Source organism: Dasypus novemcinctus, chromosome 17 (genome assembly GCF_030445035.2).
Source record: "Dasypus novemcinctus isolate mDasNov1 chromosome 17, mDasNov1.1.hap2, whole genome shotgun sequence".
Lineage (NCBI taxonomy): Eukaryota > Metazoa > Chordata > Mammalia > Cingulata > Dasypodidae > Dasypus > Dasypus novemcinctus.
The window spans coordinates 86,191,610-86,263,698 of NC_080689.1; the positions used below are offsets into that span (position 1 = coordinate 86,191,610).

A 72,089-nucleotide genomic window follows, 5' to 3' on the forward strand; every position below is an offset into this window, starting at 1 on the left:
CTGGCATCCTAGAGTATTCATTCAGGGTGGACTTTTTCTCTTTAGTTTAGGGCTTTCTTGCCCTTTCTCCCTTGCTGTTTGTGTTGTAGGAGCCAAGGATGCACTTGGTGTTGTGAGCTGTGGAGGCTCAAGTTGCCCTCAGTGCCCCAGGGAATTATGAAATTTTTTCCACATTTCATCTTGCGAGGTTTTCAGACCAAGCTACTTCTGTGTATAATAATCCAAGTTGTGTAGTTCTAGACTGCGGTTGCCCAGAGAGACTTATGAAGCTTCAGGTGTCTTTCTCAGCTTCCTGGGACTGGGATGGAGCTACAGATTTGGGGAGCAATTTATGCATTACAGGTTCAAGATGATCGCAGTTGTCCATACATATCACGCTCTTCTGTTAGTGTTAGCCAAATACACCATCATTTATCTGAAAAGGATATTGCAGGGCTCGACAGCTTCCTCCCTACAAGAGGTGGGACTGAATCCTAGGCTTGGGCTGCAGGCCAACCTGGGTGAAAGATACCTGTCCCTAAAATCACGGTGATTTTCAGTGAACCTGCTTGTCCTCATGCTGTAGGCATAGTCAATATGGCGGCTACCAGTCATTTTCTGACTTGGACATTTTAAAAACTTAGCTATTTTTAGAGTTATACTCTAGCCATCCAAATTTAGTAATTAGTAGCTGAAATCAGTGGTCAACCATCTCTTCCTCCTTGTTTTTGGGAATTGGAGATTCATATTCCATCACAGGATAGCTCCTGAGGCAGCCTGCATGGCCAAATAGGATGATCACCAGCCTCCTTTGTGTGGCCTATATTTTCCTGGATCGGCTGGTGCATGCCTTTCCAGCTATGTCTCTGCCAGAGGTGGGGCTGGGGTTTATGCTACAAGGGCAATTTGGTCAGGATGGAAAGAAGCTGGTCCCTACCAGCACTGTGATTTTCAGTACATGCTGCTTCCCTTGTGCCAGAGGAGGAGTTAAAATGGTGTTACTGGCTTCTTTTTGACTTGGACAGGTACAAACTTTAGCTCTTCTTAGGATTATAATATAACCCTCTGTATTTACTAATCAGTATCTTAAATTGCTGCCCAATCATCTCTTCCTTCTCCATTTTTGGGAAGTGGAGTTTCCAATGCCAGCCATGAAATCACTCCTTAGGCAACATGTGTAGCCAGTGGAAGATGGACACTAATCTCTGGGATGTGGAGTGCCCTACTCACAAATCTTCACCACAGATGGGGAGTATTCTCCTTCCAATCTTTCAATGATGTTGCAGGATGACCTTCTTGTCTCCTGGAGCCAACAGACAGATGCTTTAGATAGCTCTGGGTGATTACTAGCTGCCCTGCAGCATGAGCTGACTCTAGGAGCTCCTTACTCTGCCACCTTCTTCCTGGTTCTATTTCTCCTTACTTATATATTTATATGTGGGAAGAGGTCATATCTTGTCTTGAATTTTCTGTTAATGCTAAGTTGGAAAGAAGTAATTGCATTTAGCAATTTATTTACAGTTGTTAGATTCACAGAATGTGGACATAATATGTAGAAATTTTTCTAACATGCATCTCTGAGTCTAAAATATATCAGACTGAATCCTCTGCCGTGATGGTGGCAGTAGATTTCTTCAAACTCCAATGTCTCATGACTGGCATCCAGCATTGATGTTGCCATCAGGAGTGTCCACCATCCATCTGTGGTAGAAGTGGGATCATGTCTTTCTCCTTTTGTGATGTCCCAGACTGTGTTAATGCCATCAGACTTCCAAAACATTTTCTATGTTGTCCCAACTTGTGATCAGATCTGTAAGCCACACAATATTCATATTATACTTTCATTTTTGCTTAGCAAAACCCACTCTATTTCTGTTGTTTGCATCCATGGGAACTAATCCCCAAAATATTTTTCACGTTTGGTAACATTACTCTTTATCAAAATTTATTTCCGCTTGAATATTTATGGCTATGCTAACCTATTTTCATTTCTGCTAATTTACAAATATCAAAAAAAATCTAAAATTACTTATTAGTTTACTGCTTAGAATTCTTTTACTTATAAATAAAGTTGGCATAATTTATGTTATTTATTTATCCTTTCATTCATATACTTATTACACAAATACTAGTTGCAATCTCATACAGTCCTCATACTGTATTTTTGTAGTAGGATTTTAATAATGGCTTTTAATGAATAGCCAGGCTTTTGTTTTTTTGTTTTTGTTTTTTTAAAGATTTATTTATTTATTTAATTCCCCCCCCCCCTCCCCTGGTTGTCTGTTCTTGGTGTCTGTTTGCTGCGTCTTGTTTCTTTGTCCGCTTCTGTTGTTGTCAGCGGCACGGGAAGTGTGGGCGGCGCCATTCCTGGGCAGGCTGCTCTTTCTTTTCATGCTGGGCGGCTTTCCTCACGGGCGCACTCCTTGCACGCGGGGGACACCCTTGCGTGGCACGGCACTCCTTGCGCGCATCAGTGCTGCGCATGGCCAGCTCCACACGGGTCAAGGAGGCCCGGGGTTTGAACCGCGGACCTCCCATATGGTAGACGGACGCCCTAACCACTGGGCCAAAGTCCGTTTCCCATTATAGCCAGGCTTTTGGATGAGAGAGGATGGGAGATCAACCCAACAAAATACAGGGTTCTTCCATCTCAGTGTATTGATCCTAATAGGGCTCACTTACCTTGTCAAGTAGATGACAGTACCTGCAGGGATGGGGCAATGCTTCCCAGGAAGCTTTGTATGCTCTAAATCAGCATTCACTCTATAGTGCTATTTCTCTCCTAGCTGGGATTCACAATCCTGGAATCAAGGGGTGGAAATGCAAGTGGTACCACTCACTATTATCCCTGTGATCCACGAGGAAAGTTTTTGTTTCCTGTCCCTGCAACCTTAAGGTCAACTGGTCTTCAGGTCTTTGTCCCAAAAGGAGGAGTGCTTCCACCAGGAAACACAAATACGATTCCATTGATCTTGAAGGTAAGACTGCAGCCTGCTCACTTTGGTTTTTTCATACCTCTGAATCAAAAGAGAAAGAGGGAATTACTGTACTGGCTGGGGTGATTGATCCTATCAAGAGGAAAAGGATTGCTACTACACAATGGTGGTAAGGAAGAGTTTGTCTGGGATGCAGATGACCTAGGGAACCTCCTTTTATTCCCATGCTCTGTGACTAAAGTCAATGGAACACTGCAACAAGTCAACCCAGGCACGACTATCAATGGCCAAGAATCTTCAGGAATGAAGACTTGAGTCATCCCATCAGGCAAAGAAAAACGGTCAACTGAGGTGCTGGTTGAGGGTGAAAGGAACGTGGAATAGGTAGTGGAAGAATGTAGTGATGGATAGGTACTTTGCTATGTGACCAGTTACAGAAATGAAGTCTACAGTGGTCATGAATATTTATTCCTAGCTAGCATTAATAAACAATTTCAGTAGAGCTTTAGGATAGAGGATCAATAGGCAAAAATCAGGCTAAAATAAAATTTATACCAGATAAGCTTGATTTTACCCTTTGGGTGAATTCATGCTTTATTGATATCTACCCATTAAATTGATTTATTTTAATATAAGAAAGCAATACACAGAAGATGGCAATCACCTCTTTCTTTCATACACCTACTAAAACCACTCTATTTTGTAAGTATACCTATCAATAAATGAGTACAGTTTTCTCTATGACCTTGATCTCTAAAGTATGAAGTTTACGTTTATAGTCCAGGCACATTCTAGTCCTAGAAATTGAAGCTACTTTACTACAGTGTGGTACAAGTATATAAAAACTGTTTCATGTTTTTTAGGATTGTTGTGAGGCTCAAGGAGTCTATATATGTAAAATATTTGAGAAGTGCCTGGCACTAAGACCACATTTGGGCACTGTCTTCATTTTCAGAATCCACAGGTGGCTGTTTCTTCTTAGTGTATTGTGTCCTGAGTCTTTATCATAATAAAGATATATCCTCACATCTCAGAATCCTCTAGTTTCTGATGTAACCTATTTTTTTGCCTGTTCTTCTCTTGAACACTTAGCATATTCCTGCTTTTGCCAAGACTGCAATAAAGTCAGAGATTGATCTTTAATTTCAAAACCACATCTTCATTTTTGAATCCTCAACCAGTTTGTCATTTCTTTACTTTTAAGATAAATGTAATGATTATCATGTTATGCTTTATTTATCTCAATCTTCATAAAATGATGCTAAAAACATTGAATTCTGTCCTTGGTGTCGTTTGGGCAGCTTATATGTTGCAGCATTAGTTTCTAAATGCTGCATCATGAACTTGTGCAGACAGGCTACAAATTCAGTGACTTTGGTCAGGACAGATTCCCAAACTCCAATTCTGGAAATTCTGAATAGTTTGTCCAAATGTGACTCACGATTCATATTTCTAAACATTTTGACACCTGATTCTGATATTCAGCTAATTTGAGAGGACGAATGATCTTAGTTGTTTATGTAATTGGTCAACTTTCAGAGACTGAGTTCTTTTGTTCAATTTCTCGGCCTTCCCTTTTCAATAATGCCTGAAAAACTCTATCTTTATATCAATTGTTGTAATGTATTTTGCTGTTTAACATTTGTTCCAAAATTTTCATTAACTAGAAAGTGTCATTAATAGCTACAATTTAAAAAATCATTGTGGTTTTAGTAATTGCTTGTTTATGTTTTTGCTTCTAGCCTTTGCTCTGGTCTTAGTTAATGAGATCCCAGTGTGGAGAACAGAGCTGTCTCCACATTGTGGTTAAGTCTGAAAGACATCTGTTTCAACAATTCTTGTGTTCCTCACCATTTCCTTATCATCTTGGGAGAGGTAACTCCATCTAGTCTTAGAAGATATTGGATGAAATTTTTGATGCATCTCAAAACCCCCATTCTCTTGGGTACACTCCCTGGGTCTGTGTTGTCCACCCTGATGGACGAAGATGCCAAGTTGGAATTGGTGTAAATAGTGGTAAACATGGGAACTTATAGGTTAATCAAATGTAAAATATTTGCTGGAGAAGAGACACAGGAGTCCTGCTATGGAAATAATAAAGGGCAATATAAATTCCCTTGCTTAAGTGGCTCTGTCTTTTAGTGTATGGTGTCCATTGTGACCATTTTATTGTTTCTCTCCAGCATTTTGTTCTCAAAAAACTTTTTTAGCAGCAATAAAAAAAGAAAAATAAATGCTCAAAAGCAAAAATTAATGAATAGTTTTCTTTTTAAAAATGGGTCTATCTTTTTTATAATTTAAAAAAGTTTCCAAAATATTTATGTTACATAAATTTTACCAAAAAAATTGCACCCAACCTCTTCCACATTTTGCCACATTAACAACATCCTTATTTTTTGTGGTATATTTGTTATCATCGATGAACACATTTTGGAATATTGCCACTTGGCAATGATTTTAGTTTACATTGCAATTTACACTATCTTCTGACCAATTTTGTAAATTATGACAAGACATACAATATCCTGTATCTGTCTTTACAGTGTCATTCAGGATGATTCCCACATCCTGAAAATGCCCACATAGGACACCTGTTTTCCCCTCTCTCTCCTCTCAGAAACTCCTGTGCCCAGTTCTCCATACCAATGAGAAAATTTCTTCCTTTGCTAGAATCATATCTATAATAGAATAACAGGAAGTCTACTCTATCTAGTCCATCATTCATTCTCCAATCCTTAGGATTCTTGGATGGTGATGCCAACTCTGCCTCCAACTGAGAGTGGGATTAGGTCCCATGTGGCAGATGGATGGGACTACATTGCTTGCAGGTATAGTCCCTCTTTTTTTATTGAAATGTTCATTGTCCATCATCATCTCCTTGTTAGTTGTCCTGGGTGAGTCCAATAACCTCAAAAGTAGGTGTTGGTAACTGTTGAGATAAACAGTTATGACTGTCACATGGACAGCCCAAAGTTTTGTGTCTTGGACATAATCTTATCAGCTCTAGTACTAACTCTAGGTTCAAATAGGAGGGGTAGAAAGGCCATATTTAGGGAAACTGAGTCCATCTCTGTCACACTGGGGGATAATTTCCGAAGTAGGGTTCAGTGGCAGGGCACCAAACTGCTGAGTTATTTGCACTGCTTTTAGGTCTGGATGTCTCCATGGCTCTAGGGTGCCCTGCTATTTAAGGCAATATTTACTTGGGCTGTCAATGAGATCCTGTGGAAATGTGCATAAGCATGACCTCTGGAATGACCTCCCAACTCACTGTGAAGTCTCTTAACCATATAAACTCATTTTAGCCTTTCCCCCTCTTTGTCAAGGTCTTTCTCCAGTTGCATTGCTGCTTGGTGTTTGGTAGTAATCCCTCACTGCCAGGCAGGCTCATGCCTCTGAGTTGTGTCCTACATTGGTGTAGGTAATGAATTTATATGCTGAGTGTAGCTTAGAGAAGGTCACATTTGAGCCACGGGTAAGATCTCAATGATTTCCTTTTTACAAAGAGTAGAAGATAACAAAATTATAACTTGCACTAAAGGTTTATTGAAACTTACAGTATGATAGGAGGGCTAACCTCATTGAAACCAGAACATGAGTGACAGAATACTAGCATCTGTACCTCAGGGAAACTTTTATTTCAATAGCACTATTCCTAACACCAATTTACCACATGTATCTGCTGAGGTTGTATTTAAGTATCTCTGACATGTGAGATTTCATTTAGATCAAATGGGAGTTCTTCTAAATTAATTTTGTTTATCTTTAATTCCATGTTTTTTGGGGGGCAAGTATGAAATATAAAGTGACTTTCTTTTTCTCCAATAGAAAAAGAATGGTTTTGCAAACAGTTCAATGATGTCTCTTATCCATCAATAACCTAAGATGCTTCCATTAGAAAATAGTTTAATGCCAATAGTGAGCTCATTTTTCATCATATTATAAATAACTTTCTGGATGAACCTGCTCAAGATGCTGTCCTAGACTTTGTCCATGGCATTTGGTTGAGCCACTTCCTGGCCCCACAGTCCACCATACAGCCAAACCACCAGGGCCTGGAGGGCACCCCCTGATCTCCAGCCTCCCCAGGAGGATGAAGTGGCACCTGGCAGTTGCAGGGTGTGTGGGAGTCCATGTCCTCCACTGCGCCACCAGATAAGCCTCCCCTCCTGTGGGCCCCCAGAGAAGAGATCCAGCATCAGGCCCTTTGGTTGTGCTGCTCAGGTGTGACGCTGACTCTGTCACAGTGGCCTTGACCTTTTTCACAGCCTTTTTCACAGGCAGGTACTTCTGGGACTGACCCTGGCTGGCACCTGGGGTCACAGTGGCCAGTGCACGTGCACTGCCTCTGGTGGGCCTGGGCAGCACCTGGACAGCATGGACACTGCACGAGCACACCAGCACAGCCAAGGGCATCTTCTTCAAAGTTCTGGAGGCCAGGGTTCAAAATCCAGGTGTCGGCACAGGCAGTGCCTTTGAGGGTGCGAGGAGAGTCCCTCCACACCTGGGGGCTCCCAGTGCTTGGTGGTGCCTGGTGTGGGGGCAACTGCCTCTCTGCCCATCTTCACACCACCCTCCTCTGTGGCTCCAGTCTCCACGTCCCCTCCTAAGAAAGACACCAGCCCCTGGATTTGGTCCCCTATTCTAGGACGACCTCATCTTAATTTAACTAACTCCAACTGTAGTGACCCGATTTCACATTCTGAGGTTCTTTGTGGGTATCAATTCTGGGTGGAAGGGGAGAGAAAAAGCTTCTGAAGATTCATTCTGCTGGAGGTCCAATGTCTCCTATTGTTAGTACTATTGGAAATTCAGTAAAAACTTCAATACTGAAGACAAATGTTCGATGTCTGTGATAACGATAGGAAAGTTTTCTGCAAAGCAAAATGTGGTGGTAAGAATAATTTTCTTTCCTATTTAAGAATGCAAAGATGATGAGATTTTCTTTTATTTGATTTTGGTAGAAAGTTCTTCATATTTTGATCCAAGAAACCTGTGTTATTCTAGTCATTCAAAGAGAAACTAAGCTGATCAAAATTTACAAATGTTTATATACATAAATATTATAATACATATATATTAAAATATATGTCTAAGCACACATATCTGTACACACATGCTCACACATGCACACACAGTGTAAATGAATAGGGACTTAGACAATTTGATAATGAATAAAAACAAAATAATCCATTCCGCACATTCTCTCGTTGCTAAGTATAGTATAATTTCCAACAATTTTTGAGTCTTTGTTCAAACGCATAAAGTAATCAAGGTGCTTTCTATGTTGATGAGCATTTTGTAAAGAAATCATGTAAATTTTTCTGAAATTATACTCAAAATTAGTTGGGACTCCTTAATCCCTTTATTCAAACAACTGGGAAATTCCAGCTTGTACTGTTTAGCTAGATCCAATTAGTAACTGGAAGTTTTCAATCAGGTTGTTATTAAAATATAGAAAACAAGAATAAACAGGGTGGACTCAATCTATGAATTTTGAAATTCCCTGATGCAAGTCGGAATATTTGGTCTGACAACGCAAGTAGATTTTCCTTCAGTTTGTTGGGTATGAAATTTTTGGCACCATAGGAGAGTTGCCAGTTTCTGGAGTCATTCATTTTCTGTATGTTTACCCACGTGGATTTCTGAAAAATCCCTGCATTTCTCACTGCATATTTCTTTGGATCCCATTTAAATGCGTCTGGTAAGTTGAGTGCTCACTTATCTTCAGATGTATTCTTCCATTTCAAATACTAATTATTTATAAATTTCTCTGGGCTCTTTCTCTCTGACCAGCAGAGCAAGATTTAATGGAGCCCCCTTCTTAAAGTCAATAGCTTTAATGATATCTGCAAAATCACATCACAGCAGCACCTGAACAGTGTGTCAACAACTGACAGAAGGCGTGAATATACTAGGGACAGGAGTCCCCAGGCTTTTTTAGAATTCTTCCTAACACAATGTGTTCTTTTTAAATCACTTATCAAAGAATGATTGGGCCTAAATTGGATCTTTGGGATTGGGAGAGCATTTGGAAAATTTCACTTTTAAAAATCATTATATGACAGAAAGCTTGTTTTCCAGCTGCACTGAAACGTTAGTGGCTTCCACTATGTCTGCATCTTTGGAGAGTTATAGCTTGTAAAATGACCCACAAGTACCTGCTAAAATGAAAAATTAATTCAAACTCTTGTTCCATGGATTCTCATAGTATGTAACCTAATCATACTTCCATCGAATTAATATTCCCCTTGGAACATGCATGTTCTGCTTTCACACTCTGTTTCATTAGTCATTCTTAAATACCCAGGACCATCTTTTCCCAAGTCCTGTTCATTTTCTGAAGTGCTCTGCACTGGGCTTTGAATTCCAGCCCCCTCCTCTATTCACGCATTAGGTCAACTGTCCCCTACTTGAAGACAACATTTCCTTACTTCACATTTTACGTGGACCCCTCTGGCACAGTTACCCTTCATGACACGTCCTCATTTGTTATCCTGTCATCCATGATGGCTTTAAATTTTTGAATGTGTAAGAATGGGAAGGAAATTATATTGCACTGATGCAGGAAAGCCTATCAATTAAGTAGTAGAAATTCAAGCAAAATAAGCAAATTTAAGAATGTATATTAAATGCAACTTCGTGGAAGAGGAGGAAAAAATACAAGGGTGGAAAGAGCAAACCTGAATTAATTTTTAACATCTTCTAAATATAAATACATGGTGAACTAAGAACAGGGCAGATAACTGATAAGGAATACCTTCCCTGATGATGTGGGCGTCTGCAGCACCATTCCTGAATGCTGGGAGGGGACCCCTCCTAAGGTAAAGTGCTCATAAGGAGACAAAGTACAGGAAATGAACTTATTAATTAGAATTAGAACAATACATGCCTTAGGTCATTCTCCATCAAGGAAAACCTCTTAGGAATTTTGGAAAAAGTCTGCAGGAAAAGATATACTCATAGTTGTGGAAGAATTTTTTATTCATATAATTGTTAAAGTGTCCTAAATTTTCTCTTACCTCTGACTGTTCGTGCAGAGGGTTGATCCTGGAATGGACCAGGTTCACATTACCCTGCCTTTCCTGAGTAACAGCTTAGCTCAGAGGAGGAAATCTCAAAGAAGCAGGTTAGTAATGGCTGCAGAAATGTTACTTGTTTACTGTGTAACCTCCCAGTAAAATGAATCGTTATACTTGTACCTAATTTAAGATCCTATGCCTAGAAGGGTTCATGATGGTGTTATTTGCATAATTCTAAAATTATCATTGGTTTTGGGTAGGAATAAATGAACTGCTCTATCAGACCTTTTGAACTGAAGCCATTTTACCTATGACCACTAGGTGGAGGTGTTACACTTCATGTCTCCTAATCACTACATAAGTGATTTTAGAAAGTGGTCGACTAAAATGATAGTCCTAAGGGTGACTTGTAAGTATTTGGTGACTCATTTCTGAGGGTAATACTGCACTAAGGGCAATGCAGAGGACTAGATTGGGATATGTTAAGTGAGGTTCCCTTGGGATGTTGAAGAGGAGCTTCAAATATCTGTTTATAATTTAGAATAGACTGAGATAGATACAGAACACGTGCACTACATCTTAATCTATCCAATGATATGAGTATATTCCACCTAGGTTTTGGCACCATATTTATAACTTTTATTTAAGTTACGATATTACACTTACAAATGTATGTATTTTCTTACAAATTCCTTTTGTTTTCAAGATGGGCACAGTTGATTTGAAAGAGTACAATTGCTGATAAAATATTTAATTTTCTGAATTGTGCTGAATATTGTTGAAAATAGTGGTGCTAAGTTATTTAATTGCCTTTAGCAGGTGAGTAGTTACATTTCCTGTGGTCTTGATATTTTTATCTCCTTCCACTATTTATCTTTACAACTCACTGCACAGGAACATTTGCCTTTATACTCTCTATTGATTTGCATATGCTCCTCGGGGACTTGGTTGTCTGCTCAGAGCTCTATTAATGCATTTTCCCTGGAGATGGGGCTTGAGTACATCAGTCGGGTGAGCAAGATGATGTCACATTCCCAACTGCTCATCCTGCTGGTGCTCTGGGCCTCAGGTGAGAGGTTTAGAAGAGTATTATCTTTATAAATTTGGAGAATGCTTTTAACATGCAGAGTGAGGAAACCATTTCATCTAAAGCAGATCTGAATATATATGATAAATAAGAAAACCTACATTTAGATACATATTTTATACATTCATGATTTAATGTATCCTCTATGTTCTTTTCTGGTTGCAGGTGCCAGTGGGGACATTGTGATGACCCAGTCTCCAGGCTCTGTGGCTGCATCTGCAGGAGAGACCGTCACCCTCAAGTGCAAGGCCAGTCAGAGTGTTAGCAGCTACTTAGCCTGGTACCACCAGAAACCAGGACAGGCTCCTAAACTGCTCATCTATTATACATCCAACCGGCCATCTGGGGTCCCTGATCGATTCAGTGGCAGTGGGTCTGGGACAGATTTCACTCTCACCATCAGCAGATTCCAGCCTGAAGATTCAGGAGATTATTACTGTCAGCAGCATAACAGCTATCCTCCCACAGTGCTTCAACCTCGAACACAAACCTCCTCCCCAGGGCTGTAGGGCAGTGAGTCTTGCAGCACCAGCTGCTTCCTCCTCAAATTGACTTGAATAGGTTTGCTTCCTCCATCTGTCTGAGAAACCATGTCCTTTAGGGAAGGGTACTATAGAAATCTTTCTTTCACTTGGTGAGATCAAATGACAGGGTGAATTGACCCTCTAGGCTAGGGATTTTTTAATATTTTACACCCTGATGCATTGATTCTCTATTCATTGTACATCCTTAATATTTAAAATTTTATCATCTTCTTTCCTTATCCCTTGCATCTTCTTCCTTCTCCCCCATCATCCTCCAACTCTGGTCCTTCCCGAAATTAAATCCGTGATCCTTCATATTCAAAACTTCCCCTATGGGAGGGCATTTACCTCCCTTACACATTTCCTTCACTGGACCCTTTGCCATCCATGCCTTTATTTTCATTGCCACAAAAGATGATTTGATTTCCTACTCTACCTTCTTTTTTATTTAGATAACTATTTTCAATTCTTATTGCCATCAAATAGTAATTTTGTGTGCCTTAATATACTATACTATTGAAGAATGCTTAGGTTATAAGGGATGATGCTCAGCCAATGGCATATGTTGATTTTAGTTTGGCCACTCTTCTGTGGCTGGAACTGAAAGCTCCACTCCCAAAATATGGGGGAGGAAGAGGAAGAGACAGTTGGGCACCAACTTCAGCTATTCATGATTAAATTCAGTGGACAAAAATATAATCCTAAGAACAGCTGAAGAACAAAATTGTTCAAGTGAGAAAGAGGCCAGTAGTTGGCATCTTAACTCTCTGCCTGGCAGAGAGAAAGCAGGGTGGACTGAAAATCACAGTGCTGGTGGGGACCGGCTTTGGTCCATCCAGGCCATATTGCAGATCTAGCCTAGGCCCCAGCCCCACCTCTACAGGGAGGAAGCTGGGGCCTGTGGCAGCTTCTCTAGGAAATTACTGGCCAGGTCTCAGAGGCATGTGATCACCTGATGTTGGCGATGCAAGTCACCCAGTGCAATTCTGTGGCTGGAATTGCAAGTTCCATTCCCAAAAAGAGGGGAGGAGAAGATGTTTGGCCACTGCTTTCAGCTACTGATTAGGAAATTTGGCTGGCTAAAGTATAATCCTAAGAATACCTAAAATTTGAAACTGTCAAAGTCTGAAAGAGGGCTGTTGCCCTCCACTTTGACCCTGCCCCCAGAGTGAAGGGTAACAGGGCTGAACAAAAATCACATTGACTGTAGGAACCAGGTTATTTCACCCAGATCACCCTGCAGCCTTAGCCCAGGCTTCAGCCCCACCTCTTGCAGAGAGGATGCTGGCGGGCCCTGCACAAGTCTATCCAGGTAACCTCAGGTACATTAGGCTGGCAAACACTGAATAATTGGAAGTCTACCAGGGTAACTGTGGTCATCTTTGGACCCAAACTGCATAGATTGTTGCCCACACCTGCAGCTCCACCCCTACCCAAGGCAAGAGAGAAAGGGGTGTGAAGCTTCCTCAGTCTCTCTGGCAGCTACAGTCTAGGCCAGCACAAGTAGTGTTATTCCACAAAGCTGTGACTTTGTCCCTACCCCTGGCAAAGGAGAAAGTTGGAAGAAGCTTCCTTGGTGCCTTGTAAAATGAGGGCATCTTCAGCCTCCATATCTTGTAACACCAACTACATCCTTGGCTCCTACTACACAACCAGCAAGGCAGAAAGGGCAGGAAGCCCTAAACTAAAGTGAAAAACTACACCCAGAATAAATACTGTAGTAAGCCAGATGCCAAGACACCAACAAAAACTTATAATCCCCACCAAGAAACAGGAAACTATGGTCCAATTAGAGGAACAAGATAAGCCTCCATATTATATAAAGGAGTTGAGACAACTTATCATATATGTTCAAACAAATCTTCTTAATAAATTCAATGAGGTGGCGAAAGAGATTAAGGATATTAAGAAGAGATTTGATGAGCACAAAATAAAATTTGAAGGCATACATAAAAAAAAAACAGATCTTATGGGAATGAATGGTGCAATAAGTCAAATTAAAAAATATTGGAATCATAAATAGCAGATTTGAGGAGGCAGAAGATAGGATTGGTGGATTTAAAAAATGGCCTCTGAAAGTGAACATACAAAAGAACAAATGAAGAAAAGAATGGAAAAATTTAACAAGACCTCAGGGAACGAATGACATGAAAAGTCATGCAAACATACATCTCATGGGTATCCCAGAATGAGAAGAGAAGGGGAAAGGGGCAGAAGGATATTGAAGAAATAATGGTAGAAAATTTTCCAACCCTATTGAAGGACATAGATATCCCTGTCTAAGAAGCCCAGTGTATTCCCATTCAAAATACTCCAAATAGAACAACTTCAGACATACTCTGATCAAAATTTCAAATGCCAAAGACAAAGTGAGAATTCTGAGAACAAGATAAAAGCAATGCAAAAAAAATTAGGATACCCAATAAGACAGAGGGCTGATTTCTCACAAGAAACCATGGAGAGAAGAAGACAGTGGTATGATATATTTATGATGCTACAAAAGAAAAATATCCATTCAAGCATCTTATATTTGGCAAGATTATATTTCAAAAATGAGCATGAGTTTAGAATATCAGAGATAAACAGAATTTGGGAGAATTTCTAAAGAAGAGACCAGGTTTTCAGGAAACACTAAAGGGTGTGCTAGAGCCTGAAAAGAAAAGACAGGAGAGAGAGGCCTGGAAGAGAGTCTATAAATGAATATTATATCAATAAAAGTACCAAATGTTAAGAGCGGTAAAAATAAAATATCACAGATAACACTCAAATAGGCAGGAATAAACTTAACCAATTATACAAAGCACTAATATTCAGAAAACTGCAACTCAATGTTAAAAGAAATAAAAATGGCCTAAATAACTGGAGGAACATTCCATTCTCATGCTTTGGAAGATGAAATATCTTTAAGATGTCAACTCTACTCTAATTTATGTTTAGATTCAATGCAATCCTGATAAAAATTCTACCAGCATTTTTTAAAAATTGAAAATGCAATTATCAAAATTTTTTGGAAGAGTAAGGGGGCCTGAATAGCCAGAAACATTTAAAAAGGAAAAGCAAACTCTCATCTCCAGATTTTAAAGCATGTTATCTAGCTATAGTGGTAAAACAGCATGGTACTGGCATAAAGAAAGACACATAGACAAATGGAATCCAACTGATGCTTCAGAAACAGACCATCACATGTATGGTCAAGTGATTTTTTTACTAGCCTGTCAAATCTACACATCTTGGGCAGAACAGTCCATTCAACAAATGGTGCTGAAAGAACCAGTTTTGGCTAACTGGATATCTATAGCCAAAAGAAGAACAGAGGATCCATTTCTCACACCTTATCCAAAAATTAATTCAAAGTGAATCAAAAATCTAAAAGTAAAAGCAAGAACCATAAAGCTTCTAGACGAAAATGTAGGAAAATATCTTCAAGACCTGGTGGTAGGTGGAAGATTCTCAAAGGAGATAAGAGGAGGCCAGGTATGGACTACTGATATTTAGTGTTGTATAAGTGTTTAATTAGCTTTACTGTATAAGTGTTTAATTAGCTTTACTGTATAAGTGTGGAAATGTATACAATGGATCATAATACATAGTGATTAACAGTTAATTTATAAAAGAAGATGTGGCTGAAAATGGCTGTCTAGGGATGTAAAAGCCAGTCGACAGAATGCTAGAGAATATTCTAGGAACTGAAAAGCATGGCAAACCAAGAGGTGGATGGAAACTGTGTTGGGTGGTACAAATGCAAGAATGTCCTTTGTTAGCTGGGGCAAATGTACATCATTATTTCAGGGTGGTGGGAATGTGGGTAAGCATGGGGAAAATAAAGCTGGAGTGAACTGTGGAATGTGGTTAGTGGCAATTATATACTATTCTTGTGTCTATGCCAAAGATGTTCTTTGTTGATAATGGGGCAGGATGCAAAATGTGTGCCAAATGTATACTATGAAGGTGTTAATAATCAGATGACATTATCTTACCTGTAACAAATATCCCGCCACAGTATAATGTGTTGCTGAGGGTGTTGCTTGGACATTCTGCACATGCACATGATTGTTTTATGGGATTACAACTTTTATCATAAAAAATATATTAAAAAATAATAACAGGGTGTTTTGGGGGAAATACACCAAATGTAAGATAATGACTATAATTTGTAGTAAGATTTTGACAATATTCTTTCTTCATGTGCAACAAACATCTCACAACAATGCAAGGTGTTGGTGGAAGTTTGATGTATGGGATTCCGGTATGATGTTATGCATGTTTGCTTTGTAAATTCACAACTTTTATCATACAATTATTGTTTTTGTGTCTTCATATATAAATGATACAAATATAAAAATAATAATAGGGTGGGTTGGGGGAAAATTCTTAGGTTAGTAGTAATATATTGACAATGCTCTTTAATAACTAGTTAAGGTTGTGCTGGGGTGTTCCCAAGCCCTGAGCGGGCTGTTTCAGGGGCATGCAGGGTGGGAGGTGTCTGGATGTCGATTTGGTGAGACAGTGACTGAGGAGATTCTTGTGAGAGGTGGAATTTTGGGTTTCTGACATGGAGGTCAGAAGTTGTGGGTAGGACCCTTCCCCCTAGGGCTGGCATCCCAGCTGCAGCTATCCCTGAAGTCTTTATTGTGCTGTGGTGTTCCCAGGCCCCATGTTAACCAGATACGTGGTTCCCAGGTCTGTGTCCCCTAAACCCTGGTGGCCCATGCTCCAGAAACACACACCTTGAGTCTCCAATATCACGGACTTCCCACACCTGAATCCACTGCACCCTGAGGTCCATCTGAGGTCCTTCATTGCCCTAGCCCTCTGCATTTTGTGTTGTATTTTTTTCTCTCTCTCTCCTTGAACTTGGAGGAGTGTACCAGATGACTTGGGGAGAGTCTGGGAAGAAAGGAGAGATGATTCTGCTGAGAAAGCGTAATTTACCTAAATGTCCTGAGATAGGAAACTTGGTCTGGGAGAAGGTGGAGTCAGAAAATCAATTAGAACTCCCTAGCATGCCTAAGGGGGAGGGAATGTAAGACGTGCTAGCCAAGCTTCCAAGAGCATATTTGGGGTTTCTGGTGAGGTGTAGGTGCTCTCACGCTGGAAATAAAGAGCCATAGTCTTCTGTGTTGAGTTGGTTCAACAAGGACCTACCTACTTGAATCTTCTACTGGACCTGTGAGGCAGTTTTCCTGCTGCCCTGGGAGAGAGAGAAGTGAGGAAGGGAGAAAGGGGGATGGTCAGATCCCTAAGCGTACTGTTTAAATGCAATGAGGATTCCTAGCTTGAAATGTTGGTTCTTTTTTTGTTTGTTTTTTGTTTTTGTCATGGTTGCTAATATTACATTGTTTCTAGGTCTTTTCTCCTGTTTTATCCCCCAAGGTTCTTTCTCATTTATTTAGTTTTTTCCTTTTTCTTTTTCTTGCTTGTTTCTCTGCTTTTCTTTGCCCCCCTTTTTTCTCTTCCCTTTTTTTCTTTTCTCTCTTTTTCTTCTTTTTTATTTTATTTTCTTTATACAATAGGTGCTGCAGGGAGTGCTCCATATTTGCTGTGTTTCCTCATCCTCCATTTCCTCTTTTCTCTGTGTATTGATTTTGGCCACCTACACTATCCCCATTCCCTTACAACTTTCTATCCTCCATCATTTATGGTTTCTCTTCCATTCCACCTCCCTTTCTCTGGCCCCCAAATTGTCTGACTTTTAAGTTCTAATATCTTTGTTCTGTTTTCTCTCTTTTATCTACTCTTGATATTATTGTCTTTCTTTCCTCTTTCCCTCTCTCATGAAAACACTGGCCTTTTAATTCATACTATATTCCTCCCCATATTCAGTTGACTGTCTCACTATAGGTACTCTACTTACTGCTATAACTCTATACAACTTGTATGGGTCTAATATCCATTCTCCTAGATCTCACATTGTTGCTCTGTTAACATTTATTACCAATAGAACTTTATGTATTTTCTTAACTTACTCATTTTGCTCTCCCTGTCCCTAATGTTTTCCTTCAAAGTGAACTTAGCCAGCAACAAGAAAATAGAGTAAGAAGAACAAAGTGACTAAGAAAGACATAACACTTATGCACAGACAACAACTAATCAATCTCCAAGACTAGACAAAGAAGCTAAGGAACTGATTAAACCCACCAAGATAAAATGATGACCAGACAGCAACAAAAAACTACAAACTAAACAAATAATCAGGAAAACATGGTCAAATCCAATGAACAAACTAAAAACCAGGAGGAGGAGCAGAACATCAGACAAGTAATTAAAGATCTCAAAACATACATAAGAGACCAACTTAAAGAAGTAAAGGAAGAGACTTACAATATGAAGAAATCACTTGGAGAGGAAATTGCAGAAATACACAAAAAGATAACAGATATGATAGTGATGAACACCACAGTTCAAGAAATCAAAAATACACTCTCAGCAAATAGCAGCAGAATAGAAGAGGCAGAGGAGAGAATAAGTGATGTGGAAGACAGTACATCTGAAATCAAACAGATAGTAAAACTGATAGATAAAAAGTAAAAAAAATCCAACTGGGACTTAGGGACCTGAATGACCATGAAAAATGCACAAACCTATGTATTATAGGCATCCCAGAAGGAGAAGAGAAGGGAAAGGGGACAGAAGCGGTGTTGGAGGAAATAATGACTGAAAAATTCCCAAATCTGCTGAGGGAGATTGATGTAAATGTCAAGGAAGCACAACCCACCTCAAACACCATAAATCCCTAAAGGCCTACCCCAAGAAATATACTTCTCAAATTATACAATGCTCAAGACAAAGAGAAAAGTCTAAAAGCAGCAAGAGAAAAAAGAAAAATCACATACAAGGGAGGCTCCATGAGATTAAGTGCTGATTTCTCATCTGAAACCATGGAGGCAAGAAGGCAGTGGTATGACATAGTCAAGGTACTAAAAGAAAAAAATTTCCAACCAAGAATACTCTACCCAGCTAAGCTAGCATTCAAAAATGATGGAAAGTTCAAAATATTCACAGATAAATAGAAAATAAAAGAGTATGTCAACAAGAACCCTGCCCTTCAAGAAATATTAAAGGGAGTCCTGCAGGATGAAAGAAACAGGAGAGGCAGAGATGGAGGAGAGTGTAAAGCAACCAAAAAGACAAGAAGTGAAGGAAAAAAACAAAATATGACAAACACAAGTCCAAACAAAATATGGCTAACATAAAAAATTCCTTGAAACTAATAACACTGAATATCAATGGATTAAACTCACCTGTCAAAAGATTCAGACTGGAAGATTGGATAAGGAAATATGACCCATCTATTTGCTGTCTACAAGAAACACATCTTAGACCCAGGAATTCAAGGAGGTTGCAAGCGAATGGCTGGAAAATAATCCTATAAGCAAACAATAACCAAAAAAGGCAGGAGTAGCTATATTAATATCAGACAAAATAGACTTTAAATGCAAAATGATTTTGAGAGACAAAAAGGATACTACATATTAGTGAAAGGGATAATCTTTCAAGAAGAATGAACAATCATAAATATTTATGCTCTTAACAAGGGCACATCCACATATGTGAAGCAAACACTGGAGAAACTAAGTGAAAGAAGAGATGCCTCTACAATTATTGTGGGAGACTTTAATATACCACTATCAACTTTGGACAGAACATCTCAAAAGAGAATCAATAAAGAAACAAAAACTTTGAACAGTATATTAGAGGAGCTGGACCTAATAGACATATACAGATCATTATAATCAAATACAGCAGGATATACATTTTTCTCAAGTGCACATGGATCATTCTCCAAGGTAGACAATATGCTTGGCCACAAAGAAAGGCTCAATGAATTCAGAAAGATCAAAATCATACAAAATAATATCTCTGATCACAGTGGAGTGAAGCTGGAAATCTGCAAGGGCCAGAGGCCCAGATTTCACAACAAAATATGGAAATTAAACAGCACACTCTTCGAAAAACAGTAGGTCAAAGAGGAAATCTCAAATGAAATTAATAACTACCTTGAAACTAATGAAAATGATAACACAACATACCAAAACTTATGAGACACAGCAAAAGCAGTACGGAGAGGGAAATTTATAGCCATAAATTTATACATCAAAAAAGAAGATAGCTAAAATTGAAGACTAATGACACATTTGGAGGAATTAGTAAAAGAAAAAACAACAAAGTAACCCCGCAGGAAGAAGAATGAAAGAAATAACGAAGATAAGAGCAGAACTAAATGAAATAGTAAATAAGAAAGCACTTGAAAAGATAAACAAAACCAAGAGCTGGTTTTTTGAGAAGATCAATAAAATTGACAAACTCTTAGTAGACTAACAAAGAAAAAAAGGAAAGAAGATACAAATACACAAAATAAGAAATGAGAAAGGAGATATCACCCCTGACCCCACAGAAATAAAGACTATTATAAGAGGATACTTTGAAAAACTATATTCCCACAAAAATGAAAATTCAGAGGAAATGGACAAATTCATAGAAACACATAAGCAGCCTATATAGATGAAAGAAGAAATTGATAATCTCAACAAACCAATCACAAGTAAAGAGATAGAATTAGTCAGTAAAAACGTCCTAACTAAGAAGGGTCCAGGGCAAGACTGCTTCACAGGTGAGTTCTACAAAACATTCCGGAAAGAACTAACATCAATCTTTTTTTTTTTTAAATAAAATTTTATTGAAATTTATCACTCATACATGAATATACATAAACAATAAGTGTACAGGAAAAGTTATGAGCTTACAAAACAAGCATGTGTATCATCTTACAGTGATCTCATACATCAGATCTCCACCAACACCTTGCATTGTTCTAACATCAATCTTGCTGAAACTCTTCCAAAAAATTGAAACAGAAGGAACATTACCTAACTCATTCTATGATGCCAATATTACCCTAGTACCAAAGCCAAACAAAGACACCACAAGAAGGAAAATACAGACCAATTTCTCTAATGAACACAGACACAGTAATCCTCAACAAAATACTTGCTATTCAACAACACATTAAATGAATGCTACACCAAGACCAAATGGAATTCATTTCAGGTATGCAAGGATGGTTCAACATAAGAAAATCAATGAATGTAATACACCATATAAACAGATTGAAGGAAAAAAACTACATGATTTTATCTATAGATGCAGGAAAAGCATTTGACAAAATATGGCACCCTTTCTTGATAAAAACACTGCGAACAATTGGAATAGAAGGAAACTTTCTGAACATGATAAAGAGTATATATGAAAAAGCCAAAATTTTTTCAAAGGTGAAATCCTAAAATCTTTCCCTCTAAGGTCAGGAACAAGACAAGGATGCCCACTCTCACCTCTTCTATTTAACATTGTCTTAGAAGTACTCACTCGAGCACTGAGGCAAGAACCATATATAAAAGGCATTCAAGTTGGAAAGAAAGAAGTCAAAATTTCATTATTTGCAGATGACATGATCCTATACATAGAAAACCATGATCGGTCTACAAAAGAGTTTCTAGAACTCATGAATAAGTTTAGTAAGGTCGCAGGTTATAAGATCAATGTGCAAAAATCAGTAGCATTTCTCTACATCAATACTGAGTAATCTCAGGGGAAATCAAGAAACAAATACCATTTACAATAGTAAACTAAAAAAATGAAATACCTAGGAATAAAATTAACTAAAGAGGTAAAAGACTTATACACAGAGAACTATACAAGACTGTTCAAGGAAATCAAAGAAGACCTAAATAAGTGGAAGAATATTCCCTGTTCATGGATAGGAAGACTAAATATTATTATGATATCTATCCTACCAAAACTGATCTGTACGTTCAATGCAATCCCAATAAATATCAAAAGAGCATTCTTTAATGAACTAGAAAAATTAGGTATGAAATTTACTTGGAAAGGAAAGAGGCCCCAAATAGCCAAAGACATATTGAAAAAGAAAAATGAAATTGAAGGACTCACACTACCTGACTTCAAAACATACTACAAAGCTACACACTACAAAGAATTAACTTTATTGAACATTCAGGGTCAATTTTTCTTCTTGCTCTTGCCCTTGACCTTGGCTGTTATAAGGACTGGAGCAGTTACCTGGTACAGAGTGGAGGAGGTCTTGTTGATATAGTATAGACCAACCATGGAGAAGATGAAACAGGTGGTGACACAGACTTGGTGGATGAGGCCAGATGCAAAAAAAGCCAACAATAGGCAGAAGTATTGGCACAAGGAGAGACACACAGACCAATGGAACTGAATTGAGAGTTCTGATATAGATCCTCATATATATAGCCATATAATATTCAATAAAGCCACCAAACCTTCTCAACTAGGAGAGAATGGCCTATTCAACAAATGGTGCCTGGAGAATTGGATATCCATATGTAAAAGAATGAAAGAGGATTACCAACTGACACCTTATACAAAAATCAATGCTATTTGGATCAAAGACCTAAATATAAGAGCCAAGACCATAAAGACTTTGGAAAGCAGTGTAGGGAAGAATCTACAGGACCTTGTAATAGGAAATGTCTTCATGAACTTCACATGCAAAGCAGGAGCAGCAAAAGAACAAGTAGATAAATGCAACTTCCTCAAAATTAAAGCCTTCCTCACCTCAAAGGAGTTTGTCAAGAAAGTGAAAAGAGAGCCTACACAATGGGAGAAAATATTTGGTAACCATATATCCGATAGGAGACTTATAACCTGCATATATAAAGAACTACTATATCTGGAACATAAAAAGGCAAACAACCCATTTAGAAAATGGGGAAAAGATTTAAACAGACATTTCTCCAAAGAAGAAATACAAATGGCTAAAAAACACATGAAAAAAATGCTCCAAATCTCTAACTATTAGGGAAATGCAAATCAAAACTACAATGAGATACCATCTTACTCCCATTAGATTGGCAGCTATAAAAAAAACAGAAGATGTCAATTGCTGGAGAGGATGTGGAGGAATGGGAACACTCATCCACTGCTGGTGGGAATGGAGAAGGAGCCAGCCATTCTGGAGGACTGTTTGGCAGTTTCTCAAAAAAACTAGCTATAGATTTGCCATATGACCCAGCAATTCCACTGTTGAGTATATACCCAATAGAACTGAAAACAAGGACACAAACTGATAGATGCACATCATTGTTCATAGCAGCATTGTTCACTATTGACAAAAGTTGGAATCAACCCAAATGCCCATCATCAGATGAATAGATAAATAAAACATGGTATATACATTCAATAGATACTACTCAGCTTTAAGAATGAATACACTAAAAACACACATGATAAAATGGATGAATCTTGAGAACCTTATGTTGAGTGAAGCAACATAGGCATTCAAGGACAAATACTACATGACCTCAATGATATGAAATAAGTAAACCAAGCTGCCTCAGAGAGCTAGAGACTGGATGACAGGCTTAAAAGAAATTGGGGGGTAGAGGAAGGATGTAAGCTGACACCTACATGGGTGAAATCTATGATAAGCTGGAGATAAGTATTTGTAAAGGAAGGGATACAATGGGGGAATAGGGTGACCTTTGGGTGGGGCTTTGCAGGCTTGAGGGGGGCTAGGGATGGGAGGATGGGTAATATTGCCCAAGAAATTGGGGGATGGTTGGGTAATATATGAACATAGGAGATTGTCAGGTATTTTGTTGAGAGTATAATGCTGAGAAAACTTTTTTAAAAATATAATAAGGAAGGTTACCTGTTTGAGATACATAAAGAGGATAATCCAACACAGGACAGGCTCCTAGGGAGTATGTGAGTGCTCATTTTGCCATAGTGGGTTATATCATTGGATAGAGACCCATATAGGGAAACGGACTTTGGCCCAGTGGTTAGGGCGTCCGTCTACCACATGGGAGGCCCGCGGTTCAAGCCCCGGGCCTCCTTGACCCGTGTGGAGGTGGCCCATGCGCAGTGCTGATGCGCGCAAGGAGTGCCCTGCCACGCAGGGGTGTCCCCCGCGTAGGGGAGCCCCACGCGCAAGGAGTGCACCCATAAGGAGAGCCGCCCAGCGCAAAGGAGGGAGCAGCCTGCCGAGGAATGGCGCCGCCCACACTTCCCGTGCCGCTGACGACAACAGAAGCAGACAAAGAAACAAGACACAGCAAAAAGACACAGAAAACAGACAACCGGGGGGAGGGGAGGGGAATTAAATAAATAAATAATAAATCTTTAAAAAAAAAAAAAAAAGAGACCCATATAATGAGAGTGAAGGTATACCCACATCCTAGGGAGGACTAATGTTCTCAAATAGAGGGAATTGTATCTCTCGAGAGAAATGGTTGCTCCCAATATATTACAGCAGTCATGCATGTCAAGCCCTCAACACTGTTGCAAGTATCTCTGAACATGGCGCTTCAAGCAATGAAGATTGACTGTCACTGTGGGCCCTAAGGGGAGGGGGAAGAAGGTATCGAATAGATGGAACCAATGTAACTGTGTGGGCAATAGAAGTGTTCCACAAGATTATGCAAGGATGGATATAAAGACATGTAAAATTACACCAAAAATATATCGTGTCTGATAGGCTAAAATGTAAATCATAACGTAAAACATAAGGTAACTAAAAATTTAGAAAATTGTATAGCCTAAAATATAAACCACAATGTAAACCCAAATGTTACCTTGTTTGAAAGCTATTGTCTCAATATCTGTACATCAGTTTCAGTAAATATAGTATGAATATGTAAAAAAGATTATTGCTGTGGAAGGGAAAAGGGTTTTATGTTGGATATGTGGGAGTGCTGTATATTGTATATATGAATTACTGTGATCCAAAACTTTTGTGAAGATAAGCTTAATAATTAAGAAAATAAAAAAAACAAAGGACATAGACACTGAGGAAAGGACGGAAGAAGTTGCCTTGCCAATTTGAGTACAGGGCGACACTTATTGCAGTGATGGAAGGCAAAACATCAAAAACAAAGCTTTTTCATATTTAAATTTTTTGATGCCCCAATTTATTTTTACCTTGATTTTTCTAAATTAATATGTATTCTATATCTAACCTTTAAACTCATCACTGTATTCCATTTTACTATTAATGAAACGTGGCAATATATTGGGCTTCATTTTTGAAGAAGTTTTGGATCACAGAGAGGTTGAACAATGGCAGGGGATGAATACTAGTGTGGGATGTTATTGACAGGGGACACATGGTTGGCAGGGAGTTCTACAGGGCTTATATCCAGGGTACATAAAAATTTTTGGATATTTTTATAGTGGTTACAACTAAAAATTACAACTGATGGAGTGCTGATTTCCTAGCCAGAGGAGCACTATCACAGTCCCTAAAGGAACAGCAACAATTCCCCAAGTGCAATGGCAAAGACCAAAAAAGAAGGAAGGTCCAACAATGAGCCCTTGACACTAATGACTATGCTTGTGAGCCTGCCTGTGCACCTGAAATAAGAACAAGGCCTAGAGCTGCAGGATGCCTAAGAGTTACCTCCTGAGAGCCTCCATGTTGGTCAAATATGGCCAGTTTTGAAGCCAAACTCAGCATGTAAATGTGTTGCCTTCCCCACAGAGTGGGACATGACCCACTGGCACCTCCCTGGCAGGGATGAGCCTCCCTGGCACCAAGGGATTACTACCAAGTACCAGCTGATGATAGAACTAGAAAATGACCTTGAATAAAAGGGTCAACTTGGACCAGCAGAATATCTCAGTCTACATATAATACCAGGAATTAAAAATGCTTTTGACTTGAATAAAAGGGGGAAATGGAAAGTACAAATAAATTTATATGGTCCTGAATCTCCAAAAAGAGCCAGGAGGTTATCAGAGGGGTTGCACTTATGCATACCTCAGCAGAGTCCCAGATACAGATAAAGTAGATACATCCCAGGTATTGGATCTTCTGAGGGCTACAGAGACCCACAGGTTCTATGGTCATGGCAGATGGAGTTCAGTGTCACTTCAGTTGGCCCTATATTGGAGTTTATGTTTCTGTGTGATGGAACTGGACTCAGATGTGATCTTTGTCCACAAGCCTCTCCTGTTACTTTTACCAGAACTATTCTTGATGCTGGGATTTAATGTATACCCAGGGGACCTGAATCTCTGGACTGACCATGCGATAGCCAGGCCCTGAACCCCAACAGACTTGCAACTCCTACACTCTGGTTTATTGGACTTACCCCACTCAGCTAACATGGAGACAAAGAAGGTCAACCACCACACCAGGGAGCCAAGAGTGCCTACAACTGAAAGCAGGAGAATTGCATCCAGCATCCATGTGGAATCTAAGCCCCCTCTTGATATAGATGTGGAATGGACACAATCATTCTAAGGTCCACAGGATGAAGGAATAGAGTATGGATTAGAGTGGACTTACTGATATTCTATTCATGAACTATTGTGGTTAGTAATCGAAGAAAATGTGGCATTGGTGTGGAGAATGTGGCCATTTTGGCTGCTGGGGTTAGGGAGTGCGAGGAAGAGATGTGATGCGGGGGCATTTTCAGGGGCTCGAGTTGTCCTGGGTGGTGCTGCGGGGACAGTTACCAGACATTGTATGTCCTCTTATGGCCCACTGAGTGGACTGTGGGAGAGTGTGGGCTATGGTATGGACCATTGAGCATGAGGTGCAGCGGTGCAAAGAGATGTATTCACCAAATGCAATGAATGTCTCATGATGATGAAGGAGGTTGTTGTTATGGGGGGGTGAGTGGGGTGAGGGGGTGAGGGGGGTGGGGGATATATGGGGACCTCATATTTTTTTTAATGTAACCTTAAAAAAATAAAGACAAAAAAACAAAACAAATAACTACTTAAAAATATATAGCAATAGTGCAAGTTAATGGCGGTAGGGTGAGGTACAAGAGTCCTGTATGATGTTATATATGTTTGTTTTGTAAGTTCACAATTATTATTATACATGTATTATTTATGTATGTTTATGTATGAGTGATACACTTCAATAAATTTTTAAAAATGTGAATGACCTGAAAACAATTTTGTAGACTGAAATAATTGTTGACTTAATGTTGTCTGTTCATTCAACAGAAACTTTTAAGTGGCATCTGTTTGCTTGACTCAGACTTTGCTACAAAGCAGTATAAAAATCCTAATTTGGAATATGTGTGTACCTGACATAGCTGCATGGAAGATTCCAGGAAGTCTGTAAGACAAGCTAGGATCAGTTCAATCTAAAATTTGATTTAAAAAGCTATTTGGGTAGCTTAGATATTCTTCTTAAATTCCATAAAAATGACCACTAAGCATCTATTGCTTGTATGTTGGACGATATATATACATTAGGTTTAATAATGTAACTACTGTGAATTATACAACTTTTTATTTTATATTGGAAAAAATAAGAGAATTATTGAAAATTTAATGCCTGATATGAAGGAGTATCAGGTATTAAATTTGCACGTCTTCTGACTATTTCACATATCATTAGACAAGAGGGTCCTCCACAGATCTTCCCAAGATATTCCCATCTCTGTTCCTCATTTCTGCTCCTTGTTTGAAGAGATCCATATGCACATGCCTAATGTCTTTCCACTTGCAAAAGTTATCAAGTCTCTCTTGACCTTATCTACAGTTCATTCTTTCTTTGCAGTTGATATCTTACTTTTAGCATCTTTTGCAATCTAGACAGATGAAGTATTACCCAAATCATAATTCTTAGTTCCATTCAACTTAACAGATTTTTTTTTCACATTACCATTTTACCTTTCCTCATGTACTTTGTATACATAGCAAGATGAACCTGGGACATAACTGAACTCATTGCTTGGAAATCCTCTAGGTTAAGTATTGAAGTTTATTGATTTCAAGTTCTGCCTTTTACACAAAAAACTCTCATACAAATTCAGCAATGTTTTGCACTTGGGGAGCTGAGCGCTCTTCTTTGCCAGCCCCATTGGGTTAGTTTCGTAGCGATGCTGCAACAAAGGGCACAAACTTCGTGGCCGAAAACAATAGAAACTGCCTGGGTCAGCTCGGGATTCCACCACCTGTCCTCCAGCCGCCTGGAAAATCCCCACCATCAGCACTGCCTGTGAAGTCCGGGGCGCCCCCAAGGGATGCTGGACGTGTCTGCCTGCCTTCCCTTCCTCCAGCTCCTGGAACAACCTCTGCTTATGGCATCCTGAGGAAAAGCTTTATTGAACTAAAAAGCAAACAGAAATGTCTTCTTTCATGGTCCTGGGGAGCAGAAGCTGGAAATCAGGGTGTTGCAGGGTTGACTCCTCTGGAGGCTCAGAGGGAGAAACCGCCCCTCCTCTCTCACAGCTCCCGGGGCTTCCAGCCAGCCTTGGCGTTCCTTGGCTTGCAGGTGTGTCCCTGCACTCCCACCTGACCTTCCCGAGCTGGTTTCCAATCGCCCCCTCCTTACTAGGACACCAGCCACTGGGTTAGGGCCACCCCGGTCCAGCAGGACCTTATGTGAACTAAGTGCATCTGCAAAGATCCTATTTCTAAATAAGGCCAAATTCACAGTATGGGGAGGTTCACACTTCAGTATACCCTTTCAGGGGACACAATTCATCCCATGACACCTGGTTTTACTTGTTGGGTCCTGGAGGTTCTGGTTTCAGAATGTTGCTTTCTGAAGAGAAGCTGATGTCAGGTTCATAGATGAATTACAAAAGGACGAGGGGCTTGCAAGCCTCCAGTGTGCTTGGGTCTGCAGTGACCCTGTGCCTTCCTACAGTGCTTGTGAGAACAGGTTTGAAATGGTTTGAGGCCTTGCTCTGCTCCATCTACAGAGCAAGGTAATAGAAATTCAGATAGTGGCTTGCCCCCTCCCGAATCTCGTATACTGGGCATCTTGTCTGCACTGTCTAATATTGCAGCCACCTGGCCATGTGTGGCTTGTTTACCAGAAAGTAAAATTTAAGATTCAGATTTTCAGAGGCTCTGAGTCTACAGGATGTTCAATTAGAGAAACAAAGACTAAGTTTTTACTGAAGAGCTGAATGCCTAAGGAACTAGGGGAGGGTGAATGCAGCACGAGCTGAATTTAATGGAAGAGCATTGGAGAGTCAGGTGAGAATGTCTGCTGAGTACCCATCTTGTGTCAAACCTGCTGACACTCAGCTTAGTATCAATGTTGAGGAATAGTTGTAGCTCCAGAACAGTATGGGAGCAGAGACTGAGCATGTTGGACCTCAGCAGGGTTCCTGTTGGAGACAAATCTCGGCTGTGATGTCTTCCCACCATGGTTCTCGGCACTTTGGTGTCTTCCATTCCCCTGGTGTTTGAGCAGCAAAATTCCCATAATACCAGAGCTGGAAGATCCTTGAAAGCCTGTGCCTTCGGTGCCCATCAGGCTGTTCCATGGAATCTGTGCAGTGATGAGGAAGTTGATGTGTCTCAAGAAGTTGGGCACCTGCCTATCACATAGGAGACCCCAGATTTGGTCCTGGTGCCTCATAAAGAAGACAGCAAGCTGATGGAATAAGATGATGCAATGAGGAAACACAGTGGGAGACATAACAAGCAACAAACGGGGATGGATCAAGCAGTTGGGCACCTCGTTCCTACATGGGAGGTCCCAGGTTCAGTTCCCAGTGTCTCCTAAAAAGAAAAGAAGAGGAGCAGATAGTGTGAGTGCAAACAACAGGGAGGGGGAGGTAAATTACCTCCCCAAAAAGTCATTGGAATTTCTGATTCTTGGAGTAACACTGGTGGGTAGAGTGTCCAGCTGAGACTTAAGCCTTGGGTGGGGTGGGAGTGGTTGAATAAAGGTGGTTTTATATCTGTGGGGTGAAAAAGAAAGAGGGGAGACCTTAATTGTTGAATGTGGCTCCCAGGGATGTGTGAGTAAGTTTATGTAATTTGAAGGGAAGGTATTTAGCCTTTCTGAATTCTATTCAGACCTTCTAAGTTTAAAAAATGTGATAATAGAGAATATTCTTAAGAGGAAGGATAGCAAGTGGTCTCCCTATCCAGCTTTCCCACCACCGTGCTTTCCCACCCACTGCTCTAGGTTGGACGAGGGAAAGGAAAAAGAGTAGAAAAACTGGATTATCAGTTGTTCGAGGGAAGGATTGCTGCCTTAGGTGTCTCTGTACTTCCTTAAGAGTGTTTGCTGAGAGCAAACTCAGTGAGTGTTAGCTGGATGGGTGGGAGAAGGAGAGGGGAAGCTCGGTGCCTGCACAGAATTGGGAGGAGAATCAGAGTGGGTTTGACCTGCTCCCCCACCCCACCCCAATACGTGACGTTTCATACGTGGGCCCCCAGCGCTGTCCTTCGTGCCCTGCTGAAGCCTGCGCCCTTCTGTTTCCATACCTGGTGACCCTCACTAGGGGGTGGAGGCGGGGAAGGAGCACGTCTGACCTCGTGGTCTGTGGAGCCCCGTTATTGCTGGAAGGAGAGCAGTGGGGGCTTCAGAGGGTGGAATTAGGCAGGAGGGATTTGACCCCTGCCCACCGTTTACCAGCTGTACGTCCTCCACCTGTTACTTATTCTTCTCAGCCTTTCTTACCTGTAAAATGGGTCTTAGACATTCCTCTAGATGAACTTATTTTGAAATATAATATACATACAGAAAAGTGTGCAAGTCGTAATCGTACAGCTCTCACAAAGCAGCACTGCACAAACGGAGGGCAGAATAGTGCCGAGCTCCAGACCCTCTTCTTGGCCCTCCCAGTCATCCCCCCACCCCACCTGATGCAAGAGGACCCCATCCCAATGTCTAACTTCATTTTACTTCCCTCTGTTTTTGAATTTCGTATGGATAGAAACATATAAGTATATACCTTTTGCATTTGGTTTCTTCTGCTTAGCATCATGTTTATAAGATCCATCTACATTGTTGGGTGTAGTTGTGGTTTGTTGAGTCTCCTTACTGAGCAGAGTTCCAATGTGTAAGTATAGCACAAGGTAATTAACCCTTTCACTATTGTAGACATTTCAGTTATTTCCAGTTTTTGAACACCATTGCATATATATTTTTTTGGTGGACAGGTGTTAGGAGGGGAACGATTCCATCTAGGAGTGGAACTGCTGGATTATGGAATATGACCAGCTCTGAGCTGTATAGAACCTGCCTGAGAGTTTAATGTTCATTTTTAACCTCACAGGGTTGTGAGGATTAAAGTGCTCATTTGGGTGCTTGGCACACAGAAGGCCCCCAATACACTGTTAAAAATGTAACCAAGGCTTAACACTCCATTAATTTGAAGTACCATAGTGGACTTAAACATTTTCTTATTGCTTGTTTATTTAAGTGGTTTCTGTTTTCTTTCTTTCTTTTTTTTTTTTTTTAAATATAACACTGGAGGGAACGACTCTTCTTATAGCTGTTTCCTTCTAAAAACTTGCTTTGTGTTAAGTTCTCAGGAGAGGTTTACCTGGATCAAGGTTATGTGACTGAGAATTGCCACCCTGGAAAGACCAATGGGTTCCCTGAAAAGGGGAAAGCAAAATGCACAGCGAATGGACACAGAGAAGAGACAGCAAAAGAAAAAGGAGCAAGCCGCAAGGGGGGAAAAATTTCTTTAAAAAGTAAAATAAGTAAAAGTAAACGATCTCTTCTTGTTCACTAGGTGCGGTAAAGTTAGCATGCAGCTCTAAGGTAAGGTCAGCAGATGGCAGTGTTGCATAAATAATCAAGTTAACCTGAGCCTGAAAGGTCTTGGGTGGGTTATTGTGCACTCTAGGTAACAAAAGTAGTGACATTACAGGCTAGGACAGATTTTACTACTTCTAGACAAAAGGTCATGGAAGATTTGCAGAACAAAGATACAGATAAATCTTAATTTATTTTTAAAATTGAAAATGATGTCAAAAATCTTAACATTTTTGTTAAGACTTGTAACATTTTGTGTGATCTATGTATCTTTTTTAAAAAGGTAATAATAAAGAAAGAATATTTGAATAAAAAACATTTTTTAAAGAATCTAGGTGGAAGTGTAAAATAAAACAAACCTCCACAAACTTATAAACTTATTACATCTGTATAATCTTTTTAAAAAATATTTATTTTTCCCCTTCCCCTCCTCCCACCCTGCTCTTTTTGATGTCTGTGTCCATTCACTATGTGATCTTCTGTACATATCTCTTTTTTTTTTTTTTTTTTTTTTTTGTCTTCTCTACTCATTTTCTCTCCTCTAGGATTAACAGGAATTTGATCCTGGAGTCCCCTGATGTGGAGACAGTTTCCCTGTCAATTGTGCCACCTCAGTTCCCAATCTCGGCTGCATTTCACCTTGAATCTCCCTTTCATCTCTCTTTTTATGCATCATCATTTGCTCCGTGACTCATTTGGGTGGGCACCAGCTCACCATGGGGGCACTCACATGGGCACTGGCTCGCCACACAGGCACACTTTCTCTTCTTCCTTTGTCACCAGGAGGCAGCAGGGATTGAACCCAGGTCCTCCCATATGGTAGGCAGAAGCTCCATCACTTGGTCCACATCCACTTTCCTGTATAATCTTTTGACCTTCCCCAAACCTCATCTCATTTATCTGTATTTTGACAGCATTGTCATACATTTATACATTTATTTGCAGAATTTTAACAATTTTGAACTTTGCTCTAAAAATTACATTATGAAGTTTCCTATACTATTCTGTAGTTCTCTTGATCACCATTATTATTTTGTGCAGTTGAATCTATAGTAAGAACTGTATATTTTAAGAGGTTTTCTGAGTATATCAGTAAGGAGTCCAAGAGGTTTCTAAAATTTGTACACAACTTAGTCTTGCTTACCTTGCTTTTATAACTTTCTCCTTTCCTCCATAATTTAAAAAGTTATGATGGAATTATTAAATAAGCATGAAAAGAGGAAAACCAAATTGAAATTAAAATATGCTTATAAAAACCCTTATAAATTGCAGTTCATCATAATTAAAAACTTCTGTTCTTCAAAAGATACAGTTAAGAAAATAAAAAGATATGACATACACAGGAAGAAAATATTGACAAAACATAAACATGATAGAAGAATGGTGAGCTGAATATATAAAAAACTTTTAAATTTTTAATTTTTATTTAATTGTCTTTTAAAAAAAAATACATAGATCACAAAAAATGTTACATTAAAAAACATGAAGTTCCCTTATACCCCACAACCCACTCTCCCCACTCCTCCCACTCCTCAACAACCTCTTTCATCATTGTGGCACATTCATTGCATTTGATGAATACATTTTGAAGCACTGCTACACCAATGGTTTATAGTTTACATTGTAGTTTGCACTCTCCCCCAGTCCATTCAGTGGGTTATGGCAGTATATATAATGTCCTGCATCTGTCCCTGCAATATCATTTAGGACAACTCCAAGTCCTGAAAAATGTCCCTCCCTCATACCTCTTCTTCAGTCTCCCTGCCTTCAGAAACTCCCATGGCCACGGTCTCCACATCAATGATACAATTTCTTCCATTGCTAGAGTCACACTTGTTCTATAGTAGAATACCAATAAGTCCACTCTAATCCATATTTTACTCCTCAATCCTGTGGACCCTGGGATGGTGATGTACACTCCACCTTTATATTGAGATGTGGCTTAGATCCCACATGGCTGATGGATGTGAGTCTCCTGCTTGCAGTTGTAGACACTCTTGGTTCCCTGGTGTGGTAGTTGACCATCTTCACCTCCTTGTTTGCTGACCTGGGTAAGTCCAGTGACTGGAAAGTAGGTGTTGCTGAGGCTCAGGGCCCAGCTGGCACATTGCCATTCCAGAGATTCAAGTCTCCTGAGTATACACCAACCCCAATGCCAACCACAGGTTCAGTAAAAGTGACAGAAGATGTATGTATAGACAGGTCACATTTGAGTCCAACTCCATCACACTCAGGAGCACAAATTCCAAAGTAGGGCCCACTGGCAAGGCACTGAACTCCAGAGCCATCTGCCATGACCATAGAACCTGTGTGTCTCTGTAGACCTCAGGAGCACCAGTACCTGGGGTTGTATCTATTTTGGCTGTCTCTGGGATCCTGCTGAGATGTGCTTCAGTCTGAGCCCACTGATGACATCCTGACTCATTTTGAAGGCTCTTATCCATATAAACTAATTTGTCTTTACCATTTGCTCCTTTTATTCAAGGTCTTTTCCTAATTGAATCACCAGTTGGTGATTGGTAGTAATCCCTCAGCACCAGGGAGGTCCATTCTTAGGAGTCATGTCCCACACTGGGGGGAAGGTAACACATTTACATGCTGAGTTTGGCTTAGAGAGCATCCATGTTTGAGCAACATGGAGGCTCTCAGGAGGTAACTCTTAGGCAGCCTGCATCTCTAGGCCTAGTTGAAATTTCAAGCACACAGGCTCATAAGCATAGTCATCAGTATCAAGTGCCCGTCATTGGTCCATCCTTCTTCACTGGCATTTGCCCTTGCACTTGGTGGATTGTTGCTGTTCCATTGGGGAATGTGACAGAGCTCCCCTGGGTAGGAACTCAGCACTCCCTCAGTTGACGTGTGTAACTCTACCTACTATGACAATACCCAATGAATATCTGAACATTTTTATATACATTATATACATGCCCTGGGGAACTTCCTCCCACCCATGTGTCCTCCATCAATGACACCCCATGCGGGTGTGCCTCCTCTGTCACAGTTGAACTCTCTGTGATCCAAAACTTCTTAAAAAATGAAGCTTAATATATTTCCAAATTCAATTAGTAGGAAAATGAAATAGTAATGATAGGTTTAATGATTAGAAATAGAATATATACTGATTTAGAATAACTGAAATAAAGTAAAAAATAAATTGGGGTATTAAAAATGAAAAATATCATAAAACTTTGTTTTGACCTTTTGCCTTTCATCACTGTAATAAGTGTTGCCCTTTATTTACTGTGGCAAGGAAATCTCTTCCATTCCTTCCTCAGTGTCTACATCTTTTTTTTTTATTTTAAATGTTGCATTCAAAAAGTATAAGAAACTCTTAATAAGTAAAGAAACAACTCAATAAACACTAGGAAAAACTTTGAATGGGAACGTCATTGAAGAAGGTTCCAATAATCTGACAATACCAGGCTGAGCAATTGGCATAGTCATGCATTACAGAAGGGATGTAAAATGGCACAGCTGTTTGGGAAACTGTTGAATCTTTCTTACAGATTTATGCATATACCTGCATTAGGACTCAGCAATCCCACTCCTAGGTATTTCATGCCCAAATGAATTGAAGCCGTATGTTTGCACAAAACCTGCACACACATCTTTACAGCAATCATAATCATTAAAAATTGGAAACAGTCCAAATGTCTTGAAACTGGTAAATAAATAAGCAAACTGTGGTAAATCTTCACAATGGAATACTATTTAGCACTAAAAAGGAGTGATGTGTGGATACATGCAACAAGTTGGACAAATCTCAAATGCATTATATAATGAAAGAAGTGGACTTGAAAGACTTCACACAGCATGGTTCAATTTATATAGCATTCTGGATGAGCCAAAACTATTGGACTATAAACAGCCTCATTATTGCCAGGGAAGGGAATGAGGGAAGGTTGACTACAAATTAGCATAAGGGATTTTTTTAAGTTTATAGAACTATTCTACATCTTGAATGTTTTGTGGTTATACAACTATGCTTTGGACCAAACTCACAGAAGTATACATACAAAGGGTGATTTTGCTGTACGTAAATTTTTCCTCAGTAAACTTTACTTAAAAAGAAAAAAAACAAAAACTAGTGTTGACATTGAATATAAAATCTGGCTCAGAGCTTCCTGAAAGCCAATGAAAGCAGCTAAATATAAACATACAGACCTCTCATCCTGGGGGGAAAATCCAGTTTCTAATGTGACTAAGTTTTCCTAGTTTTCAAGACAGGAAGAAAATTCCTGTCTTGAGGGTATTACATGTAAGACATTAGATGGTGAATTGCATAGTATTCTAAATAAAAGTTTCACTGAAAAGACAAAAAAAAATAATTTCATATGCCATTTCTCTATATCAAATATTGTGAATAGATTGTGAAATAGTATAGAAAAATTACTTACCATTTTGCCTGCGAATCTTATAAGAGCTTAATACATAATAATTTTTCTTAGACCCAGTTAGGGGAAGCATAGTTACATAGATGGTTGAGAAGCAACAAATCTTCCAAATTATTATCCTTCACACAGCAGCCGTAGCAATCTTAATGTAAAAAAACACTCTTTTTTTTTTGTTAATTCAGTTACTCTGCTCTGAATTCTTCAAAGGTTGCTCAATGCATGTAGAGTAGAATCCAGACTCTTTGTCAAGGTCTCAGAGGTCCACATCAGTGGTTCTCAGCCTTGGTTGCGGTGAATCAAGTCTCCTGGGGAGCTGTGGAAACTACCGATGCTGGGATCTTGCCCCCAGAGAGTCTGATGACCCCTAGTACATGGTGACTGGGCCTTGGATTTTCATGAACTCTTTACTTCATTCTAAATCTGTTGATAAGCTGACCACTTTACAGTCCAACCTTGTTTCTTTCCATGCCTCCACTCCCTGCCCTGCTTGTCTTCCTTCCTGATCTTTAAATGTGCTGAGCCCTTTCTCATCTCCTAACCTAGTGCTTCTGCACTCATGAGTCAAATGCTACCAACCCTTCAGTGTTGAGTTCAAATTCCATCTCTATTAGGAATCTGGGCCCTTGTCAGAATCCAGGACCCTCTTTCATATCAGGAATCTGGGGCTTTTGAGGTTGGGCACTTTCATTATCAGAATTTTGCATCATCTTTTGTAGTTGGAAATCTCTGCCTCCTCATATGTAAATTAGACATCAATCACAGGTGTAATTTGGTCTCCACAGTGAAGGTGTCAGTCTCAGGAACTCAGAAGTCATCCATACTCTTTGGAATTGCCTTATCCAAGGGAGGGACTAGGGTGAGATATGCAAGATAGTGTTGTCCATAGTGGTATTGCCAGGTCACATGGCAAATGTATGTTTAGCTTTAGGAACTGCAAGCCCTCCATAGCAGCTGCACCTGTCTACAATCCTGCCACAGCAAATAAGCATTCCTATTTCTCAACATCTTTCCCAATACTTAAAGTTTCCTGTGTTTGTTTTCAGTGTCCATTCTAATAGGTATTAAATGATGTCTCATAGTAGTTTTGATTTGCATTTCCCTAATTGCTAGTGATGTTGAACATCTTTTCATCTGTATTTACTCCTTAGAAAAAGTCTATTCAGGTCTTTTGTCCATTTTTTAATTGGTTCATTTGACTTTTTATTGTGGAGTTATAGGATCTTTTTGTATATTCTACATGGGTATTAAACCCTTGTCGGATATATGATTTCAAAATATTTTCTTCCATTGATTAGGTTACTTTTCACCCCCTTGAGAATGTCCTATGTATTGAAAGAATGCTTAATTTTGAGGTGGTCCCATTTATATATATTTTTTCCTTTTTGTTTTTCATGTTTTGGGTGTGAGGTATAACAATCCATCTCCTGCTACCAAATCTTGAAATTGTTTTCCAACATTGTCTTTCAGAATTTTGATAGTCCTAGCTCTTATGTGTAGGTCTTTGATATAATTTTGAGTTCTTATACAGCAAGTGAGATAGGGATTCTCTTTCATTCTTTTGCTTATGGGTATCTAGTTCTCCCAGTGCCATCTGTTGAAAAGACTGTTCTGTCCCATGAAAGTGGATTTGGTAGGCTTGTAAAAAATCAGTTGACCATATCGGTGAGTATCTGTTCCTGAACTCTCAGTTCATTTACATTGATTAGTGTGTCTGTCTTTCTATTACATGTTGTTTTGACCACTGTAGCTTTATAATATGCTTTAAAGTAAGGAAGCATGAGTCCTCCAAATTTGCACTTCTTTTTTATGGGTGCTTTTGGCTATTCAGGTCTCCTTTCCCTTCCAAATAAATTTAATAATTGACTTTTCTATTTTTGTAAAGTATGCCATTGGAATTTTAATTGAGGTGGTGTTGACTCTATAAATATGGGAATTTGTCTTCCTGAGTATGGTGGAGTTGGACTCAGATGTGACCTTTCTACACATGCCTCTTCTCTCTTTCTTACAGAATCTGTCGTGGTGCTGGGGTTAGTGTTTACCCAGCGGAGACTTGAATTTCTGGACTGGCCATGGGCAGCTAGGCCCTGAGGCTCAGCAGTGTTGCAACTCCTACTCTCCGGTTTGTTGCACTTACACACGTCAGCTAACAGGGAGGTGAAAATGGTCAACCACCACACCAGGGAACCGAGAGTGCCTACAACTGCAAGCAGGAGAATCGCATCCATCATTCCTGTGGGATATAAGCCCCTCTTGATGTAGAGGTAGAGTGTACATCACCATCCCAGGGTCCACAGAATGGACGAATAAAATATGGATTAGAGTGAACTTACTGGCATTCAACTATAAAGCTATTGTGATTAGTAATGGAAGAAACTGTAGCACTGATGTGGAGAAAGTGGCTCCAGTAGTTGCTGAGGTTAGGGAGAGCGAAGAAGAGATGAGATGTGGGAGCATTTTCAGTACTTGGAGTTGTCCTAAATGATACTGCAGGGACAGATGCTGGACATTATATATCCTGTCATAACCCACTGAATGGACTGGTGGAGATTGTAAACTACAATGCAAACTGTTATCCATATGGTGCAGCAGTGCTCCAAAATGTATTCACCAAATGCAATGAATGTACCACAATGATGAAAGAGGCTGTTGATGTGGGAGGAGTGGGGATGGGGGGTGGGAACATATTTTTTAATGTAACATTTTTTTGTGATCTGTGTATCTTTAAAAAATAAAATTTAATAAAAAATAAAAAATAACAAAAAGTAAATTTGGATGGAATTGACGTTTTTCTGATACTTAGTCTTCCAATCCAAGAACAGAGAATGTCCTCCCATTTGTTTAAGGCTTCTTTGATTTCACTAGCACTGTTTTTCAGTTTTTCTGAATGCAGGTCCTTTACATTCCTGGTGAAACTAATTCCTAGTTATTTGATATTTGTTGCTATTGTAAATGAAATTTCCCCCTTGATTTCCACCTCAGATTCTTCAGTACTACTGTATTTTTGCATATTTGATCTTGTGTCCTGCAAATTTGATGAACTCATTTATTAGCTCTAGTAGCTTCGTCATAGATATTTAGGAATTTTCTAAATATAAGATCATGCCATCTCTAAATAGAGTTTTTCTTCTTATTTGCCAATTTGAATGTCTTTTATTTCTTTTTCTTGCCTAATTTCTCTAGCTAGAACTTCTAGTACAATGCTGAATAACAGTGGTGACAGTGGATATACTTGTCTTATTCTTGTTCTTAGAGGGAAAGTTTTCACCTTTGGCTGTGGGCTTTTCATATATCCCCTCTGTCATTCTAAGGAATTTTAATCTCATTCCTATTTTTCAGAGTGTTTTTATGAAAAAAGGATGCTAGATTTTGTCAATTACTTTTCCTAAAACATCAGTTGACATGATCAAGTGTTTTTCCCTTCAATTTTTTAATGTGCTTTATTACATTAATTGATTTCCTTATGTTGAACCATGCTTAGAGAACAGGAATAAGACACACTTGATTGTGGTGTATATTTCTTTTAATATGCTTTTGGATTTGATTTGCATTTGTTGAGAATTTTTGCATCTATATTCATTAGTAATTTGGTTTGTAATTTCCTCTTTTTGTATTATCTTTACATGGTTTTGATGTTGGCTTCATAAAATAAGTTGGTCAGTTTTCCTTCCTCTTCAATTTTTTTGGAAGAGTTTAATCAAGATTGGTATTAATGCTTCTCAAATTGTTTGGTAGAATTCACCTGTGTCACCATCTGGTCCTGTTCTTTTCTTTGTTGGGAGATTTTCTTTTTTAGGTACTGGGACAGGGGATTGAACCCAGAACCTCGTATGTGGTAAGGCACTGCTGAACTACTGAACTACACTGGCTCCACTGTGGGGAGATTTTGATGACTGATTCAGTAGTTTAACTTGTGATTGGTTTGTTGACCTCTCGTATTCTGAAGACAGTGAAGGTTCTTCATGCCTTTCTGAAATTTGTCCATTTTATCTAGGTTTGCTAAATTTGTTGACAGGAGTTTTTCATAATATCCTCTTACGATCATTTTTAAAAATTATTTCTGTGGGGTCAGTAATAATGTTCCTCTTTTATTCCTAATTTCTATTTATTTATATCTTACTTTTTTAGTGTAGCTAAAGGTTTGTTGACTTTACTGATCTTCTCAAAGATCCAGCTTTTGGTTTTGGTGATTCTATTTTTTTTTCTTAATTTCATTGTTTTCTGCTCTAATCTTTGCTATTTCTCTCCTTCTGTTGCTTCAGGATTCGTTTACTGTTCTTTTTCTAGTTCCAGCATGTGCTCACTTAGGTCTTTGATTTTATCTCCTTCTTTCTTTCTAATGTAGGCATTTAGGAATAGAAATTTCCCTCTCAGCACTAACTTCACTGTATCCCATAAGTTTTGTTTTATTTTATTTTATTTTATTTCCCTTAAGCTTGATAATTTGTGTTCTCATTTTCATTTCCCTTGAGGAATTTACTAATTTCTCTTGCAATTCATTCTTTGACTCACTGGTTGTTTAAGAGAGTATTATTTAGCCTCCATATATTTGTGAATTCCCCCCTTTCCTACCTATTATTGTTTTCCAGCTTAACTCCATTATGTTGAGAGAAAGTGCTTTGTGCAATTCCAGTCTTCTCAAATTTACTGAGACCTATTTTGTGATCCAACATGAATTATCCTGTGGAATGTTCTTTGAGCAGTTGAGAAGAATGTATGTCCTGCTGATTTGAGGTACAATGTTCTGTATTTGTATATGTTCTGTTAGATCTAGCTCATTTATCATATTATTCATGTTCTCATTTCCTTGTTAATCCTCTGCTTAGTTGTTCTAGCTATTGATGTAAGTGGTATATTGAAGTCTCCAACTATTAATGTAGAGACACCTATTTCTTCTGTTACTTTTGCCATAGCTTGCCTCATATGTGTTGTGGCACCTGGTTAGGTACATAGATATTTATGATTGCTATTTCTTCATGGTGGATTGCCTCTTTCATTAACATATAATGGACTTCTGCATCTCTTATAACCTTCCTGCATTTAAAGTCTGTTTTGCCCAATATTAGTATAACTACTCCTGCTTTTTGGGGGGTTAGTATTTACATGGAGTAGCTTTTTCCAACCTTTCACTTTCATCATATTTGTATCTTTTGATCTAAGGTGATTATCTTGTAGACAACATATGGATGTGTTTTTTATTTTTTTATCCAGTTTGTCAGACTGTGTCTTTTGATTGGGGGTTTTAGCTCATTAACATTCAATGATATTATTGTATAGTCATTTCTTACTTTGATCTTTGTCTTTCACGTATCATATGGTGTTTTGTTCTGTCTTTGCATGATTTTGGTTACCTGTTTCTGATATTCTTCATTTCTATACATTCCAATCCTCTGTCTCTTTCTTTTCTTTCAGGCTGTAGAAATCCTATTAGCATTTCTTGTATGGCCGCCCTCTTGTTTATGAACTCTATTAGTTTCTGCTTATCTGTGAATAGTTTAAATTCTTCATTATTGAAGGACAACTTTTCTGGATAAACATTTGAGGTCTGGTTGTATTTAGCTTTCAATATCTTTAATATTTCCCACATTGTCTTCTCACCTCTCTGGTTTCTGATGAGAAGTCCAGGTTGACTTACTTGACATCCCTTGTATGTAGTGGATCAATTTTTTCTTTCTGCTTTCTGAATTCTCGCTTTATCTTTGGCATTTGACATTTTGATTAGTATTTCCCTGGAAAAGGTCTATTCAGATTTGTCCTGTTTGGAATATGTTGTGCCTCTTGGAAATGTATATTCACATCTTTCATGAGAATTGGGAAATGTTTGACCATTATTTCCTCAAACGTATTTCTGCCTCTCTTTCCTTCTCTTCTCCTTCTGGAACCCCCTGACATGTATGCTGATGGGCTTCATGCTGTCATTCAATTCAATGAGCTCCTGCTCCATTTTTCCAGTCTTTTCTTCCTCTCTTCTTCCTTCTCTCTTTTCAATTTCAGCTCTTTTGTCTTTTAATTTGCTAATTCTTCCTTCTGTCATTTCAAACTTGTGTTGTATGCCTCAAATGTAATTTCTTTTTTGGCAGGTTGGTGAAATGTTTTATTGAGAGCTTGAGGCTAACTCCTAACATGGCCATTTCTTTGAAAGGGAAAAATGTTCTGTGACTTCAAAACTACAGATGACCTTTGAGTTATCTTTGTGTGTGTGTTAAATATTATCTTTTTAATTTTTCTTGAGAAACTTTAGATTACATAAATGTTATGTGAAAAACATAGGGGATTCCCATATGCTGCACCCTTCCCCCTCCTCCACTTTCCAACATTAACAGAAACTTTCATTAGTATGGTACATTTGTTACAATTGATAAAACTTATTGAAGCATTGCTACTAACCATGGACATGATTTCCCTTGTACTTTACACTCTATCCCAGACAATTATGTGGGCTATGGCAAAATACACAATGGCCTCTAAATGTCACTCCACTGTCATGCAGGACAATTCCAGTGTCATGAAAACACCCCCATTTTACACCCATTCTTCCCTCTCTCTCTCCTCAAACCTCGTGTGGCCACTGCCTTTATATAAAAAATAAAAGTTCTTTCATTGCTACAATAATAAAATTCTACAATAAAATAATAATAAGTCTACTTTAGTCCATTTTTCATTCCTCAATCAAGGATTTTGGGATGGTGATGTCTACTCTGTTTCCAATTGAGAGGGTGCTTAGGTCCCATGGGGCAGATGGGTGGAAATTCTTGCTTGCAGTTGCAGACACTCTGTTTCTGAGGATGGTCATTGTCCATCATCTACTCCTTGTTAGTTGTCCTGGGTGAGTCCAATGAACTGGAGAGTAGGTGTTGCAACTCTGCTGAGATTCAGGGCTCAACTGGTATATTACTAGACCAAATATTAAAGTATCTGGGACATATATTTAGCATGATAGTACTAATTATAGGTTCTGATAAAAGGTGCAGAAGAGCCATGTGTAGGCAAACCGCAAATGAGGCTTACTCTATTATACTGGGGGTCACAAAGTCCAAAGTGAGGCCCAGTGACAGGGTACCAAGTTCCTGAGCTTGTCTGCTCTGCTTTTAGTGCCTGGATATCTCTGGAGCCCTCAGGACCCCCACTGTTTATTGTGGCCATCAATGAGATCCTGCTGAGATGTGCATAAATGTAACCTCTGGAATGACCTCCCAATTCACTTTGAAATTTCTTAACCATAAAAACTCATTTGTATTTAATATTTCACCCTTTTGGTCAAGTACTTTTTCTGTATGTCTTGCTAGTTGGTACTTGATAATAATCCCTTACTGCCAGAGGCTCATCCCCAGGAGTCATGTCCCATGCCAGGGGGCAAAGTAGTGCATTAATATGATGAGTTTGGCTTAGAGAGAGGCCGCATTTGAGCAGCAAGGAGGTTTTCAAGAGGTAACTTTAGGCAATATATAGTATTAGATTAAGTTTCATTTTCACAAGGAAAGATTCATAAGTACAATCATCAATATCAAGTGCCTGATGTAATGGTTCGTCTTCCTTTCAGTAGGTACTGCCCTTGTACTCTGGGAATTTTTCCATCCTATTAAAGAATGTAGCAGAACTCCCCAGGATGGGAATTCAATAATCTTTCAATTATTGTCTGGGTCTCCACCTCCTGAGACAATGCCCCAGGACCACTTGAACACATTCATGTGCCTTTGAGGCATGCGCCAGGTGCATCCGTCCCCAAACATCCCCCCATCCCTGACATCCCACACCAGTGATTCTCCCCTGTGACAGTTGTGACCCTTCTGCAATCCAAAACCTCTCCAATATAAGCCAACAGAATAAGCAAAAAAATTAATAAGAAAAAGAAATAATAATAATAGTTTTAAAGCTAACAAATGAAATACAAAAACATTAATAAAAAATTTTTTCTTTTTCTTTATTTTCTTTGAAATGTTACATTCCAAAAATACGAGGTCCCCACATACCCCAGACCCCCCTCACCACACTCCTCCCACATCAACAACCTCTTCTATCATCGCATCACATCCAGTGCACCTGGTGAATACATTCTGGAGCTCCACTGAACCACATGGTCAGTGGTCCACATGTCAGTCCACACTCTCCCCCAGTCCATTCAGTGGGCCACGCCAGGACACACAACATCCCTCATCCATCCCTGCAGCACCAAGCAGGACAACTCCAAATCCTGAAAATACCCCCACACCATATCTCTTCTTCCATCTCCCGACTATCCGCAGCTACCGTGGCCACCCTTTCCACATCACTATTACCATTTCTTCCCTTACTAATCATAATAGTTCCCCTGCAGAACACCAGTAAGTCCGCTCTAACCCACACTCTATTCCTCCATCCTGTGGACCTTGGGATGGTTATGTCCAGCCCCCTCTACATTAAGAGGGGTCTTAGATTCTAAATGGATGATGGATGCAATTATTCAGCTTGCAGCAGTAGGCACTCTTGGCTCCCTGGTGTGGTGCATCCCTCTTCACTTCCCTGTCAGCTGGCCAGGGTAATTCCAACAAACAAGAGAGTAGGAGCTACAAGTCTGCTGAGGCCCAGGGCCTGGCCATCACAAGAACAGTCCAGAGATTCAGATCTCCTGAGTATACACCAACCCAAACACCAACCACAGGTCCAGTAAAAATAACAGAAGAGGCAAGTGTAGAAAGGACATATCTGAATCCAACTCTATTACACTCAGGTACACAAACTTCAATGTAGGGCCAACTGTCATGGCCCTTAACTCCAGAGCCATCTGTTATGTTCACAGAACCTTTGAGTCTCTCAGCCCTCAGGAGAACCAGCATGTGGGTTTCCATATACTTTGGCTTTCTCTGGTACTCTGTTGAGGTGTACATAAGCATCACCCCTCTGATAACCTCCCGACTCTTTTTGGAGACTCATAGCCATATGAATTCACTTGTTCTTTCCCTTTCCCTCTTTTATTCAAAGTCAAAAAGCAGTTTTTAACACCTGATATTACATCTAGGCTGAGATATTCTGCAGGTCTGAGTTGACCCCTTTAATCAAGTTCTTTTTCTAGTTACATCATCAGTTGGTGTTTGGTAGTAATCCCTTGATGCCAGGGAGGTTCATCCCTGGGAGTCATGCCCCATGCTGGGGGGAAAGCAATGCATCTACATTCTGAGTTTGTCTTAGAGAGTGGCCACATTTGAGCAAAATGGAGGTTCTCAGGAGGTAACTCTTAGGCACCATGCAGCTCTAGGCATAGTTCATATTTCAGGCACACAGGTTCATAATTGGAGTATCAAGGGCTCATCATTGGACCACCCATCTTCATTGATCTTGGTCATTGCACTTGTGGGATTGTTACTGTTCCATTAGTGAATGTGATAGAGTTCCCCTGGTCAGGAACTTAGCACTCTCTCAGCTGTCATTTCCAACTGTAAACACTACAAAAATATCCAAACCTTTCTTTGTACCCTGTATACATGCCCTGGAGAACTCCCTCCCAACCATGTGCCTCCCACCAATAACACCTCACATGGGTCCTCCCCCCCTGCCATGGTTGAATCTCTCTGTGGTCCAAAACTTCTTCAAAAAGGAAGCTCAATATATTGCTAGGTTCCATTAAGAGTAAAATGGAATATAGTGATGGGTTTAAAGGTTAGATATAGAATACATAGTAATTTAGAAAAATAAAGAAAAATAAATTGGGTATCAAAAAATTAAAAAATTAAAAAGCTGTGTTTCTGACAGTTTGCCTTTCATCACTGTTGTAAGTGTTGCCCTGTATGTACAGTGGAAAGGCAATTTCTTCCATTTCTTCCTCAGTGTCTATATCCTTTCTTTTTTTTTTTCTAAATATTAAGTTTGTCTTCACAAAAGTTTTACATCACAGTAACTCACATATTCAATATATGGTACTCCCACATATCCAACATCAAACCTTTTCTCCCTTCCCCAGCAATGAATTTTTTACATGTTCATATTATATTTCCTGCAGCTGATGTACAGGTATTGAAACAATAGTTTTCAAACACAATTCCATTTGGGTTTACATTCTGGTTTATATTTTAGACTATACAATATTCTAAATTTTTAGTTATCTTATGTTTTACATTATCATTTATATTTTAGCTTATAGACTTTTTACATTTTTGGTGTAATTTAACATGTCCTATATCCATCATTGCATGATCTTGTGTAACACTTCCATTGCCCCAGAGTTACAATGATTCCATGTATTCAACACTTCTTTCCCCCTCCCCTCTGGGCCCAGTATGACAATCAATCTTCATTACTTGAAGGACCATATTCAGAGATACTTGCAACAATGTTGAGGGCTTGACATTCTTGGCTGCCCTAACCCACTGGGAGCCACCAATTCTCTCAACAGATACAATTCCCTCTGTTTGAGAACATCATTCCTCCCCAGGATATGGGTGTACCTTCACTTTCATTTTATGGATCTTCACCCCATGATATAGTGCACTGTGACAAAATGAGCACTCACACACTCCCTAGAAGCTTGCCCTGTGTCACATGACACCCTTAAGCATCTTAAACAGGTAACCTTCTGTATTATATTCTCTAAAGAGTTTTCTCTACATTGTAATTTCAACCACATACCTGACCATCTCTTATGTTCACATGTTCCTCCCACATTCTCCCCAATTTCTTTTGGCCATCTGACCCATCCTCCCATCTATAGCCCCCCTCAAGCCCACAAAGCCCCACCCAAAGTTTTCACTATGCCCTCATTTTATCCCTTACCTGTGCAAATACTTATCTCCAGCCTATCATAGTTTTCACCCATGTAGGTGTCAGCTCACAACCTTCCTCTAACCCCAATTTCCTTTAAGTTTGTCATCCTGTCTCTAGCTCTCTGAGACAGCTTGGTTTACTTATTTCTTATCAGTGACGTCATGTAGTATTTATCCTTCAACGCCTGGGTTGCTTCACTCAACGTAAGGTTTTAAAGATTCATCCATGTTATCACATGTGTTTGTACTGTATTTGTTTTTATAGCTGAGTAGTATTCCATTGTATGTATATACTGCATTTTATTTATCCATTCATCTCTTTATTGGCATTTGGGTTGATTCCAACATTTGGCAATAGTGAACAGTGTTGCTATGAACATTGGTGAGCATATATCAGTTTGTGTCCTTGTTTTCAGTTCTACTTCCCAACAGTGGAATTTGTAGGTCACATGGCAAATCTATAGCTATTTTTTGAGAAACCGCCAAACTGTCCTCCAGAATGGCTGGATCCTTCTGCAGTCCCACATGCAATGGATGAGTGTTCCCATTCTTCCACATCCTCTCCAGCATTTGTAGTCTTCTGATTTTTTGATAGCTGCCAGTCTTATGGGAGTAAGATGGTATCTTATTGTTGTTTTGATTTGCATTTCCCTAATAGCTAGTGATTTTGAGCATTTTTTCATCATTTTTTAGCCATTTGTATATCTTTTTTGGAGAAGTGCCTGTTCATATCTTTTTCCCATTTTTAAAAAAATGGGGTGTTTTTATTTTCAAGATATAGGAGTTCTTTATATATGCAAGATATAAGTCTATTAGATATATGATCACCAAATATTTTCTCCCATTGTGTAGGTTCTCTTTTCACTTTCATGATAAACTCCTTTGAGGTGCAGAAGGCTTTAATTTTGAAGAAGTTCCATTTATCTATTTGTTCTTTTGCTGCTTGTGCTTTTGGTGTGAAGTTCATGAGCTGTTTCCTATTAAAAAGTCCTGTAGATGCTTCCCTACATTGCTTTCCAAGGTCTTTATGGTCTTGACTCTTATATTTTGGTCTTTGATACATCTTGAGTTGATTTTTGTATAAGGTGTGAGTTGGTAATCCTCTTTCACTCTTTTACATATGGATATCCAGTTCTCCAGGCACCTATTTGTTGAAGAAGCCATTCTCTCCCAGTTGAGAGGATTTAGTGGTTTTGTAAAATACCATATGGCTGTATATATGAGGATCTATATCTGTATTCTCAATTTCGTTCCATTGCTCAGTGTGTCTGTCCTTGTGCCCAAACCATGCTGTTTTCACTACTGTAGCTTTGTAGTATGTTTTGAAGTCAGGTAGTGTGATTTCTCCAATTTCATTTTTCTGTTTCAATATCACTTTGGCTATTCAGGGCCTCTTTCCTTTCTAATAAATTTCATAGTTAGTTTCTCTAGTTCATTAAAGAATGCTGTGTTGATTTTTATTGGGATTGCATTTAATCTGTAGATCAGTTTTGGTAGAATGGACATGTTAATAATATTTAGTCTTCCTATCCACGAACAGGGAATAGTCTTACATTGATTTAGGTCTTCTTTGATTTCCTTGAACAGTGTTGTGTAGTTCTCTGTGTATAAGTCTTTTACCTCTTTAGTTAAATTTATTCCTAGGTATTTTATTTTTTTATTTACTGTTGTGAATGTTATTTGATTCCTGATTTCCTCCTCAGATTTCTCATTATTGGTGTACAGAAATGCTACTGATTTTTATACATTGATCTTGTAACCTGCTACCTTGCTGTACTGTTTCATAAGTTCTAGAAGCTTTTTGCAAGTACTTCCAAGACTATGTTAAATAAGAGGGGTGATAGTGGGCATCCTTGTCTTGATCCTAATCTTAGAGGGAAAGATTTTAGAATTTCATCATTGTAAATGATGTTACTTGAGGGTTTTTCATTCATACTCTTTATCATGTTCAGAAAGTTTCCTCCTATTCTGATTTTTTGCAATGTATTTATCAAGAAATTGTGTTGTATTTTGTTAAATGCTTTTTCTGCATCTATAGATATGATCATGTGATTTTTTTCCCCTTCAATCTGTTTATACGGTGTATTACATTAATTGATTTTCTTATGTTTAACCATCCTTGCATACCAGGAATGAATCCCACTTGGTCATGGTATATGATTCGTTTACTGCATTGTTGAATATGAACAGCAAATATTATTTTGAGAATTTTCTCTTTTAGCTTCATTAGAGAGATCGGTCTGTAATTTTCCTTTCCTGTTGTGTTTTTGTTTGGCTTTGGTTCTAGAGTAATATTGGCATTGTAGTATGAATTAGGCAATGTTCCTTCTGTTTCAGTTTTTTGGAAGAGTTTAAGAAAGACTGGTGTTAGTTCTTTTCAGAAAGTTTGGTAGAATTCACCTGTGAAGCCTCCTAAAAAGAAGATGAGCAGACAAAGAGAGCATATAATGAACAGCGACCACAAACAAGGTGGGCAGAAATAAATAAATCTAAAAAAAAAAAAGGTTTGGAAAGGAGAGGAAAACAGATGTAGCTCAGTGGTTGAACGCCTGCTTCCCATGTACAAGGTTATGGGTTTAATCCCTGGTACCTCCTAAAAAAATAAAAAGGTTTGGAGAACACTGGGTGAAACAAAACATAAAAGATGTTTTCCATTGCAGGACTTCTCAGAGCCTTTAATATAGTTTGGTGGGGATGCAGTGCATAAGGTGTCATGGATCCTTCTCCAGCAGACTCTTCCAGGGCTGCGTTCTGGGGAAACACTGACTCAAAACTTTCCTAAAGTCCCATTAGTTCTCTTTCCCACAGGCAACTACTTGTCTCATCCACACAAAGGCTTGCTCTGGGCTAAATTCTGTTGAAGACCTTTTCTCTCCCATGTGAGACTTGAACAGAAGGGGCGGGGAGGGGATCGACCAAGCACAGCTCTCCCTGTTCCGAATCTCAGCTTCATCTCACAACTGCCAAGCAAAGGCTGGGACCTGGACACAGCAAGGGAGCCCTCAGAAGGAGAGCTCTGCAGGGAGGCCCGCTCCTATCCCAGCCTCACCAAGCCTGGCCCAAGGCCCGAGTCAAGGCTGGGGCCAGGGGGACATTTTTAAAACAAAAATCTACCCATGAATCTCCCACTTAAAACCCTCCATGGCTCCCTGTACCCACAGGAGAGGGTTCAAAGCCTCAGTCTGGCCCCTGCGCCCCTCTCAGCCTCACACCTCCCACTTCCTGCTGTCTGCTCTGACAAAAGTCTGACCTGTGTGCAGTTCCCAGTACACCAGGCTCCCTTCTGTTCCCTCAGTTCTGTGCACTCAGGCCCCAGGCCTAAGCATCCTTCCCCTTCTTCCTCTGGATACTTTTATTCCTCCTTAGAGGTTCAGCTCAAGAAGCTTCCCTTTGGGAATTCTCCCTCCACCCCCAGGCTGACCTCTCCCCACATTCAAGGAAGTGATCTTTTATGTGTCTGTCTCCCCAGCTGGACTGTGAATCCCTGCTCTATCCAGTCAGCCTTGAGCCCCAAAGACGACCATCCCCCCTGTTGGTATTCACAATAGGTATGTACTCAGGACTGTTCTGGATTCTAGAGGACACAGAGTCCCCAGGCACTGGCTGTGTGACCTTGGCAAGTTCCTGAACCTCTCTCTGCCTCATCTGTAGAACAGGGTTACCCTGAGTTGAGAGATAGGAAACTCAGAACAATGTCCAGTACAATCTAAGAAATATGCTGTCATGCCCTGATGGTGGCCTCAGGGCCAGGCTCCTGGAACCTCTGGGGAGACCAGGTCCCAAATCCAGCTCTGACACTGCCTGACTAGCTTTGGGCAAGAGGCTGGTCTTGCCTCAGTGTTCTCGACTGTAGAATGAGTCTGTTGGATGGTAGTTCCCTAAAGGGCTCTCCTGGCTCTAGTAAGCACTGACTCAGAAACTCTCATAAATATTATAAAGGTTCCTATGGGCAGCCCCAAGCTCCCTGAAGCCTGGAACCTGAGATACTGACCCCCAGACACCCACCTTTCACCCCTCTTCATCTCTTAATGGTGACCCTCCAGTACTGAAGAGTTAGAGTTGGAGGAGTTCTTCAAGATTGGCCTCATGCCTCTTCTCCTTAGCACAGGCTGTTCCCTCTGGAGGAAATGCTTTTCCCTCCACCTCTCTCTACCACTTGACTATGCAATCTCCAGATTGGCTCAGGCCTTCTCTTCTCCAAATGCTCCTCACACACCACCTGGCAGAATTAGCTGATGTGGCACCTGTCACACTGTTCTGTGCCCATGACAGCAGGTTCCCAGACAAGCAGGGCCTTATTCATTTCTCTGTTTCCGGTGTCTAACCTGACCCCGTGCCCATGTGGGGTCAGCACATGTGTGCTGGCATGAAGGCGTGCTCCAGCCACACACCTGCCGTTTCCAGATTGGGACCAAGCTCCCAGAATAAAATGATTTGCTCACGGCCACTCGAGGCCTCTAATGGGGAAGGCGATGACTCCGGTTCAGCCACTTGCTGGTGACTCCAGGGCTCTGAGCCTCAGTTACTTTCTTTTTTGATTATTATTTAATCATTTTTTTTATTGTGGTAACATATATAGCAGAAAATTTAGCATTTTAACTACTCTTGTGTGTACAATTCAGCAGCATTAAACATTTACATTTGTTCTACCATCACCACATCCATTTCCAGAACTTTTTCATCACACCGAGTCCTGCCCAATGTAGCCATAACACCCCATTTCCCTCTCCACAGCCCCTAGGAACCTTTACTCTACTTTGTCTATGGATTTGCATATTCTAGTTTTTTCATTTAAATGGACTCATATGATAGCTCTCCTTTTGTGTCTAGCCTATTTTATTCAAAGTTCATCCATGTTATAGCATGCATCAGAACTTTATTCCTTTTAATGGCTGAATAATATTCCATTGTGTGTATATACCACATTTTGTTTATTCATCTGTTGATAGACACTTGAGTTGCTTTCACCTGTTGTCTCTTGTGAATAGTGCTGTGATGAACATTGGGGTAGAAATTGAGTCCTCAATTTCAATTATTTTGGATTTATACCTAGGAATGGGACTGCTAGGTCATACGATGATTCTTAGATAACTTTCTAAGGAACCGCCAGTTACTTTCCTCTGTGGTGAGTCTCAGTTTATCAATCTGTAAACACGAGAAAATGGGAACGGTTGTAGCTCAGTGGTTGAGCACCTGCTTCACACATGTATGAGGTCCTAGGTTCAAGCCCTGGTACCACCTGAAAAAAGAATATTTTAGGGAGCGGTTGTTGCTCAGTGGTTGAGTGCCTGCTTCCCAAATACGAGGTTCTGGGTTCAATCCCTGGTACCTCCTTAAAAAAAGAGGGAAAATGCTGGAGCTGCTTTCACCACCACTGCTCTCTTGGGCTGGGGCTGCTGTCCTCAGGCTGGGATCAGGCCTGGGTGCCTCGGCTTGGGGCCCCATCATTCAAACACAGTGAGCACTGCCCAACCCTTTCTGGGGTAATGAGTTCCGTAAGTTTTCTTTGCTGGGTACTGTGGTTCCTGTTTCCCAGGGACCCACAGCAATAAACAGGATACTCAGATATCGAGAATCTCAGGGTGTTCACGGATGACATGAGTCACTGCCACCACCCAGGGCCTTCAAGACCCCGGAGGGCCTGGACTCACCCCATATCTGCGCAGTGTCCAGTGGGGCCGATAGGACTCACAGATGCCCGGAGCTGAGGGGCTCCCCAGAGCCTGCGGGGCTGGGAAGTTACCCAGGGCCAGTGTGGGGCAGGGTGGGACATGGGGGCACTGAGAAGCTTTTGCGTATTGGAGTCTTGCATGCTGGGATAGCATGTGCGATTTTCCTTTAATAAGGGGGAGAGGTATTTTTGCTAAAATCAAAATTAAAATGCCAGTGAAAGCGTGAAAAGCACCGATGTTCACTTTCAAATCTTACTCACTTTACAAAAGAAAGCTCTGAGGCCCTGAGAGGAGGAGGGGGTGGGCAGAGGCACCCCCAGGATTGTACTGGGGGGGAGGCTGGGCCACCAGGCATGGGGGTCTCCCCATCCTGTGCCATGTCACCCACTTGCCCAGGATGCCCTCAGCCCTGACCACGTCCCCGCCAGGCCCTGACTGGGCTCCCGAGTGACGTTCTCCAGCTTGGACGAGAGGGCCCGGCGTGGGCTCTGGGGCCTGGGGAGTGGCCTGTGCTGTCCAGGCCCTTTCCTCCTGCTCTCTGGGTGTGGCTGGCTTCTGCATGGAGGAGCTGGGGAGCAGGGGACCGGCGGGCTTTGTCTGCAGAAGGGGTGGTCCGAGCTGGCTGGCTGCCTGGGGCGGCGGCTCTGCTCAGGCCACCGGGGCAGGCTGCCTGGGCGCCGTGGCTGATCCATCAGTGCCACTGAGCGGATGTCTCTGCCTCACTCCACTGAGGCTCTGCTCGTGGGGACCAGAGATGAGCCAGTCAGGTGCCTCCAAGAGCTGCTGTCGGTGGGAAGATGATGTCAGATGGAGACTCATACGAGTGCTGCATTCTTCAGGGAAGAAGCACAGTGTTGGGATACAATGAAAGAATGGGATCGTGAGCATGATGGGGGCAGGTGGGCCTCCAGGAGGAGGGGGTTGATACGTCATTGGGACATAAGAAGACAGAGTAAGCCAGCAGGGGATGGGGAAGAACAGTGCAAGGAGTGGGACCACTGAGGCAGGCTGTGACATTTCATGAGATGATGCATGTAAGACTCCTGGCATGGCACAGGCCACAAGGGACTTCAAAAATGACAGTGGTTCTTTTTTTTAAAGATTTACTATTTATTTCTTTATTCTACACACCCCCACCTCCCAGGTTGTTTGTGCTAGCTGTGTTTGTGCTCGTCTTCTTTATGGAGGCACTGGAACTGAACCCGGGACCTCCCATGTGGGAGGGAGGCACCTAATTGCTTGAGCTACATCCGGTGCCTGCTTTGTTGAGTCTCTCACTTATTTTCCTCCTTGTGTCTCTTCATTGCATCAGTTTACTGCCCCAGCCTGTCCTGTCAGCTCGCTCTCTTGCTCGATTTCTTTGGGAGGCACAGGAACTGAACCCGGACCCTCCCATGTGGTAGGCAGGAGCCCAGGTGCTTGCTTGAGCCACATCTGCTTCCCAATAATGGTTCTTGTGGTTACACATGGAGTATGATGGAATCTTACTTAAAAGTCGTTAAGGTCTTTTAGGCCAGTTTTCCAGCAAGGCCTACTTTGTTTCCCTGGGCACATGGAGCAGGGTCTGGGGACTCTGGTTGTCACAGATGGCGTGGTGGGGCCTGCTACTGGCCTCTAGTGGGCAGAGGTCAGGGATGCTCCTAATATGCTACAATGCTCAGGAGAGCCCACAGCAAGCTATCACCCAGCCCACACGTGCGCACCAGGGCTCACAGCGGAGTATGCACAGGGCCAAACGCGTCCATCGACAGGTGAGTGGACGAAGAAATGTGGCACAGGCACACAATGGGATATTAGGCAGCCATAAAGAGGGTGAACCATGTGGAGCTGGCCCATGCGCAGTGCTGATGCGTGCAAGGAGTGCCGTGCTACACAGCGGTGTCCCCCGCGTAGGGGAGCCCCACGCGCAAGGAGTGCACCCATAAGGAGAGCCGCCCAGCGCGAAGGAGGGAGCAGCCTGCCGAGAAATGGCGCCGCCCACACTTCCCGTGCCGCTGACGACAACAGAAGCGGACAAAAGAAACAAGACGCAGCAAAAAGACACAGAAACCAGACAACCGGGGGAGGGGAGGGGAATTAAATAAATAAATAATAAATCTTTAAAAAAATAAATAAATAAAGAGGGTGAAGTCCTGACACCTGTGACAACAGGGATGAACTTTGGAGACGTCATGCTGAGTGAAATAGGCCAGACACAAAAGGACAAATATTGTATGGTCCCACTTATGGGAAATATCTAGAATAACCAAATACATAGAAACGAGAGCAGGGGAATTGGAGTTATTATTCAATGGTGCAGAGTTACTGGTTGCAGTGATGAAAAAGTTTTGGTAAGGGAGGGTGGTGATGGTAGCACAAATGCACTGAACAGTATGCTTAAAATGTTAAAATGGTCAATTTTATATTATATGTATGTTATCACAATTTTTTGAAAAACAAAGAATTATCTGCTCCAAGGTCACCAGTATCGAAATTGAGGAGCCCTGCTCTAGGTGAACCTCTACCACAGAATTTGCTCCACTCTGAACTGCTTCAGCCAACTGATTGGCCTGCACTTGATCACCTCCAGCAGCAGGGAGCTCACTACCCCTCAGGTGGCCTTCTCCATCTGTATCCAGGTCAGTGTATTTGGAATGCTTCTTTCACAATGAGCTGAAATCTCTTCTCTGTTCTATAACTCCCCAGCACTTGTCCTGCTTCTGCCTTGGGACTACCTAGAACTCGCCTAACTCCTCTTCCACATGAGGGGCCTTAAACTACCTGAGGACATGCTTGTGAATCTCCCCTGCTGCAGGCTGCGCACCCTCCAGGGACCCGGAAGTTGGAGTTGGGTGGTGGTGTGGCCTCCTGCCTTGGGTCGGGGCTGCTGTGTGAAAAGCTCCAGGGTCCTGTCACCCCAGCTCAGCGACAGAGGCCCAGGCCCAGAGGCACCCGACATCCCCTATGTGGGGTGCTCTCAGTCACACCACTGCTTTGACCTCAGCTTTGTCTCCTGTCAGATGGGGTAAAGACAGGAGGGAAGATGCTTTGGAAAGGTGAAAACACTGCACCAAAGAGCATGGGGGAACCAGCACCAGTGTCAGTAGATGAAAGAGCGGACAAAGAAGATGTGGTATGTCTAGACATACAATGGAATATTAGCCTGCCATGAAAAGGAATGCAGTTCTGATACACTGAACAAGATGAAGAACCTGGAAGACATTATGCTGAGTGAAAATAGGCCAGACACAAAAGGACAAATATTGTGTGACTTCACTTATAAGAAATAAGCAAATTCCTAGAAACAGAAAGCCTATCAGGGGTCACCAGGGACTGGGAAGGGGGAAATGGGGAGTGATTGTTGAATGGGCGCAGAGTTTCTGCTTGGGGAGATGGGAAAGTGCTGGTGATGGATTCTGGGGATGAGAACACAAAATCGAGAAAGTAATTGATGCCACTGAATTATACACAGGAAAGTGGTTAAAATGGGAAATTTTGTGATGTATATATGTCAATGCAATAAAAATATATATTTAAAAAAACAACAACAGTAGAGGGATTGACCTCATCATTCCCACTTTCGCCCTTCCCTCAGATCTGCTTTGTCACCAAGGGTTTCTACACTGAAGTAATTCTGCACTGATCCTTATTGCCACCTATGACACATTGACTTTCTCCTAATTTGCCAGGAACAGAAAGAGAGAGCAGCAAACCCGATGCCCATTTTACAGGGGAGCAAACTGAGGCTCTGAGCCCACAGTCAAATCATCACAAGGCCAGAAGCTGAACCCAGATCGTCTGGTTCAAAATTCAGGATGTGTAAATGCCAGGGCCTCAGGGACCCAGGGAGGTAGTGGTAGGAAGGGTGAGGAAAGCGGCTGTGCTGGGAAGTCCGAGGGCCGCGGGGGGCCCGAGGCCGGTAGTTCAGCTGACTTGAAGCTGACTGGTGGGTGGGCCGAGGGCACGTGGAGCAGGGCGATGGGGCCCATGCCCGGGCACCTGCTTCTCTCACCTGCCTGCTCTTTTGATTGGTGGCTGGTGGGTGCAAAGCTGGTGGGTGTCCCCTCTCAATGACATTTTCTCTTCTTCCTTGGAATCTGCCCAGGGAAAGTCACCTGGGTTTCTGTTTCAATTTCTCTCAGGCACCGATGTTCCTGGGGTGGTGGGATGTGGCCCGTGGGTACCTAGCGTCTGCGAGGCCTCGTTTCCTGCCGTGGGCACCCCGGTACTTGCTCCCTGTCGCTTGTTTGTCCTCTTAACTCAATATCAGACTCATTTTAGTGGCTGAGTCAGAGACTTGCAGCCTCTGAGGTGGAAGGCTTTTGCTGTTGCTGTTGAAACCAAGGCCCACACTGGGGAACAGAGAAGGGGTAGTGCCAGACCGGAAGGGGTAAGACCCCCCCCCATCCCTCCAAAGTTCCCTCTCAGCCTCTCCCCAGCTCCCACCCAGCGCTCAGCCCCTCAGCCCCTCAGCACATTCCCTGAGTGTGCCTTTGCCCCCTCTGTGACATCTTTTTCCTCCCCTCGCTTTTCTGCCTGATTCATTCTTCAACACTTGACCCAGTGTCACCTGCTCCAGGAAGCCTTCCAGGATTGCCTCCCCATTCGGCCCCACTCCCTAAGCTGAGAGATGCACCCCTCTCTTCCTAAATTACTAGACCAGTGTGGCCTCTGGTGGAAAACTTGTTACTTTCACACCAGGACTCAGGCACTTGTCATCGGCCAGCCCTAATCCCCCAGGCCACCTCTCCCCCCCGCCAATGCTTCCTGGTGCTGTGGCCCTCATCACTCGCTGGGGCATATCTGCTTCTTGGCCCTCCCTGACTTGAGGGCTCCTTAAAGGCTGAGCCTTTTTTAAAATTTTTATTTTATTTTTTAAATTTTTAAAAAAGTTAATAGATCACACAAAATGTTACATTAAAAAACACAAGAGGTTCCCAGATACCCGACTCCCCACCCACACCCCAACCATTTTTCTAATTGTATTTTTTGAGGATACATAGATCACAAAAAATGTTACATTAAAATATAAGAGGTTCCCATCTACCACCCCCCACTCCTCCCACATCAACAACCTCTTTCATCATTGTGGCACTTTCATTTAATTTGGTGAATACAATTTGGAGCACTGCTGCACCACATGGATCATAGTTTACATTGTAGTTTACACTCACCCCCAGTCCATTCAGAAGGTTATGGCAGGAAATATAATGTCCAGCATCTGTCCCTGCAATATCATTTAGGACAATTCCAGGTCCCAAAATTGCCCACACATCACATCTCTTCCTCCCTCTCTCTGCCCTCAGCAACTACCATGGCCACTTTTTCCACATCAATGCTACAATTTCTTCCATTACTAATCACAATTGTTCTATAGTAGAATATCAGTGAGTCCACTCTAATGAGGAATATTTTATTCCTCCATCCTGTGGACCCTGGGATGGTGATGTTCACTCCACCTCCATATTGAGAGGGGCTTAGATTCCACATGGATGGTAGATGCAATTCTCCTGCTTGCAGTTGGAGACACTCTCGGTTCCCTGGTGTGGTGGTTGACCATTTTCACCTCCATTTTAGCTGACCTCGACAAGTCCAACAAACCAGAGAGTAGGAGTTGCAACTCTGCTGAGGCTCAGGGCCCAGCTGTCACATGGCCAGTCCAGAGGTTCAGGTCTCGTGAGGATACACCAACCCTAGCACCAACCACACGTTCAGTAAAAGTAACAGAAGAGGCATGTGTAGAAAGTTCACATCTGAGTCCAACTCCGTAACATTCAGGAACACAAATTCCAAAGCAGGGCCCACTGATACGGCACTGAACTCCAGAGCTGTCTGCCACGACCATAGAACCTGTGGGTCTCCATAGCCCTTGGTGAACCAGTACCTGGGGTTGTATCCACTTTGGCTGTCTCTGGTGTTCTGCTGAGGCGCATGTAAGCGCCACCCCTCTGATGACCTCGTGACTCTTTTTTGAAGACTCGTTGAATCTTAAACCTTTTCATTTTTTAACAGCTTTATTGAGCTATAATTCACCTCCCATACAATTCTCCCATTTAAAGTGTACAATTTAACAGTTTTCATGTATTTATCACAGCTTCAGAACTTGTTCATCACCTCAGAAAGAAACTCTGTACCCATTAGCTATCACCCCCTGACTCTCCCAACTTCCCTTAGTCCCTGGCAGCCACAAGTCTACTTTTTGTGTCTATAGATTTCCCTATTCTGGATTTTCATAACAATGGAATCATACAATATTTGCCCTTTTGTGTCTGGTTTCTTTCACCTGATGTAATGTTTTCCACCCATGTCATGGCATGTATCAATTCTTCCTTCCTTTTTATGGACAAATAATATCCCATCATATGCCTATATCACATTTTGTTTATCCATCATCGGTTGATGTACATTTGTGCTGTTTCTACCTCTTGACTATTGTGACTGAGGCTACTAGGAGCATTTGTTTTGTATGGACACATAGTCTCATTTCTCTTGGGTAGATACCGAGGAGTGAATTGCTGGAGTGTATGGTAACTCTGTGTTGAATTGTTTGAGGAACCACCAAACTGTCTTCCAAAGCAGCTGCAGCATTTCACATTCCCACCAGCAGTGTATCAGGCTTCCAGTGTCCCCACTTCCTTGCCAATACTCATCATCAGTCTTCTTTATTGTAGTATCCTAGTGGGTGGCATGTGGTGAGCCTTAAACTTTCCATTTACTGGAAAGTGAAACCTGGTGGGGGGAGCTCGAGCCCCGAGGCAGACACAGGGCTGAAAGCCAAGTTCTTCCAGCCCTGCTCGGGGGACTTGGGGCAAGGTTTTATCACACTGCTCAGCCCCATCGTTCTCTCCTGTGGCATGCAGTAAGGGTAGGTGGTTTAAGAAAAACAAAAACAATAATAAAAACAAGAAAGAGTAGGTGGTTGACAAGTGCCCAACTGATGAATAGATAAACAAAATGTGGTATATACATGCAATGGAATACTATGCTGCTATAAGAAGAAATGAAATTGGGACACATGTGATAACATGGGTGAACCTTGAAGACATTATGCTGAGTGAAATAAGCCAGACACAAGAGGACAAATATTGTGTGGTCTTGCTAATATGAACTAAATATGAAGAACAAATGCATGGAATTAAAACCTAGAGTATAGATTATTAGGAGATATGAGGAGGGCTGAGAATATATGTAGAAGTATATGTAGAAGTTTATGTAGTAATATATGTAGAAGTATATGTTATGAAGTAATATATGTAGAAGTTTTAATTAACTTGAGTGTAAAAGTGTGGAAATGGATAGAGATGATGGTAACACATTATAGTGAGTAGAACTAATAACACAGCTGGTTTATAAATGGGGTTGTGGCTGAAAAGGGTAAGCTGGGGATGTAAATGTCAATTGAAAGAAAGCTAGAGAATAATCTGGGGACTGAATAATATACTGAACACAGAGGTGGATAATAGTGGTTAATAGTACAAATATAAGAATGTCCTTCTATGAACCAGAACAAATGTACACCACTATTGCAAGATGTGGAGAAGCAGTGGGAAAATACAATTAATGTAACCTACGGACTATAGTTAACAGCAATTCTGTAATATTCTTGCATCAGTGTCAAAGATGTACTGTGCTAATAATAGGGGGGTATGGAAAAATATGCCAAATATATGCCATAGACCATAGTTGGAGGTAATAGTCTGATATTATCTCATAATCTGTAACAAATATTCCACAACAATGCAGTGTGTTGGTGGAGGGGTGTTGTATGGGAATTCCACACATGTGCATGATTGCTTTGTAAGTGCACAACTTCTCTAATGAAACTATAGTTTTTATTTTTTTATTTTTTTATTTTTTTATACTTTTTTTAAATTGATTTTGTAAAAATATTACATTAAAAAAAATATGAGGTCCCATTCAACCCCACCACCCCCACCCCACCACTCCCCCCCCAGCAACACTCATTCCCATCATCATGACACATCCATTGCATTTGGTAAGTACATCTCTGGGCACCTCTGCACCTCATGGTCAATGGTCCACATCATGGCCCATATTCTCCCCCATTCCATCCAGTGGGTCCTGGGAGGATTTACAATGTCCGGTGATTGCCCCTGAAGCACCATCCAGGGCAACTCCAAGTCCCAAAGGCGCCTCCACATCTCATCTCTTCCTGCCATTCCCCATACCCATCAGCCACCATGTCCACTTTTCCCACTCCAATGCCACCTTTTCTCTGTGGACCTTGGATTGGTTGTGTCCGTTGCATCTCTATGTCAAGAGGAGGCTCAGATTCCACATGGATAGTGGATGCAATCCTCCTGCTTTCAGTTGTAGGCACTCTAGGCTCCATGGTGTGGTGGTTGTCCTTCTTCAACTCCATCTTAGCTGAGTGAGGTGAGTCCAATAAATCAGATTGTAGGAGCTGGAGTCTGCTGAGGCTCAGGGCCTGGCTATCATATTGTCAGTCCAGAGATTCAAATCCCCTAAATATATCTTAAACCCCAACACCAACTACAATTCCAGTAAAGTAACATTAAAGTCATGAAAAGAGATCCCATCTGAGTCCAGTTTCATCATGCAGAAACACCAGCTCCAAAGAAGGGCCATCTGACATGGTAGTGAACCCTGTCTGCCATGACCATCAAACCCGTGGGTCTCTTTAGCCCTCCAAGGAACCAATACCTGGGGATTGTATCTACTTTATCTGTCTCTTAGACTCTGCTCAGGTGTGCATAAGGGCAATCCTTCTGACAGCCTCCAGACTCTTTTTTAGAGACTCGTAGCCATATAAACTCATTTCTCCTTTCCTTTTCCCCCTTACATTAGGTCAAACAGCATTTTAAAGTCATGTTATTATATGTAGACAGGGATATTCTGCTGATCCGCATTGAACCTTCCATTCAAGGTCATTTTCCAGTTGCATCATCAAACTATAGTTTTTAAAGAAAGAGTAGGTGGTTGAAATAATGGAGGAGAAAAGGCCCTGAAGGACATATGAAAATATTGGAATATAGACTGGAAGTTTTATCTTGACACTAAAGTTCTTGAACTTGATAAATCTGTACTTAAAGTGGTTACATAATCCTCCCTCTTAGGAACCATACATGGGAGTGTTATGTGTTCAGGAAACATGATGTAACAACCTCTCAAATATTTAGAAAATAAACAGATAGTTGGACTGATGATAGATACCTAAATAGACCAATAAAGCAAATGAAACAAAATGTTAAAATTGTGGCTCTGGATATGCGGTGGGGGGAAGGGACAAATTGGAGTTCTTTGGGTTGATTTTGTATTATTTTTACAACTGTCTTCTTAGTTTGAAATTATGTCAAAATAAAAAGTTTAAGGGAGAACAAAAAAGAGTGAGTGATTTTTTGAGAGGTGGTGAACATGCAGTTCTTAGCACTGACGCTGGCATTCAGAGGGTGCTCATAAGCGCAGCTAACACCAGAGCTCCCACGATGAACACAGGTGCCACAGCCCGTGCAGGGCCACGGATCGAGGGTGTGGGGGTGCTGTGCCCCATGGGAGATGCGCCTGGGGCCTGCACTCAGGAGGCCGGGGAGGGGGCCCCTGCCCAGAGCCCCTTCTAGAGGGCTCTTGTCTCCTTTTTGAGACTCAGCATATGTGCGCCTCCTCCTGCTGGTTTGAATTTGAAGGCAGCTGGTGCTTTCTGGAATACCCAGGGAGAAAGGTCATTGCTGGAGGTCAGACTTCTTGCTGGCAGAGCCCCTGCCCTGGCCTGGCATTCCAGAGCACAACAGCCTGGCGGCACAGTCAGAGCCTTCGCCTTGGGGTGTGACCTCCGCCCCCCTCCTCCCCCTCCCCCGGCTGTCCCCTGGGCCTGGTGCACACTGGGTGGGAGCCGAGACAAGGAGCCTCTGGCTGTCTGAGCTCAGCGGGCAGCGGTGCCTTGGTGGACCCAGGTCTGACTCAACTCCCAGCTGGCAGAGGCCCGGGTGCCTGGTGCAGCGCAGAGGGGGTACCCTCTGGAGAAGGGGGTGGGGAGGCACCGGGAAGGAAGGGGCCAGCAGGAAGGCGGCAACAGGTGGTGGGACACTGAACTTGGACAAGAAGGGTGGGGTTACTGCTCTTTTTTTTTTTTTTTTTTGAGGTACCAGGGTCAGGAATTGATCTCAGACCTCGAATGTGGGAAGCCGACACTCAACCACTGAGTTATACCAGCTCCCCTGAGTTGGTTTTGTTTTTGTTTTTAGGAGGTACCTGGGATTGAACTCGGGACCTCGTACATGGGAGGCAGGCGCCCAACCGCCCCAGCCACATCCGCTCGCCTGCTTTCATTTCACAGATGAGAAGCCCAGGCTTGAGCACCACCACGAATGGGTGTCCTGAGGGCAGGAAGCCCAGGTTGGCTTGCTCCTCACACTGCGGACGGGAGCGACAGTGCTTCAGGAGCTGACATTCAGGGCACCCACGGGAGAGGTTTAAATACCATTGTCGTCGCTGGTTTCCTCGCCAGGCCTCGCCCTTCCCCACCTCCCTAACCCGAGCAGCCAGGGGAGGGCTTGGGCTGGGCCACCAGCAGTCAGGGCCTGGTGACTGACTCGAGGCCGGCGGGCGCGCGCCCGAGGCCCCCTCAGAGGGGCGGCGGCGGCTGTCAGGCCTGGGGTGCTGGGGCGCCCTAAGGCCTGTGCAGCACCCAGCCAGCCCGAGGCGCTTCCTCTTCACTTTCCCCGACTGTGGGCGGCTTCTAAGCGCCTTCTGCCCCGCGAGGACCCCCCGGGTGGGAGCCTCAGCCCCTCACAGCGCGGCGTGGGTGGGCTCGGGACCGTCCTAAATGAGGCCACTCCCTGTTTGCCCCGAGGGTTGGGGGATGAAGCGGGGCCGTGGTGGCGGGAGCAGGGCTGGCCCGAGGGGTGCGCTCGGAACCCCATTTTATTAGCTCCTTTCCCAGCTTGGCGTGGCCCCCTTGGCGGGAATCCCTTCTCTGTTCCTGTGGTCTTTCCAACCCCTGCCCCTCCTGGTAAAAAGAAAGCCGCACCTGTAACAAAACTAAAGCTCACCCGAGTGTGGAGGAGAAAAGACTTTTATTAACCATCTTGCAAAAACGCGCGCAGACCTGGATAAAATGACCGACGCCCAAACAGCAAGAATGCTGAGGCTTATACCCCCCACCTAGCACCAGGGCCCTCCCTGCTCCCCACTGCCTGGGGCCTTCAGGGGTCCCGCCTCTCCACGTGGTCTAACTAAGCTCCTGGTTCCACTCAGTCCCTGCTCCCGCCTCTCCACACCCGCGGGCTGGGCGCTCGGCGCCGCCTCCACTGCTGGCGGCTTTTCCAATTTGGCGCCATCTTCACTACTGGCCCCGCCCCCTCGTCACCATTGGCCCTTCTCACCACTGGCCCCGCCCCCTTCTCACCACTGGCCCCACCCCCTCCTCACCATTGACCCGTCTCACCACTGGCCCCGCCCCCTCATCACCATTGGCTCGTCTCACCATTGGCCCCGCCCCCGACACTCACCATTGGCCCCCCTCATTTTGGCGCCATTTTTCAAATTCCCTGCGCGCCAGAGCCGCCGGAAACCCTTTCCCTCCCTCCTCAGCGCAGAGCGGCTCCAGCTTCCCCTTTGAGATTAAATGCCACCCTTTCCCACTCTCCCCGAGGTCCATCCTGAACCCCACCTTCTCTCCAGAAGCCAGCCTGGACCTCCCCAGCCCCGGGAAGGCCCTGTGCAGTCATCTCTTAGGCACTTGGAATTTTTTTGCCCCTTCAGAGGGTGAATTTTTTTCTTTTCTTTTAAAGACTGGAAGAAGAGACTCACAGGATGACGAGGCTGCCTGGGGTGGTGAGTTACAGATGAAGGGGGCTCTCATTTCCCACCGTGCGTGTGTACCCACCTTTCCTGCACGGTGCGTCATTAAAGTTAGCTGGAAGAGAATTCCAGGTAAATGCTGCTGTAAAGAGGAGGCTGCTGCGGCAAAGGCGGGAAAATGCTAAAAGTGGGTGGTGGGCCTGGGTGGGGGTATGGAGTCCTCTGTGTGTGTGTGGGGGGGGGGGGTTGTATTGTTTTTGCCACAGTACGTAAGTTTGAAATTATTAAAAACAAAATGTTTAAGAAATTATATGCATCCAGTACATTAAAAAAAAAAGGTGTTAGAATGGAAACAATCTGAAGCGCCTGCTCCCCGCGCTGGCGGCGTTCCTCACGCTGTGCCGCCTGGGCCCCCCTGGCCTCATCCCGGGCTCCCCGGCTCCTCCTGCCCCGCGCCCACCACGTCCCTCCGCAGAGCTCCCTCGCCCCGACCCCGGGCTCACCGCTGCCTGTCGCCGGGGGTCCAGCTGCTGTCCAGGCGCAGCCCCGTCCCCGCTCCCGGGCCCCTGCCCGCAGGACGCCCCCTTCTCCGCGGGGCTGCAGGGTCTCAGGGGAGGGAGGACTCAGAAACCCAGTTCTTGCTCCTCGGGAAGGCGCTTCGTCGTCGTCACGAGGGCAGCCCCTGCCTTGAGCTCCCACCTGCTCAGCCTTTAACTGAATGTGTCACGTGACACCCCAGCCCCCCAGAGCCAAGGCGCTAGGAAGTGCATCTTGCACGGGGGTGGGGGAGGCCGCCCGGACGAGGAGAGGCACACCACCCCCCGCCTCAGTTTCCCCCTCTGTACAGGGGCCGGACACCTGCTCCCTCCAGGTGGTTGTAAGGATCAAACAAAACCACTGGGCATTTTGTCAAGTGCAAACAGCTGCTGGAATGGCGGGGCAGAATCACTGCTTGATGGAGGAGGGACCCAAGGCCATCTGGGGGCGGGACAGGGTCATGGGAATTTTAATAATTCCCTTTTGCACTTGCTCTCCAAGGATAAGAGGGAAGGAAAGAAGAGCGCGGTAGCCGCAGGTCCTACCCGGGCCGTGTCCTCTCCTTGGGGTGCTCTCCCACTCTGCCTGCCTCACTCCCACCCACTCTTCAGGCTTCTGCTGCAAGGTCAGCCCTGCAGGGCAGGCTCCCCGGCTCCCAGCCCAGGCTGGTGCCTGAGAGGCTGGCGGAGCCTCTGACCCTGCACATCGCACCCATGAAACAACTAACCCTGTAATTAGGGAGCTCCTGCCTGCCTCTCCTGCTGGGCCGCATCTTGCTCGGGCTGTCGCCTCAGGGCCAGAGCTGGCAGGTGGGTCTCCTTGAAGGCTCCCTGACTGACCTCCACATTTCAGGTAGTCCTGATCCCTCACCCAAACTCACCCCACCTGTGCTGGCAGCCTCTCTGGGTCCAGCTGGGGATGCTAATTGTCCTGAGGTTTTAGTAGCATCTGGGGCTGGGCTTTAAGCCTGATGGAGTCCATGTCCCAACAGTGCTGCCTTTTGGCTTGTGATGTTTGGAAAGTTACTTAACTGCTCTGTGCCTGCTGTGAAAACAGATAATAATAGCTCCTTCCTCACTGGTGCCACTGGTGTGAGGACGACATGAATTAGAGATGATGAGGAGGATGATTGTAATTATTATTGCTGCAGGAATGACTGAAAGGGTTCTTCCTCCTAATTAACATCTTTGTCCTTCCAGCAGTGGCCAAGGTCTCACCTGGGTTGGAAAGGCCAGGCCAGGGAGCCAGGGACTCCATCTCCCCTGCTAAGCAGATGACTAACACTGGCAACAGTCATATTTCCTAATTTACTGCCTGACAGTGGTGTGGGAGAAGATCAAATCAAGGAATGAAGGCACAGCATTCACCCCACAAGTATTTATTGTGCACCTACCATATTCTGGGCCTCTAGGCGAGCCAAACAAGAAGTAGGACCCCTGTCGTGCAGGAATGCACAGCAAAGTCACAAAGTGTGCAAGTGTCTTGTAAACAAGCATTCTCCTCCGGGAGGTGAGTGTGTGGTGGCTGAGGCATTTCTGTGAGTCGAGCCTCTGTTGACATACTCCCTGGCCCACCTGCTCTGGAGAAGAGATTGGGTGCCTTCCTTCCCCTTGAAAGCATCCGAGTCTTGGTTTCTGAAATGGGATTTTAGCAGGGATTGAAGTATACCTTTTTTGCTTTTATCCCCCTCCTTCCACCCCCACCCCCATTTTTTGCTTGTGCTTGTTGTCTGCTCTCTGTTCATCGTCTTTTTAGGAGGCAGTGGGAACTGAACCCAGACATCCCATGTGGGAGGGAGGCACCCAATCACTTGAGCCACCTGCTGTCCCTGCTTATGTCTTTCATTGTGTCTCTCATTTTGTTTCCTTGCTGTGGCTCTTCATTGCATCAACTCCCTGCATCATCTTGTTGCATGAGCTTACCACACCTGCCCCTCACATCACATGCATACCTCACTCATCGTCTTCAGGAGGCATCAGGAATTGAACCCAGGACCTCCCATGTTGTAGGTGGGTACCTAGCTGCTTAAGCCACATCCACTTCTGACACCTTGTTAGGGCTGCTGCAAAGGTGTTTTGCGAAGAGAATCATTGAGGGTGGTAGCTGAATGTGAGCTCACTGCAGGAGGCAATAAAAAGTATTGAAATAGATTCAAGCAGAAATTTTTAAAAGGGCGCTGTAGCAGTTTGATATGGTTATGAATTCCAAAAATAGATATTGGATTATGTTTGTCATCTGGTCTGTACCTGGGCACGATTACGTTATGATTAGGGCTTTGACTGGGCTACATCATTAGGGCATTGGTGGGTGGGGACTCACAGATAAAAGGCATAGCAAAGGACAGAGTCGAAGGCTTTTTTATGTTGGAGTTTTGATGTTGGAATTTGATGCTGAAGCATTAAGCTGGAGCCCCATAAAGAGGAAAGAGAAGCCAGCCTCAGGAAGAAAGGAACCCTGAGTCCAGGAGGAAGCAAGCCCTGGGAAGAAAGGGAACTTGAACTCAGAGAAGCTAGGCCCTGGAAGAAAGGTACCAGGAAGCTGAACACTCACAGCTGTTGGCAGCCGTCTTGCTCCAACATGTGAAAATAGACTTTGGTGAGGGAAGTAAACTTATGCTTTATGGCGTGGTATCTGTAATCTCCTACCCCAAATAAATACCTTTATAAAAGTCAACCAACTTCCGGTATCTTACGTCAGCACCCCTTTGGCTGACTAACACAGGCTCACAGTTTCCTCTTGTTCTGCTTGTGTGCTCCACACCTTCTGGTTGTGCCACCTAACTAGGTACACTTCCTGTCTATCCTCCTGGCAACCCTGTCACCCTAGCACCTACAATAACGTTTATCATGCACTAAGGTCTCAGATTCCAGTTGGGTCACACCTGACTTCCACCCAGACCCAAATTTAAATCCCCAACTTGACTCATTCAAAATAAGTGATGCAGTTCCACAGCAATGCACGGTGTTGCTGAAGGGGTGCTGTATGGGAAGTCTGCATGTTTTGTATGATTGTTATGTAAGCTCGCAACTTCTCTTAACGAAATGTATATTAAAAGTAAGTGGTGCAACAGGGAGGGTGTGTTGGTCACAGCCATTGGATATGCGGCATAGTGCCTCTTGATTGCTCTTAGCTTACTAACCGGTGCTCTCAGAAAACTAATACTATCTGGGAGGTTCCATGGCTTGGTGACTTAATGTGTGTTCTACTTTGTGCGGATGCTTGTTGTTTATGTTGGGTTTTGCCAAAACTCCCTAAATTGTGGCTTTTGCAAATCTGGGTTGTCCATGGGTTTTATAGACTGCTAGCCCTTGTATGTCAAGAGGGAAAAACTTGGTTTCCAGTTTTCCCCAGAATGGGCATGATTAGTCTGAATCAAATGGGCTAATTTTATCCAAAAGTCATTGACCTAATGGAATTGGTATAGGGACAGGATATGGGCAATCCCTGCCCTGGTGCTAGGGCTGCTGGGGCAGGTAGTGTATGGGAATTATGAGGCTTTGCCTGACAGTAACTGGGAGACTATATGGGGACAAACACTGTGTCTGTGTACTGTGTCCCAGAGACCAAATGCAGGGGTTCCACTGTGCAATAGGGGCGCCCCCTTCACAGGGAGTATAATGTGGCAGCCCACAGGCAGTGGTGTTCCTGGGGCCTGTGGTTCCTTTGTGGCTATTGCTCTCTGCTACTGTCACTCTCTGAACGCTGACTCCATGGATTACTGTGGATCTAATCCCTGGCAAGGTGGCTAAAGGGTTATGGGCAAGACAAAGGTCCAAGCCAGGGTGCCAGCTTCTTCCTACAACTACAGAGGGTTGTCTCAAAATTAGAAAAAAAGGTAAAATGCCCATACCATGTACTCAGGCCCTATTAAGCCCTGATGCCTATCATGGGGCAACACCCTATTAGTGAACTGTGCAGGCCAGGGGTTCTTCTGAATGATCCTGCCACCATCCTGCTAGTGGAAACCTACCCCAACATGGATGGGAGACCCTAGAGAAAGAGGCAATTGCCTATGAGCCTGGTATGCACAGGGTTCCAAAGAGGACCCCAAATTAAAACCAAAGTTCCACATTTTAGTTGATTGGAGAGTTGAACCATACTTGAAGATTTTGTTCAGGGTGATAAGGAGAAAGGGTCCAATTGACAACTGAGCATCTTTTGAAGGCTCCATGCCCCTCTCCTATCAACTTAGGTATTTATGACAGTAATAAAAGGTCCATTTGTCTATGGTAGGTATTACTGCCTAGGCAGATGCTCACTGGCAAACAACTGATGAAGTCCAATTTTACTTAGAAAGATTGGGATGATGCGATGGACATAGCATTTTTGAGCATGCAGACAAGAGACAGACTCAGAATCCATCTCCAACCTGAGGAGGCCTCCTTTGACACTGAATCATGGAAACTTTTCTTATGTGGAGACCCCTGTCTTCCAAAGTACTGGGCAGCTTTATTCAACCTTTTATGGCATGGCCCATCCCATTTACAAGGCCATGGATGGGGATGCGCGACTGGCAGGACATGAGGGGGCCTCATTTCAGAATTACAGATCCTGGCTTAACAGGCCCAGGCAGCCACCTTCAGGGGACCACATGGCCCTTCCCTGGAGGGTCTGTCTCCTCCTTCTGTACACCAAGGGTCCGGTCCCCAACCCCAGGGGTGTTGTGACTATTGGAACGATTCTTATTAAACAGCTGCCTCCAGAAGGAGCCCCTTTTGTTCTTACTTTCCTCCCTACATGCATCTTTTTCATAGACTGTGTAGCAATTTGATATTGTTTATGTGTTCCAGAAATAGATATTGGCTTATGTTTGTAACCTGGTCTGTTCCTTCAGGCATGTTAGATTGTATTGGATTGAGAGGTTTCACTTTTACTTGATTAAATAATGATTAAGGCTTTGATTGGGTCATGTCAGTAGGACATTGCATCCCTGCATGTACAGAGACTTATAGAGAAAAGACATGGCAAAGGACAGAGCTGGGAGTTTTTGAGCTGGAGCCTGGGAAGTAAACACACAGAGAAGCAGATACAGCAGAGGACCTGGGAAGAGAGATGTGCCATTTGCCTTGTAATCTACAGCTGGCCTTGTGGAGAGAGCAAAGCAGCTGAACCTGCAGAGAAGCAAGCCTCAGGAAGAGAGGAGCCCAGGAAGCCTGACCCCTTGCTGGCATCGGCAGCCATCTTGCTCCAGCATGTGGCAATAGACTTTGGTGAGGGAGGTAGCTTGCCCTTTTTGGCCTGGTAGCTGTAAGCTTCTACCCCAAATAAATACCCTTTATAAAAAACAACCAATTTCTGCTATTTTGCATCAGCTCTTCCTTTACTAATAGAGTATATATATGCATTTTAACCTAATACAGCATATTTGTAGCTATATACAGTCACCTTTATAATTTGTTTTATTCATTCAATGTTATATTACAAGTATTTTCCTCTACTGGTTTACAGTCTTTTTTTTTTTTTAAACATCTTTCTCAATTATTTTTTTTTTATTTTATTGACTTTGTAATAATATTACATAAAAAATATATATGTGAGGTCCCATTCAACCCCGCTCCCCCACCCCCCCCTCTCCCCCCCCAACAACTCTCATTCCCATCATCATGACACATCCATTGGATTTGGTAAGTACATCTTTGGGCACCTCTGCACCTCATAGTCAATGGTCCACATCATGGCCCATACTCTCCTCCATTCCATCCAGTGGGCCCTGTGAGGGTTTACAATGTCCGGTGATTGCCTCTGAAGCACCATCCAGGGCAGCTCCATGTCCCAAAGACACCTCCACCTCTCATCTCTTCCTGCCTTTCCCCATACCCATCGTCCACCATGTCCACTTTTCTCAATCCAATACCACCTCTTCTATGTGGACATTGGATTGGTTGTGTCCATTGCACCTCTATGTCAAGAGGAGGCTCAAATTCCACATGGATGCTGGATGCAATCCTCCCATTTTCAGTTGTAATCACTCTAGGCTCCATGGTGTGGTGATTGTCCTTCTTCAACTCCATCTTAGCTGAGTGTGGTAAGTCCAATAAATCAGATTGTAGGTGCTGGAGTCTGTTGAGGCTCAGGACCTGGCTATCACATTGTCAGTCCAGAGATTCAAATCCCCTAAATATATCTTAAATCCCAACGTTAACTGCACCTCCAGCACATTAGCATGAAAGTCTTATGAAGGGAGATCCCATCTAAGTCCAGATTCATCACACATAAACACCATTTCCAAAGAGGGGCCATCTGACCTGGTAGTTAACCCCATCGGCCATGGCCATAACTCTCATGGGTCTCTTTAGCCTTCAAGGGAACCAATATCTGGGGGTTGTATCTGCTTTATCTGTCTCTCTGACTCTGCTCAGTTGTGCATGAGGGCAATCCTTCTGCCAGCCTCCAGACTCTTTTTTAGATGGTTTACAGTCTTGATAATGACTATTTTGAAGGGTTAAATGGTACTTTATCTTATTTATTTATTATTTCTGTTTTGTTTTGTTTGGGGTACGGGGACAGGGATTGAACCTGGGAACTTGTAAATGGGAAGCTGGCGCTTAACCACTGAACCACAGTGGCTCCCTGAGTTAATTTGTTTTGTTGATTTGCTTGTTATTTCCTTTTTTTTTTTATTTTCAGGAGGCACCAGGGATCAAACCTAGGACCTTCCCCGTGGAAAGCAGTTGCTCAACTGCTTGAGCCACATCAGCTCCCGGTACTTCATCTTATTAGAGAATCAAGATTTACTAATTCACTTCCCAGTTGTTTAGCATTGAAGTAATTTATATTCTTTAGTGTATAGCACTGGAATACGTATCTTTATGTATGTAGTGTTTTCCTTCTTTTGAATTTTTTTAAGGTGTCATGCTTTTTGTTTAAATGACAGGTGAGAAAACTGAATCCACTGGTATCTGTAAAGAAGTCTGATTTAGCCCCAATTATGAGAACTCCACCGTTGCATCAGAAATATCAAGTAAGTGATTTCAATCCTATGATACTTTTAGTAACCTAGCCTGTTGTTCAGATGCACTGGTTGGAATCCTGAATATTTTACTTGAACAATTTATAGAAAACAAATAATGACCTCGACCATTATTATTATTCTGTTGATATTCTAACTGATGCACAAATTCAAGACAGCCTTAAATTGAGGACAGAATAAGCTGCTGTGCGCTCCTTTCAACATTGGTGGAGCTCTGCCATTTTACAAGCAGGGGGCAGTGTGGGTCTACCTGTGGTTCCTGAGCTTGGCTCAGGAGGGCCATTTCCTTAAAGGGGACTTGCCTGGGGGACTAGGCCCTATGCTCACTGTTAGGGACTCAGCAGCTGTGTCCCCTCTAGCCTGGCGCAGACCCTGAACAAGTATCTTTGTGTCATTTCAGCAGGTGCTTCTTCCCAGGGGTAAAGAAACCTTCAACCCCTGGCTTAGTGGAAACTGACCTCATTTTTCCTAGTGTGTATCCTTTGAGGCATAGGCAACAACAGGTTATTATTATAAACTAACGAAACCAATGGAAAACTTGAATGTTCCCTTGTTCATCTGGCCATATCTAGTCATTGCTGGCCACTGCAGGAGTCCAGAACTGCAACATAGTCTCCATCCTCTATCCAGCAATTGCCAGCTGCTCTAGGAGTCCAAAAGTGCAACATATTCTCCATCACTCTCCAGCATTTGCCAGCTGCTGCAGGAGTCTGATCCTACAACCTACTGAGGGATCTCTTAATTTTCATATACTTACTAAATATTTCAATGCAATGCATATCACATCAAACACACTTACCTTGCTTCTTACTTCTACAACCCCACTGTGATATTGGTAATTACCAGGTATTTTACTTGAGGAGCACAAAAAAACTACTTTCTTATTTTATGATCTTCCACTTTAATATGCTGATTAAGGTGGCCTCTGCATCTTTACAAATCACATTCCTTTA

At 42.3% G+C, this 72,089-nt stretch overlaps 1 non-coding gene and 1 gene segment (V, D, J or C); both read left to right on the forward strand.

Annotated features, from left to right (window-relative positions):
• The first annotated feature begins 10,925 nt into the window (after positions 1-10,925).
• LOC101424113 (immunoglobulin kappa variable 3-20-like) lies at positions 10,926-11,533 on the forward strand. The segment is given in 2 exon segments: positions 10,926-11,006; positions 11,190-11,533. Coding segments are annotated over 2 exon segments (393 nt in total).
• Positions 11,534-28,159: 16,626 nt separating this feature from the next.
• LOC131274132 (small nucleolar RNA SNORA9) lies at positions 28,160-28,293 on the forward strand. Its single transcript, XR_009181344.1, has one exon. It is a non-coding gene; the product is annotated as a small nucleolar RNA SNORA9 (small nucleolar RNA).
• The last annotated feature ends 43,796 nt before the right edge of the window (positions 28,294-72,089 follow it).